A 60,946-nucleotide genomic window follows, 5' to 3' on the forward strand; every position below is an offset into this window, starting at 1 on the left:
TTATAATTTGATTCGGCATTTAGAAACAGTTACAACATAAGCTCCTGATAGAAAATGTCTGCCATGTATTTTAAAAATCAAACCAACAAAAGTAATGCCATGCAGCACGAGTTCTAGCCGTAGAAAAAGTCTGTGTAAAAATGTTAACACCTTTATGCTTTTTCTTGCAATATTTAGTGTGACAAATGTTCCCCCTTTTCCATCAATATGTTTTATAAATGGGTACTGGATGCGGATCAGAAATACACATTTTAGATAACTCATTGCTTGCCTGTAATTCTACATTATATACTCGCTTGCAATTTGAAGGAAGATGGACACTTAGCGTTGTTGGCAACGAAATAAAGGTTATTTACAATGTGTTTCATAAAAAACTTGCACAATTACACTAACATTTAATACCAAATTTAAAATTACTGGTTCCATATAGTGAAATCTATTGCAAGTGTTCAAACTTTAAAAAAACACAATATTGATCGGTTAATTTACTGCAAGGATTGATCAAATTTAATCATGACGTCTGTCTGAGACTTGTACGTGAATCTATTGGTGACAGTGTCTGCAGAAGGTATATTTTCATTTTTTTTATTTTATAGATCTCTCAGGAAGCAGAAGCAGTCAAACCAAAACTTAAAATAGCTCCAAAGCGTTATAATTTTTTGGACTACAACAGGAGGGTAGGAATGCCTTTTACAATCAGGCGTCAAACGGTCATTTTCGGCTACCGTTAGCGTCAATTTGGTTAAAATTTTACCGTGATTCGTCAAAGGTCTCAAATAATTATCATTACCGTTATTTTTGGAAAAAATTTAATGTGATTCGTCAAAATCAGTCGCTTTTTTTATCGTCTAAAAGAAAGTGTTCATTTTATCGTCATGCACCAAAAATTACCGTTAACATCATTTGGCAAGAATTTACCGTTATTCGTCATGAAGATACCCCCAAAAAATGGCCCCATTAAGACCCTCCAACAGGGGTCCAAATTATACACAATATTTCTATATATGTTTAAATAACCTTTTTAGGTTAATAGCTCATTCTGGCCTCAAACCAATCCGACCGTAAGTCGATAGGCCCAAGAACTTCCAGCCACATAAGAAATAAATTAATAATTTATTAATAACAATAAAAGTCAGAGAGTTTTTTTGAAGTATTTCAATCAGGGTATGACTGGGGCCGGAGCAACATAAACAACTTTTTTCACAACAGATGCAACTATTTCTATCATAGATGAAAAGCCAATTGCAGACATATTCAAAATTGAAAAGTAATCTCACTTCAAATATATATTGAGTATCTACAATTTAAATTTTATAGTTTTCACTTTTGCCTTTCAAATAGAGATTGAGAGAAAGAAAAGGCACTTTGTGCATGACAAGCCACCTGAATCTATTCATTACACAAATCTGATGCAAATTTGGAAAGTCTGAATGATCTGAATATGTTTATTTTCGTACATTTTTATGAATATTTATTATGGTTTAATTTTTTATTTAATAAATATTTATATTATTATAAAGTGCCATGGCTGTGGTAATAGATCCCAAAGTAGCTGCCATTATGGCAAAGGTAGAAGAAGAAGAAATAGAAGAAGCAGCAAGAAAGAAGGCACAGCCAAAAGTTAAACCGCCAACAAATCTAGAGGAGTTCTTGGCGGCAGAAAAATTAGTAAGTCATTCAGTGGCATATCCAGGGGGTTGGGTGGGAATAGGGAACAAAAATAATATCATGTTTGTCACAATTTATACAATTTTTTTTTAGCATAAAATCGTTCATTTTTTTTAATATATATTCTGTTTTAGGCATTACAGACCCCTTTCAAAAATCCTGAAATGTACCAGACTATATGCTTTTGGTGTACTGATGATAATTTCAGAAGGTGTTAGCTGGATTATCAGAGATTTTCTAACAGTTATAACATGTAAAACATACTTATAACCATTTTAACGATAGGAAAGTTTCAAAATAAAATCTTAACAAATTCCAAGCTAAAAAAGATGAGATAGGTATTTGAAAATACTGAAAGATCAGTTTCATGCCATCCATTATGTCATTAGAAAGTAAGGAGATGGGGTATGATTGCAAATGAGACAACTATCCAATAAAGGAAAAATGAGGTGGATTTAAGCAATTATAGGTCTTTGAATGGCCTTTAACAATAAGCAAAACTCATACTGTATAGTCAGCTATGAAAGGCATGACATGACACAATTTAAACAAAACAAACCAACAGCATGAAATATGACAAAACAACCTATTGAATGCTTACAAATGGTTGCATGGTTATTTTTTCACGAGACATAACTGTAATTTTTTATGTTGAGCCTTACATTGATATTTTTACAGCTGACCCTTCCTTTTGGTAGTCTGCACTTAAAGCTTGACATCAAACCCTGGATGTTTACAAATATTTGATTAAATCTGCAGTTTCAAATAAAGATAGTTCACAATATATAATGAACTGATTGATTGTTGCCTGTTCAACATCCAGTGGCAACATATCACATGACCTCAAGATGTTGTTTTGGTTTTATTTTTTGATTTTCAGCTATCTTTTTAATTTATACCCCATATTTCTTTTTGTTAACAGTACTTGCTAAAGATGGTATGGCTTACACAATCACTTATTTCTTCCAAGAATAAAAGATATCTTCATAAAATTGTATAGGTAGTGGGGGTAAAACAAAAATTTAGGAATTACCTGACTCCTCTCAACATTTATTTTGATATATTTTTCAGGAAGACTGGCCTTATCCTATGGCAACAGAAGGTCCATTAGATCTTGAAAATGAGGCTCTGCTACTTGGCTCACAAGATGATATAGCTGCAATTATAAGAGATTCAGCTCGTATCCTTGAAGAAATTGCAGTCCATATTTAGAATTTTATTTTATATTCTTTGCATCGTTCTATATATACTTTTAAGAAGAAATTTTGATCACTGAAAAAGTGATTTTTAAGAAGTATCAGACAAAAGTACAATGTAGAATGCAAACTTTAGGAACACGAATTAACAGTGCAATGAGTTCATGCCAATGTCATTTGGTTACCATTTAAAGAGGCATAAGCTGTCAAATTCATGATCACCAATTTGACTGAAATTCTCATATTTGATTTATAACCTACTAAAGCGTATATCCAACTTACAAAAAGTCTAAAATGAACAATTAATAATCCATTGACTTGATAATATGTATCAGCATTTCATGCGTATTTTAGTCTAGATGCCATCTAGTTAACCATTGAGGTGATCTCAGAAGACTGCCAACAGTCATATAACCGATATAAACATAAGTGAAGATATAAATAGATAGTGACCACACATAATAGGATTTTTCTATGTCTGTTTGATTTCATTTTATAGGATAAACAAATACATATATGTTAATATGCCGCGTACGTCCTCAAAATTGGTTTCCGTTCTCTAACTTTAGTTTGCCTCAACCAAATGTTATAAAACTTATACACAATGCTTATTACCACAAAAAAAAACAGATCAAGTTCAAAATTTGGTGGCGTCACTTTTACAGTTCATGAGTTATTCCCTTTTATAAACATAAAATTGCTGAATTTTTCGTTTCCATTCTCTAACTTTAGTTTGCCTCAACCAAATGTTATAAAACATAAACACAATGCTTATTACAACAAAACACAGATCAAGGTGGAAATTGGGTGGAGGCACTTTTTCCGTTCATAAGTTATGTTCCTTTATAAACATAAAAATTGCTGAAATTTTCGTTTCGGTTCTCTAACTATAGTTTGTCTCAACCAAATGTTATAAAACTGATACACAATGCTTATTACCACAAAACACAGATCAAGTTCGAAATTGGGTGGCGTCACTTTTACAGTTCTTGAGTTATGCTCCTTTATAAATGGAAAAATTGCTAAATCTGTCGTTTCCGTTCACTAACTTTAGTTTGCCTCAACCAAATGTTATGAAACTTATACACAATCCTTATAATCACAAAACGGTCTTAACTACGTGAATCCTGCATCTGTATGTGGAAGTTGACTCATGCATATTTACAAGCGGGGGCATCTGTGGCCCATAGACACATTCTCCATTTATTTTTATATCTCGTAGCTAATGCCCCTTTAACAAAATCTTGTAAGAAAGTTAAAAATAGAAGATTTCAGAAAATATTCATTTTAAATAGTATGAAACTTAACATCCTTGTAGCTATTGGGTTACACATGATGGAAGATTTAGAATCAGATCTGGAGGACCTAGAAAAGAAATTAAAATTCTATGCAGATCAGATTTTGGCTGAAGAGGACCAGGAAACAAAGAAAGTGGAGAGATTACCTTTCTCTTCAGCCAGAAGTATGTATATACTCAGAACTAGCACTCTGATTAGATGGCTAGTATTTATTATCAGTATAAATCAGTAGTGAAGCATTAGTGAGATGCAAAAATTGAAATACTCCGATAAACACCAAGGGATTCTGGGGAAAGGTATTATTTCCTTTGAATGATTATGGTGCATTAACATCATGTCAAAATATGACGTCATACAAATGAAAACTTTCAAAGTGAAAGTTATTTCTTTACTTGTACAATTCAGATTGGGATAAAATTCATTAAAAGGGTGTTTTTGAGGTAGGTTATATTCTATTTTCGATTCTATTTTATTTATCGAACATTTGTGAATTCCAGCAATTCAAAATGGCAGCACAAGACATGTCAGTTGTGGATTTTACAGTAAATTTTAGGCGATGAAAAAGGTTGTAACATTAGATTGCATTAGAATCATATAGTGAATTTACTCTTAATACAAACAAACATTTAAATTTCAGCTTTTATAACAGAAATGACAGACTCAGATGCTGTGAAAACACATCATAGTGCAAAAGTACCAAAGAGTCTTGTAAGTTTTTCTTATTATTTTTTTGCATGTCGCATGTTCTTAATTTGTGAATTTCTTTTGCTTTTAAAGCACTTACCCATACATTATTTTGAGTAAAGAAAATGTAGAAATGTTAGTTAAGGCAAATTTCTTTACTATATACCTTCGAATTTCAGTTTACTCATTGTCATATATTTTTATAAATGTCTGATTTAATTTGCTGTCTCATATACTGCAATTCAGGGAAATTTAGATTTACATCTTAAATATAAAAAAAGGTTATTTTTGTCATTCTTATTTCTTTATGATTTTTTGCTATGGAACTATATACACTGCAATAATTATAGATGTTATTTAGTGCTTTCCTTACAAAACATGTATTACAAATATTTCTTAATATCTATAGGTATAAAGATACACTTCTCTGGAATTGAGCTTTCAGTACACTGTATCAAATCTAGATATGTTTAATACACATTGCACACTTTTAGACGTTCATATTAGTTGCACTAATGAATTTCATTCTGATATTTCTTAAAGTAGATGCATGATTTTTTATGATAGCATGTTTTTATTATACTAATGTAATATAATGTTTGTATAAAAATGTACAGGATTCAAAAAGTGGGGTGAGTATTACAAGATTGTAATGTGTTCCCTCAAAAAAGGATGAATTATCTCCCTTGTCCATAATTATAAAACATGGTGTTCCTGCTAATGTTTACACTTTTCATTTAATAGAGTAAATGAATTGAATTTTTCTTTCATATTTCAAAGTCATTTGAAAGGACTACTTTATTAAAGGGATATTGTCTTCCATTTTTTTTTACAATAAAACCAATTTGATTTGAATGTTTTAGCACAAAACTTTAATATACTATAATATTTAAATCTTAACAATTCTTTACATCAAAATAGTTTTGAATAAAAAGCTATATTTAAGAGATACTTAGTGCTTAGTGCCTGCCATGAAAATTGAAATGACAGAACCTGTCTAAATGATTCAGGATTTTCTATAAAAAAAAACCAATGAGGAACAATTAGAGTTTATTTTACTGATAAATATTTCACAAAGTTCCACAATAAACAGTTTTTCTAATGTAAAAAATAAGTAAAGGCATAAAGGCGACAACAAGGTTTTTTTTTAATGACCTTGACTACCCATGAGTGTCTTGAAAGGCATAAAGGCATAGCATGAAGTTATGAGATATGAATATTGCCTTTTATTTATACATTTCTATTAGTAAAATTCTGTTTTTGCTTGATTAAGATTAACCATATTATTTTGGTAGACAATATCCACTTAAGAAATATGTCTTACTTAATGATTGTTTGTCAAACTTGCATGTATCATTATCATTAAATTAAAACTATCAATCCTCATTACAGTTAAATGAAACTTAGTCCTTTTATTTATATTGAATATGTCCATAAATATAGATGCTAGTGTTAGGAAATGGACTTATATAGATGGCTAAACGTATGCTGATAGATACAGAAATAAGTATTTTATCAAATAGTAAATAACATATGCTGATAGATACAGAAATAAGTATTTTATCAAATAGTAAATAACATATGCTGATAGATACAGAAATAAGTATTTTATCAAATAGTAAATAACATATGCTGAAACAGAAAAAAAAAAGTTTTAAACAGTAAATAACGTATGCTGATGAAGAAATAAAAAATTATGGAACAGAAATAATATCCTGCATATGAATTATCATTTAAAAAAATGAACTAAGATATTTCGTGTTCCTTTCTTTTTTGAGTTTGCAATATTTCTTTAAGGTAGCGAGACATAGAGATTCTGCATTCCTTTGTTGTTGGCAACGTCAACATTTAGGTTTAGTGACAAAGTCTATGGTTAAAATTTATTTAAACATCAATTACTTTGTTAAACCTTCATGGAATTATATGAAACTTGGACTGAAGCTTCTTCAGGATCAAGAAATAGCATCTATAGAAAATAAATTTGATTTGTTTTATTTTTACAGTATATTACTGATTAATTTTCTTAGATTTTGGCAGTCAACATTACATTTTTACACTGACAGCAGCAATTACAGGCAAGACACAGGGTTCAGCGGAACCCTTTAAAATAACTTGTTATATGAAATTAATATATTAAGTTATATCTACAGACTTTTCTTAGTAAAATGGAGTCAGTAAGTTAAACATTTCTATTGAGCTTTTGTTATTTCAATCATTTTGCTCAATTTTGTACACAATCAGCTTTCAGTCACACACTGAAACCATGAATGACTATATATGTTATGTTAGAATAGAGATTTTTTTTGTATTCAAATTAATTTTTTGCATATAAATATTTATCATAAAATTATTAATAAAAATATATATATATATATATATCTGCGTTTTGATTAATTTGATATTGTTGCATTGTGATGTTGTAATATTAACTAATTTGCTGCTCAGTTTGAATTTATATATTTTTGCTTACAGTTTCACACAGATAAGATATGCACAGACACATTTAAATTAGAAACAAAAAGATATTACAAAAATTGACAAATATAAAAACAAACAAAAATTTTAACCATTTTTCAAATTATTTTAAATTTTCTGTTTTCTGATTTTCCAATTCACATTTTAATTATGTTTACAGCTCTGATCCAATTTTTTAATTAATATAGACTAAATAGTTTTTGCTTTTAGTTTGAGGAATAAAAAATGATTCTAAAATTATTTATCTAACAAGATGCTGATAAAAGACATCGTAATGATTTAGATGATACACAATACAATACAAAAGGTTTAGGTTATCTCCCTTTGATCAACTTTTAATGTTTTTAATGTTGACCTCAAATTTTATGGAATCAGCAAACTGATCACAGTGTTTGTTTGAATGAGTTATGCATTTTGTATTTTCTATATTTTCTCTAGAAATGAAGATCATTTTACATGTGTGTAATATATTATAGTCAATGTCTGTCTAGAAACTGTTTTTGCTATACTTTACATGATTAAATATTGTAAATGTTTTGTGAAGTAATTTCCCTTCTTGGTACATATGAACTGATTCCCCTGCATATTTGAGGTATTCAAAGTATGTGTCATCAAAAGAATCACTTTAAACAAATGGTGCAGAGCAGCAGAAATCAAAATATCAAAGTGTTACCGTCATGGACATGGTTATTTTTCTTGAGTAAAACAAAATAAATTTTTAAAGGTGTAGAGGCATTAAATTTAAATTAAACCTCTAAAACATGTAAGATTATTGTTGTTTAGGGTACTTCATAAGATGTCCAAATAATTATTCAATGCTTTTATTTCATGTTTTCGCATATCTTTATCTAAATTACTTAAAAATTGTTAATTTCAGAAAAGTTTTAATTTTCATTATGAATTCTTAATGCCATAATAGGGATAATTTAACTGTCAGAAATGTTACCATTTTTTTGCTAATTAAAGACTTCCAACCAGATTTATCTCTCTTAAACTGCAAGAGAATGTTTATAGTGATACCAGTAAATGCAAGGTTAAAGGCTCAGTAAGATAAATCAATATTTACAATGAAACTTTTTTGTTTTTGTTTGTTTAGGACTTTGCAGAGTCAATGTTAGAGACTAGGAAGAGGACTATAGAGTTTTGTCAGTTTCCAGGTTTCCGTCACAGGGAACTGGTAGAACTGCCAGCACAAATTGAATCTCTACCAATACTACATAAAATAACCAAAGCTCAAGATTTTAATGTAAGTACTACAGGAAAATACAACAAATTTCACATAAAATTCAACTGCTTTTTTTTGTTTTAATTTACTGCACCAAAGATGGCCAACTCCTGCAAAAAAAACATCAATTTGACTTGCAAGACTTTAATAGGGATGCTGATAGGTGTAGTCTGTATTGATAGTAAGCCTCTTAGGGAGAACATAAATCACAAGGTTGTATGCTCTGAGGAAAACTGTACTGGGTATGGCAGTCTAAAGAAGGCTGTTGCATTAAAAAAATCTAGAACTTTCCAACTTTTTTCAGATTTTTGGCTTTTTGCAACATGAAGTAGTTTTTCCAAAATCATATTTAAATTAAAAACATGTTTAATAGTTATAGTCCTGTTGAATTATGTTTTTTTTTTCTTTCTTAGATTTCAAAGGAGTTGGTTCGCTAACTCATAATTTTGGCCCTAAACATCTGAAATATTTTGACTACAATAATGTTGTGAAAATTTGATGAAAACATGTCAAAATATCCAATTGTTTCAGCCAAAATAGATTTTCACCAATTGCATCATTAGTGACGTATGTTGTTACGTCATACATGTAGGTGAATTTAATAAAAATCAGATTTTTTGCAGAATTCAGCAAAATTTATGACGGTTTTCTGAAATATTAACAGTGGTGTCACCCTTTGCCCACAATTTTTTTTGCTGATATATTCTTTATAAACCATATTCTTTACTTTTATATTTTCAATGGGTGAGGGGTGATGCCACATTTAAGTTAATGAAAAAATGTCAAAAAGTTGACAGATTTCTACCTAAAATGGACGAAAATGAAATCTATTCCTATTTTAGGCTAATAATATTCATAAATATGAAGCGTATATACTATTTTTCTTATTATACTTTCAAATATAATACATTTAGCTATAAATAACACATAAGTTTTACTTAGATAATTGAAGTTTAAAAAAAACCTTAAATACAGGGCTGTTTAATGGGGTTCCTGTTTCTGCTCCCTTTCAAATTTTGAATTTGGGTTCAAACTGCACCTTAAATATGAACTTGAAATCAATATTAAAACAGCTATATATGTAAAAAGAATGGAATAGCCATTGGTTCAAAAAAAAAGTTTTGGGCTGGAGGTCCTTTTATTATAAACCTCTGAACTGTAAGGGTTACCATATGAAGGGGTGTACACATTTATTTGTATTTATATTTAAACAGTTTATTTACACAATGCCTTTTGTTGTTTTTGTGTTGTTTGGTTGCTGTTTTCTTAAAGTATACCTGACATCTTGACATCTGCTTTGTTCATACAATTTGAATAACAGATACCCTTGGTTTATTACTTGAGTATTATATGGAAGTATGCTGATCTCATTTCAGCCTGGTTTTAAGAAATTCTGGAAGAAGTTATTTTTATCAGAAGCATCTGTAGCAGTACTACAAGATACATTTTGGTGGATATTTCTAAATAAATTTGATGAGGTAAGATTTATATGATAAATTTTGTTCCAGTTGAAATTGGGGATCCTACAAATAAAAGTTTAATTTGCTCCATTACTGCAAATTTTTCTCCATTCATATTCGTAATCAAAATGGTAAGTTTTATTGGTGGAACCGCTATCCTGTCAGAAGGAAATGACATAGTACAGTACACCTAGCCATTTTGTAACTTGAGGGAGCCTTGATTTGCTACTGCTGTATTATTAGGTAAGAATGATCTGCTCAAGTATTTCTCTAATTCTTAACTGGTGGGTTCTCAATTCTTCATTGGTCAAAATTCAATTCTGACATTATATTGTATTGCTGCACCTGATTTTGCTATTGTGTTGTCACATGAAAGAAGACAACTATGCTAATGACATCACACAGTTGAAGAACATTTAAAGGAACATTAAAGTACGCTTACTGGTTTGTTCCATCTGAAAATTTTGAGAGAAACAGATTCAACTACTGTGTCTCAACCTATACAATATTTCTCATCTCTTAGCAGTTTGATTTTAAATATTTAGAACCACAGCAACATCTTGTTTTAAAACATGAATTTAAAACTGGCTTAAGTGGAAAAATATCTTATCTTACTATATACAGTTGTTGAATCTATATATTTGAATTTACTACAAGGGCAATTATTTGGCCCTCCACAGTTTGATTTAAAAGGTTCCAGTGATATGGTTTGTTTACAAAAACCATATTTTTAGTCCTAGCTTTTACATATTTAGCAAAAGATATAAAAGAGATTTTAGTTTATATTTTACTTTCTATTTTAAGCATACAGTAACTAAAAATTCCATTATTATTGTCTTATAAGCATCTTTATGAAAAGAAAAAAAATTATTTCAATTAGTAAATCACCAAAGTGACAAGCAAATATACTTTACAAGTAACAAAAATAAAATTACAATATTTTTACATTTGATTTTACATTGTATTTTTGCTGTAAGTGAATATCTATAACTAATATATACACTTTGTTTTACAGGGTAGAAACACAACAGAAAACAAATCTTTGTTGTATGACAGAATAGCTGATAGTTATGTAGCATTATTTACAAGTATACACAATGATGTCAAGGACAAATTTTTAGGAGTAAGGATATATATACATGTATTGTCTATTTTTGATGAAATTAATATTCTGTAAATTTCCTTTTGTCTTATTTTGAATGATAAATGGATCGATTGGTTGGACTAGGACCTTTCATAAAAGATCATTTTGTCGAACCAGCAACATTAATGTCGCGAAAGCCAGACATAGTGATCCTAGATTCTGTTGGCGTCTCTTTGTCGTCAACATGTAGGTTCAGTCTCTGGTTAAAGTTTTTTTAGACATCAATAACTTTGTGAAACCTTCATGGAATTTCAGGAAAATTTGGATAGAAGCTTTTTTACAACCAAATACAGTATCCAGAGCAAAATTTTGAAAATATTTATTTTCATTTTTTCGTATTTTACTGACAAATGGACTTAGTTTTTTTTACAATTAGCAATTCAGATATTCAGATTTAGTCTGAGGTTAAAGTTTTTCAGTCATCAATAACTTTGTCAAACCTTCATGGAATTTTAGGAAATTTGGACAGAAGCTTAGTTTTGACCAATTTACAGTATTCAGAGCAAAATTTTGAAAATATTTATTTTCATTTTCCGTATTTAACTGATAAATGGACTTATTTTTTTAACATTTAACAAATAGGTACAGTCTGGGGTTAAAGTTTGTTACATAATGTTATGGAAGAAATAGGAAGTATTACACTCATTCAAAATTGAACAAGGAATATTCTCTCTTGTGGTAGAAATCCAATATTTTTTTTGTGCTCATTCTATTGCATTTTTCTCTGGAAAAGACAGAAATCCTCAAAACTCTTTGGAAATATCTTTATCGTCAGTAGATATAAGTATAAAAACCTTCTAGTCATTTATATAGAAAAGTTGCTGTTCTTAGTCTTTGTTTGATTCTAAATTTAAATATTCCATATAAATATTCAAATTAGTATGTATTACTTTGGATAAACATTAAAAGTTTTTCTTAATTTAATTTTAATTCATACACATTTTTATGTATTACATAGGAAGCCTAAGATAAGATTTGATTTGTTTACAGGTATACCCTAACTGTTTAGCACAAGCTGTATACCTGATATACCACCAAGCTTTTCCAGAGTCCAGTAACAAACTGGCAGATGAGTTCAAACAGGAATTATGTAATACAGTCTTTGAGTGGATAACAGGTACTTTGCACTTTTCAACACATGATTAATCAAACTTATTATCTTTTAATAGTTGTTCATGAACATTACAACCTTAAATATTACAGCAGTGGGTCTTTTCTTTTTACCTAGGACATTCGTATTGTGATATGATGTACTGTAAATTCAGAAATTATTGCATGCATTTATTATTGCAATTTTTGACAATGGACAAAAATGAGAATTATTGCCATTTCAGGAAAATCGGCTTTAAGATATAATATCAGATATCAGAATGTGAGTTATTATTGCGATACCCACCCAGTCGCATTATTCGCATTAATGAAAACCTCACAAATAATTTCTGAATTTACAGTACTGTCTGTAGATCCCTTATTATTTACCGGGTACCAATTTTCTTGGCTTTCCATGATAAAGGAGAACTACAAATTTAAGTGTACAAGTACAAATGTTCTATAGGCTTGAATGTATATGTGTATTCAAACTTTAGCCCTCATCCCACAAAAAATTGGTACCAATGAAAATAAATGGATCTCTCCTGTTCCAGTACTGTAAATTCAGAAATTATTGTGTGCATTTATTATTAGGATTTTTGAAAAATAGACAAAAATGGGAGATTAATTATTGCCATTTCAGGAAAATCTCATATAGCTATATGTATCAGATATCAGAATGTGAGTTCTTATTATTGTAATTCTCACCAATTTGCATTATTCACATTAATAAAAACCTCGCAATAAATTCTGAATTTACAGTATATGGTTTTTTTTTATGATATTTATTAGGTATAAAAGCTCCAGGTCAAATATTTAATAAATGGGATGTGAGAAAAATAGAAACCGATTCAGCCAAGGGGAAGAAGGCAGATAAACAGGTGTCTGAGACAACACAAAAAATAATGCAAGCTGCTGCTCTCAATAAAGAAGGTAAGAATAGTATTTTTTTTTTAAATGTTCTTAATAGTTACAACAGCAGTGTGAGATTTGTAGATCTTGTTTGAAAAAAAATCATGTCTCTTGTTTTAAATTTCTGTTTTTGATGAAATTTAATACAAAACTTGCAGCTGGTTTTCTTGTGAAAGTATACATCTTATGAATATTTGCCAGATATAGTTTTGTAAATAGTTATAAAATGTGATATAATTGGATAGGAATGTTTCTTTGTGTGCAATATCATTATTCACTTAAAATATGCTAGTGTTACTGTAATGTTATAGTCCTCTCTAGCAGATGTGTCCATCAGGCAAGAGAGAGTAGTGCATTCACTTATTGACAAAGTCTATAGCATCTGTTAGCTTTTTCAAATTTTTTTCTGCTTTGAAAATGCTTTGACTGTAAGATTGTAATTTTGATCATACTTGCCACAAAATTTGTTTAAACTCTAAAGAAGCTCAAAACACGACTTATTGTTTGGTCATGTGTCTATCATTGAAGGTCATGGGGACCTATTGAAGATTCAGTTTCAAAATTAAAGTGGGAACACAATTATCCTATGGAGTACTTTAGTTTAAGGATTTGTGTCAGAACATCTATGTCCACCAGACATTAAGACTTCTGTAATAATAGATGTTAAAACTGTTATTGCATTCATTTACTACCATACTTTGAAAAGGGGGAGAGCTGAGGTGTGCACAAAAAATTAATTTTACCATGAAGCATATAAATGTGGCTATTGGAAGTCAGGAGTTTTAATAGTGGTTGCCTTATTTTATATTTTTTGTGTGTTTTGTTGTTTAGGTTTGTTTATTTTTGTCTTTTTGTGTTTAGTAGTTTGAGATATTTTTTCTAAATAATTTTATATTATCATCTAAACAATTTGGTATTGAAAGCAGACATTTGGTATTCTCTTTAAAGGTAATCTAATCACAAGACAGTTGTGAAAAAAACTATTTTGTGCACTTTGTTTGTTACTGTTTTCTATCATATTTGAAATATTCTTAAGATTTCAACAGTGCATTTTTTTTATTTTACTTATTACTGGTTACTATAGAAATCAAATAAAAATTAATTGTTTCTAGGTTGATAAGATTCATTTTGATTGTGCCTGCGAAATTTATTTCGCGAAAGCGAGACATAGCGATCATAGATTCCGTCGTCGGCGTCGTCAACATTTAGGTTCAGTCTGTGGTTAAAGTTTCTTTTGACATCAATAACTTTGTCAAACCTTCATGGAATTTTATGAAATTGGGACAGAAGCTTGTTTATGACAGAAAGACAGTATCCAGAGCAAAATTTTGGAAATATTTATTTTCATTTTTCTGATTTTTACTGATAAATGGACTTAGTTTTTTACTGTTAACACTCAGGCTCAGTCTGAGGTTAAAGTTTTTCAGTCATCAATAACTTTGTCAAAGCTTCATGGAAATTTATGAAATTTGGTCAGAAGCTTGTTTAAGACCAAAATATAGTATCCAGAGCAAAATTTGTGAAATATTTATTTTCATTTTCCTTATTTTACTGATAAATAGCCTTAGTTTTTTTCACAGTTAACAACTAGATACAGTCTGGGGTTAAAGTTTGTTACACATCAATTACTCTGTCAAACCTTCATAGAGTCTAATGAAACTTTGGCAGTAGCTTTTTAATGATTAAGAGATAATGTCTGAAGCAAACCTTTGAAAATATATTATTTTTTCATTTTTAGTATTTTTCTGATGGATGAACTTCATTTTTTACAGTTAACATTTTTAGACAGTCTGGAATTAAATTTTTTTTACATGATAAATTTGTAAATATGAAACTTGGACAGAAGCTCATCTTTAAGACCAAGAAATAGCATCTAAAGAAAAAGTTTTATTTTTTTTTTAAATTCTGTATTTTACTGATAAATGGACTCACTTTTTAAGTCAACATTACACTTTAACACTGACAGCGGCAATTGCAGGCGAGACACAGGGTTCCACGGAACCCCTTATGAATTTTTTCATATAATAATGTAATTGGTCATGAGAAATTCAGTTCTTAAAAATCTAGCTTTTAAGTAAAAGATTTTAGCTTAATTTGCAACTGTTCATTTTTAACCCAGAAACAGTTAATTTCTAAACAATAAAATGTAAAAATAGTAAAAAAAATTATAGTAGCAGAACTATTTTTATGTATTTTAGTTTATGTATGCATAAATAGAGATATATTGTATGTTTTATTTTAAATATTTTCCCCATTACAGGATCACTATCAGGTATAAATGTTGATGTTTGAAGCCTGTGTTCCACAGAATATGTTCAGTGTTTTCATATCACTTTATCATCCCATTGTCAATATTGTGTCATTAATGTCTTGCATGAACATCAACACTATGCTTTATTATGTATTACAGGGGCATCATAAAGCACCTTTTTGTTTGATTGAACCCTCTTAATTTCATTCATTGTTTTATCTTTATTGAACATGTATAATAATCAAACCATCCCTCTTTTAACTTGCAGTTTTTCATAATATTAATGCATGCAGTTATATTTTTGATTTTTAAAAACTTTTATATGTTTTTTTATGTTGTTTTTTTATGTCTTTTTATGTCTTCCAAGCAAAAAGTCTTTTAAGGTGAGACAAAGTTTTTTTAAGATGCGACAAGTTGTTATTTTTACACAGTCAACAAACATGAGACCATGCCCTCTCAATCATTCTTAAGTGACTTGAAAATTTCACACTGTTGATATATGGAATCTATTTAAGGAAAATATTTTGTATGAGCCAGTGGTATTTCCCACCAAGTTGCAAATATAATAGTACAACTGTAGTCACGAATCTGATCTAAGATAAGAAATTAAACTCATCACTCCTCAGTAATGTGATCATGACTGAATTTTTATACATAGTTTAAATGTACTCTTATTTAAAAAAAAAGTATTGATGTAGGTAGGACATTGCATTGAAGTACATGCAACTTAGTTTTAAGGTACATTTACCTATGAGATCATGTCCCATCTGTCCCAATATTAAGACCTCATTAAAAAAACTCTTAGAATAGGCTTATTTGATATATTTTTAATACTGTATGGACATACATCTATTTCAGTTTCAATTAAACAGGCTACAACCAAACATTTGTACAGCAAAATAAATGATTTATTGCAATTGGTTCTTACTATCTAGTGGCAAATGTTTCATACATATTTCAGATGAAAGCGTATAATTATAAATGTTACTGGAGTTTACCCTGCTTTGCACTAGAATGACAGACTGAATTAGACTTTTCTTATGTTGGCTGACAAAGCAACAGTCCACAGCAAAACATGCCTATCCAGACATAATTTTAACTCTTAGAATACGGTACCAGTGTTTGTTACAACTCCTAAATGCTGCATGCTTAGTGGAGAAGCAGTAAATACCAATCTTATAGTCTTTGGTTATACAGGCCATGCATCAAACCCACAACCAAAACCTAATTCGTGTGGTTTGTTTGTTATTACCTTTGTGACATATTGTTAAAACATATTTCTATGTAAATATTTATATTGCTATGTATGTTGTTTCACTCATGTTTATATATTCATACAGCTTACTACCGGTAGAAGGAAGTCTTTGTGAATTTTAGGGGTTTTAATGTTAATTGTCAGACTGTTGCTTTCTTATAACAAAATTAAAGTACTGAAGCAATAGTATCTACAAAACATCTACATATTGTTTGATCATGGAATGTAATAGTAAGGTACCCGGTATTTGAGAATAGGAGAGTTGACTGTGAATTTTATAAAACCATTCTAAAAAAATGCTTATAGAAGCTCAGAAAATATGAAATTATATTGCAATTGCATAAAAAATGAAATTTTAGTGTTTCATGACAATACACATTCTGCAGCTAATATGCACAGCACAGCTTATGAATGTACTAATTTTATGTAGCAGAAGCTTATAATTATTCTTGGGAGTGCATAAAACAATTTGATATCATTATAAATCATATATATAGTTAAATCTATCACCTGTACAATATACATCAGATTTTGATTGAATATTTATTCATTTTTAAATGGTGTCTTGTCATCTTGTTCCAGTAAGTGCTAGTCTGGATATGGAATCCTTCCACAAAGTAATTGACAACCTTGGTTCTGGTGCACAAGGCAGTGTATCCTCTGCTAGACAGACACCTCAAGGAGCCTCAAGGGAGATAACCAAGATGACAAACTTCAGTCTGCCAACCAATGGTACAGCTACCTCCCAACAAGGGATGTATAACACCTTCTCTAGGACAAGTCCTTCAAGACTGGCTACATGTGGATCAACAGTAAGAAGAAAATTTGCTCAACAGGTAGATACAATGCTAGGCCAGTTTAGATTTTTATTATTATATGTATATGCATGTATATTTACTTAATTTTATGATTGCAGCTTATTTTTAATTGTAGACATAAACAAATTTTCTTAGAAGTGTTGGTTAATTGCTTTCATATACACAGTAACCTAATAATGTGAGTTATGTATAAAGCTTCACATGATTTTTCACAAAAAACATATGCACCTCTTTTAGTATATAGTTTACAATCAGAAGTTAATTTAAAGTTAACCTGAGGACTGACTACCTTTGACACTCACCTCAGCCTTTTACATTGAGTAAGTGCAAAATGTAAGTTCATTTCTCAGGTATTTTTAGTACCCTGAATTATAGAACTTTGTATTATATCATAATGTATCTAGGTTAGTATGAAAGCTCCATTAAAAGTACCTACATTTTTTCGTTGTTTCCCAATATATATTTGACCTTCATTTTTATGCATTACTGATTGATGAAGTTACCTTTTTAGTTCAGATAATTAAGTGACTTCCAGTTGCATAATTAATGTAAAAAAAACATCTTGGGGAAAATGCCGGCCTTCTATTCTTGCATCATTGGTGTAAATTAAGTTTTACTTCTGAGCTATAATGTACATACTAGGAAACTTAAAATGATAAACAACTATATGCTTTCAATAAAGTAGCTTACCTTAGCCCACAATTATGTTACATCTTATTCTCCATTACTTTCTATCCATTATTTATGAAACTGAATATTTTGATGGAGATATTTAGAAGTATCAGATTATAGCAATTAATTGACGTTCTTGATTTCATTCAGCACAAAATATACCACTGTCTATGGCACAAAAGTTTACTGAATCCCTTCCCCCATATGTGGTTGTGCAATATTATATTTATTTTTTATCATAGAATTTTAATGTTTCTGTAACCAATTTTATTAGGAAGTTTGTCAACACAAAATTTCCTACAGTTTTCATTTGAATAAAATGAAACTTGACCTTGCATCATATGAAGTTGTACACTTAAATTTCATTTCTAGAGCAGAATGTTTTTTACAGTTTGCTATAGAAGCCTTTCTACATATGGGAGGGAAAAAAATTTACAGCAAACTTTTAAAGCCAATTTCACCCCAGAATGCATTTTTTCCAAAACAAGTCAAGAAAGTAACTCCCATTTTGTAAAATTAAGCTTAGATATATATACTATGGATGCCTCATAATACAGTTTAGACTTTCCACTATATGATTGACATGTATGATGACAATTTTCTGCAGATAGAAGCCTATCTTAATGATACAAGCACAGAGGTATTTGAAATACATATTCAAAGTAGATTTTTATATAACCAGGATATTAAGTTTATAAAGTAGATTTTTATATAACCAGGATATTAAGTTTATAAAGTAGATTTGTATATAACCAGGATATTAAGTTTATATTGTAGATTTCATCATACACCAAACATATCATTTTAATTTCTCCCATCATCCTTCTCTTATGGTTGTGGCCTGTTATCTATTTTCTGCATGAAGAGATATTTGTCTTACCTCACTGATCTTATTTTCAAAAACTAAAATTCATGTTAACCAATAAGCCAGAAAAATGGAAAGAATGCATTGTTCTTATGCTTGTCCTTAACTCTTCTTTAGTTTCATACTATTCTTTTTTCATGTTTCCTTTAATAAAATGAGACTTAAGTCATCACTTTGTGGATGCACATATCCATTCTTTCCTTTTCATTTTCACTTTTAAAGCATTTCTGCTAAAACTTAAACACTTTTTCTTTAATTCGTATATGGATTTATTCTATCTTCTACATTGCCACCCCAAGGGTGACTGGGGAATAGAAATATGGTCAACATTGGTCTTCCTCCAACCAGCATTAGAACCCTCACCAAAGTGGGGTGTCCGTTAGGCTGTGTGGGATGTACAAGTTCGCAGCCTCGTCCGGTCAAAATGGGGACGTTAAATCGATGCCTAGTGTAAAGAGAGTGCCACACTCTTTGCACGTTAAGAACCCTTGCAACAACTCTTTGAGGAGTCCTTAGGTGGCCTGTTGCAAGGCTAAATTTCTGTCCCTATCCAACATACCTCCATTTTCCTGTGGCAGTCCAAATTTCCCCGACCTTCATCCTCCCTGACAGCCTCTATTACAGGACCTACCTGTTGTTTTTATTGTTAATTTTTTCTCTTCCTTAACATGCATGAAATATCTGCCTGACTCATTTATTTTGTTCACTTTCATTCTGTTTGTCTGATTTTTTAAATATTTTTGTCATGGCCTATAGCTGTCTTTCTCAGTTTTAGGTATTAAAGTACATTGAATTTCATCATATATTTTGGTACATTTGATTTTTATATTTGAGATATACATGTAATTGAATTGAAAAAGTATAGTTTTTTAGGAAATGGTAATAGAAATTAATGGGTATTCAGGACTGGTTGGTAATTTTTTGTTGCTTGCAAGAATTTCGTAGAAATTAAAACAGCAAAGTAGAAAGTGTTATCTAATTATTTCAGACAGTAGAGATGCTAGATATTTTTCATTAAATTTGTAATACCCTGTTCTCTGATCCTACAGAAATTAAGATATCCTTGACTTAATCGTCATGGTTCAGTGACTTGGTATTGGGTTTTTTAATTTGTTTAACTTCTAATGATGCTCAGGTAGGTTCTCCATATTCAGATGTTTAATCAAAAGTTCATTTCAGTCTGACTCATTAATTGACCTTGATCTTATTTCAATTGACATTACAATGAATATTTTGTGTTTACTTTTTGTTATTATGTCAGGTTTTGAATTACAATAGTTATTGGACCTCTATTCATTCATCCATCTTACTCTTAGTACTTCAAGGGTTGACTGGGGTATAGTAATGCAACTACTTGGGCAAATCCCCTCCAGCAGTGAAATCCATTAATAAATTTATTAATAAAAAAACACCTTAAATTAAGTCTCCAGTTAATCCATTTCAATTGATATTTTATTGTTTGTCTTTTTATGTTGTAATGTAACACTACTGTTTCAGGTTAGGGTGGAGGTTGGCACCTGTTAAAACGTTTAAACCTGCTGCATTTGTTTGCACCTGTCTTAAGTCAGGTGCCTGTTGTTCAGTGGTTGTCGTTTGTTGATGTGGTGCATAAGTGTTTCTCGTTTCTGATTTTTTATATAGATTAGACCGTTAGTTTTCCTGCTTGAATTGTTTTACACTAGTCATTTTGTAGTCCTTCATAGCTTGCTGTTCGGTGTGAGCCAAGGCTCCGTGTTGAAGGCTGTACTTTGACCTATAATTGTTTATTTTTTACACATTGTGACTTGGATAGAGAGTTGTCTCATTGGCACTCATACCACATCTTTTTATTTCTATTGCCCTGTTGCAGTGAGGCTGTTGGAAGGAGGAAGTTAAATGCTGAGACATGTATGAGGAAACGGTTACATTATATGGATGTAGAGAAAACTCCCACAACTCTTTCTAGAAGCAGTTCTTGCTTTGGAAAAGTAACCGATTTGATTTATTTTTAATTTTTTCTCATGCTGAGTATGCATGATTACATGAAATATTTGCCACTGGACATTTAGTAAGCAAAAATCTACCAGTCAATCATTGATGTTAGTCTACATGCTATTGTATTGATTGTAAGGTACTGGCATGCTATGTTACCTTTACCTATGATAAAGCAGATTGTTTTTACGACTAAATTATTGTCATGGTAAAACATTTCTGAGTATACCTGCATCTTATTAGTCATTCCTGTTTGATAATGTTTTATGTAAGACAGCTTAGAAGATTTTATTTGGTATTTGCTTCTATATCGGTAGTAAACTTCTTGATATTTCATAAACCAATTCAAATAAGTCAGCATATCTTTAATAGTTAGCTTTCTCACTGGAACAATGTAAGTTTACCCTCTAAATGTCCTCTAAACTTTTAAAGAATACCAGACAGCTTATAAGTTTAAAATTATGAGTGTCGCACATGTATAAAAGTTAAGAGTTTTTTCATAGTTTTAAAAAATGCTTAAACTCTGATGTATATAATATATAATCAGAATGTTTATTTTATTATAATTACCCTTTATTATTTATATTTTCAGTCTCATCAAATAGGACCTGGTCCAGAGTATGAGAGAGTTATGTTTAATGTCCAGGGTAGAAGTCCTCTCATCTCACATTATTTACATATGAGACAGTTGAGAGATTTCCATCAACCTGGCAAGAAAATTAGAAGAACAGAAATATCTGCCTTGCCATATCCTTTTACATATATAAATTCATTATTTCTATTTTCTTAAATTTTGCTTTGAACTTTTTTTTTGTGATACCTTTTATTATTACATTGGTTGCTTAGTTGTGATTAATTGTGATTTCTAGTGAAATAAAAACCGATAATTTCACATGTTAGATAAATCTGATAATGTTGTGAAGACATTTTGGTTGACGTTGCATCAATATAATTGAGGGATAACTTTGTTTTTCCTTAACTTCTTACTCCAGAAGGGCCAACATATAGACAGCTGATACAGAAATCTATAGCTATGTCTGAAGCTATTCAAAGAGAATATCAGAAGTAAGTAGGATATAGATATGTAGGGTAGTTTTGATAAGATAACAATAGAATTGAATCGTATCACGCTGCCATGATAGATAATTGATACAGTAGTTGAACTTCTTAGACCACTCAGCCATGATAGATATCATTGGCCATATAGAGCATAATCATATAATTAAAATTTGGTCACAATTTATACAAGTTTAAATCTTGAAGTTCAATATATAGTTTGGAATTCACTTTCTTTACATAGTTATCTTTAAACAAGTGTTAGATTATAAAATTTTACTACTTTCATGTGTTAGGGTACATGTTTATTGTGTAAACTCTTTTGAATAAGCTAGGTCTGTAAGTCAAAGATGCATAAAAGTTTCAAGTATAAAGACATTTTTGTCTTGCCTGCAACGAAAGTGATGCTAATCTGGCATCTGCAGCTTTAACTATATATCAGAAGGCAGAAGACCTGGATTTTTCATATCTTGTATACAGATGCCTTATGTTAAGAAATTTACATCTGTCATTTGTATATTGTCCTTGACCTCATTTCATGGTTCAGTGAGTGCTTTAAAAACTATAGTTTTTGTCTTGCCTGCCTGCAACGAAAGTCGTGAAAGGGGAGAAATAGGTGTTGCTTCTCCGGCGATGTTGGCGTCAACAATTGTTAAGTTTATTGATTAAGCTAGGTTGATAGGAACTACTTGCGACAGATCAATGATATTTTGTATGAGGTTGCATTACTATCAGTACATATCAGTTTGACGACTTTTTTGATACCCTGCACCCTATGTCATGGTACAGTGATCTTGACCTGAATTAATCAGCAATTTTCAATATTAAGTTTACTCTGCGCCTATGTCATGGTCCAGCAGCTTTCAATTAAAAAGCAATTTTCAATGTTAAGTTTTCTGCTGAAGTTAGTTTTATAGAAACTACATGTGATAGATCAGTGATATTTTCTATAAAGTTGCATTACTTATACTATCAGTACATATCAGTTTGACGACTATTTCAAGGCCCTGCCCCCATAGGTCATTGTCCAGTGACTTTGAATTAATTAGCAATGTTGCTGTCCATCAGATTTTCTTTTTCTGAATTTTAGGCAGACAGGCAAGGCATATCTCTGTGTCAACATTTTATTTTGTCATCTGAATTTCTCACTTATTATGAGGAAAAAGAAAAAATTATATTTGGTATATGGGATCCTTGCAAGGTCTACTTGTCCCTCAGACAGGGTTCTATTGACCTTGACCTTGATTCGTGGAACAGTGATCAAAATATTTAAATATTTTGCAGTCAAAACGTATCTAAGATACTACAAACAATAGGTCAACTATATTTGGTGTATGGAATGATTGTAAGGTGTACATGTCTATTAGTCAGGTTTAGTTAACCTTGATCTCATTTCCATGGTACATTGGTCAATGTTTAGTTTTGTGATTATGTCTGTTTTTCAGACACTTTAAGCAAAGTATGTCAACTATATTTGACTATGTCAACTATATTTGACTTGTGGAAAGAATTTTAGGTGTACCTAAAAAAAAATTCAATATACAATGTTCAATGAATGAGGAGTGTAAAAAAACGTCAAGCCCTAAAATCATAAGGAGTCTAAACAGAATAGGAATGAATTCAACAAAGAATTATCAACAATTTAAACTGAACACCAAATTCATAAATTGCGTAATTAGATGGTGAACAAATAATTAAGAAACAACAACCAATGTATTTGTTGTACCCTTATTGTAGCCAACAAATATTATCTCTGTGAAACTGAAATCAATACCTGTCAGATCTATAGAAGTTTTATAGACCGTTAGACATTTCACTCTTCAGTATGTTTAAACATTCATTTGATGTGTTTGAGCTTTTCATTTTGCCATTTGTTAAGGGACTTTCCGTTTTGAATTTTCCTTGGAATTTGGTATTTTTGTTATTTTACTTTTTATTTTTAAATCTGTTAATATGATTAATGCAATTCTAAACAGGTATAGACTTGTCATTTAAAACTACATTGCAATTAGACATAACCACATGTCACCTACAATTTTTACTTTATATTTCCTATAAAAACACATTTAAGAAGGTGTTAATTGTTAGTTGTTGGGTTTATACAAACCAGATGTTGAAAGACGCAATACTGTCTGAAGTTTAAATGTTAATTTGGTATTAATTTATAATTCAGTTGTTTTGCCCTGATGTTAACATGTATGATAATTATTTTGGGTGTAATTAAGTTGACATATGTTCAATAACTCCCAAATATGGCCATTTTTTCTAGCTAAGTTTTCAAATTAGTGATTGACTATTTTCACAATGAATCATAGTTAAAACAATGACTAGAAAGAACATTTGTTTTTTTGTGATAGTTAGAGTAGCTGCGTTCCTTTTAATGACATGACAATGCATACATTTCCTTTTTTTAACAGAATAACAAAAACAGGCCAATTTTAATTTGTTTTCTGGACCAGAATTATATAGGGCATGTGTCACTCAAAAAGATCTTGTTAGATCATGTTTGTTAAAATAGATTACATATCTGACTTGATTATTCAATTTGTAGAACCCTCACTAACACTCTATGTTTCCTAGGCCTAAATTCTGTTGAAATCCAGGAGATTTTGTCAACTTTCAATAAAATCTCCATTGATTTTTTTGTGATATAAATGTGAACATTTCATTAGCAAAGCTCTACAATAATTGTTTTTTCTCACTTTTCAAATGTTTATTCATCAGCTTGAAACACTTTTTGTCTTGAAATGATAGACTTAAAACACCTACTGTTTTCTATGAAAAAAAAAGTACTTGTGGTTACATCTTCAGAAAATAAAAACACTTTGCAAAGAAATTCTAACTTAATAAACTTTAAACGCTTCTAGTAGTATTAAGTTTACATTAACCTGACCAGACAATGATATTTTTGAGAAAACATGCAGTTTATTATCAAATCTATTATGAAAAATTGCAAGTGACAAATATTTATGTGCATGCACTGTAGTTTTTACAATGGATAAAACTTGGAAAGTTAATTTTTATGCCCCTGCCATAGGGGATGGGGACATATAGTGTTACCCTTGACCTTTCCGTCTCTCCGTCCGTTTGTCCCATTTTCGTTTATTTGAAGCTTGAGCAAGGGCATTCATATTCTCAGACACATTCTTCTTTTATTTTTAAGTTAGTCTGTTGAAATAAATTTGAGGGGGGGTCGGAGGGGTCCTGATCCCGAAATCCCGGGCTTTAAAACATGAAATCCTGAGATCCCGAATTTAAAGAAATTTAAATCCCGACATCTCGAAATTCGAAAAAAGAATTCCCAGATCCCGAAAGGATCAATCCCGAAATCCCGAGCTAAAAAACACCCGGTCCAGGAGTCCCGATAAAGGTCCGACCCCCCCTCATATTTATTACTTAATTTAAATTGTGGTATTTTATTTTTACAGAATATGTGAAGAAACAGACCAAGAAATTTTTGAACTGAAGAGAAGACAGAGAGAATCCAATATAGAGTTTAACAAATTATCTAAAGAGCTAATGATGACTAAAAATCCTCTCGATCTTAAAATTCTTAGTGATAAAATATTAGAATTATATGTAAGTACTATGTATAAAACTATACAAATTCAACATATTCCTAGGGCTTTCTTCCTTTTAAGAATAAATGATTCAATTTGAGCATCCAGATGATTCTTTTATTATCTAATTTTTAAAGATATAGTATTAAATTATTTTTGATTTTATTAACTATGTTATTTTTTGTTTCTAAGGTTAATATTACTTATCATTCAATTTATATTCATCTTTTATGAGCTCCCTAAAAAAAATTCCGGAATCTAAAGTTTATACTTGAGATTATTGTACGATATTCTGTAATTATTCAACTAGACAATTTAATGGATTATTCCTCTGTATTTCAATATCTGGTGTAAGTTATATTGCAGGATACATTAGTCAAATCATATTTCACAAACCAAATATTAGTTTTTGTTAAAGGTGACCGGAAAAAGCACCATCACATCATGCTATATACACCCTATGAATTTAAGAATTGATTTCCACAACGTTTTCAGATTTCATTGTTAAATTATCATTATCACAGGATAAGTACCATTCACCAAGTCATTGCTTGATTATTCTTGTTTTTTGGGGGGATTATGGGAGACAACTCTGCAGATTATTGCAATTTAAGGGGTACCCAACACTTTGACTAAAATAGATTTGGCTCTTTTAATTTTCATAAAATTTTGACAAAATATTTACTTTGACCTGTTGACAAAAATATAAAAATTTCAAGAAATTTGAACCACACAATTTATAGGAATAATTTCGTTGGATAGATAGCAGTTTGACAAACACTAATTTTGATCATATAGAAGCTTGATGTCTCATTACTGATAGTATGTGTTTTAAACGTTCAGCTGATTTTTAAAGAGTTAATTCCCTTAGGTGTTCTGCACCCCCTTAAAAGAAATCTCTGTTAGTATAATAACATGTGAAAATGTTGTATGTTATAAGAATGAATGGACAAGAATCCCATAAAATATTTTGTAAAAAACCTTGGTAAATAACCTTTGTATTACACTGCTTAAACAAATGTTATAGTATTTTGTCAGACAAGCAACTGTGCATATATGTACTTTTATTGAAACTGTGTAGTAATGACTTAATTGTTTTTTAGCATGTTGACCTTTAAACTTTTTGACAATATATTAATTGGTTTTTTTTATGAAAATACGCTGAAATATCATAGTTTCAAAACTATTGTTTGTAGATTAAAACTAGCTAGGCTTAAAATTTAAAATTAGTTAATATAAGAAGATTTGAAGAGATGGTTAATTGAGGGCTAAAACTTCATGCATTGATTGCACTTTGTACTTAGATTTTTCCAGTTATTTATTACGTTTAACAAAAGTTGTCTCCCTTCGACTATGTAAGCTAGATATAATGATAGTAAATGTTTATGTTTGTTTTATAAGAGTGATTTTCCTGATATCAAAGATAATGATCAATTGGTGTATAAGGTATGGAGTTTCACATACAGTTATAGTAATGGGTATCAATTCAGTGACCTTTATAAACCACTGTTAATAATATAGTATATTAACATAATATGGTCATATATTTTTCACAAATTTCATAAACTTATCTGAGTCTTTCATAAAAATCATTTTAAAAGGTTCACTTAGGCGAGTTGATTTTTGAGCTAAGTTCCTTTTGGGAAATAATAAATTCCAATGGAAGCTATAATAGTTCGAGGTCTGGTTTATTGAGATTAGTGAAACCTGTTAATAGTTAGATTTTTAGTTGACAGATCTTAATTCACACTAGTACAACCTTTTGACAGAATTAATTTCATTAAAATTCAAAATCATACATTTTTCTTCTGTTTGTAGTTTAAGATATGTCTGATAAGATTATGAAATTTGTATTTTTATAAATTCCTCTGCATTGAAAATACATGGCATTTAGTTTTTAGTAGTACTACAACCTATTTATACTAAAAGTATATCATTGTAGATGAATTATATATAGGCTAGTCAACATAGACTCTGTCTTACCTAGAAAATCTCTGCTGTCTGTATGCATTGCTTCATTTTATCCATTATCATTTAACATCAGGAAAGGGAGAGAACTTTGGACAGGGCTTTCATTAAATACTGGAGTGGAAATATTGTTGTCCTAACTAACTAATTTTACAATGGTACTGGTAACTACTTTCAAAACTGAATTAAGTAAAAAAAAAATTTGATTATAATATACAATATATCCAATTATGTTTTAAAATAAACTTTTTAATTAGTTTAAAAAAATAAGCAAAATGAATATTTATAATTATCTCCCTTATTTATTTATATTTTTTTTCTTGACACTCAAAATCATGTAAGAAAGAAATTTGTACCTTTGATTTATTGAGGAAGACAAATTGAATCACTCTTCATGTAAATTGAATTGTTCAATGTACTTCTATAATTTATACATTGTTACTGCAAATCAACAAACATTTTCAACATCAGATTTTATAATTTCGATTTAGGGTGTGATTGTTGTTATCATTTTTAGGTACCTTGAAAAGTTTCATGGTACAGTAAATTACTGTCTATTTCATTTTCCGATTTAATATCATGTATCATGACTTTTTTTTCATTATCATTTTTTAATCTATTAGAATCTAACAACCACATTTTTCCTTTATATCTTTTATACGATCTCAACACGTTTTCTTATGTGTATAAACTTGCTATGACTATTTTTTACAGCATGAACAATCATCTTCTAAGCTGGCTCAGAGGAAACAGAGAGTAAATCCACTGTTTTGTTATTCTTTCTAACGTTCCATCCTTTAATATTTGTGCATGCCTTCCATTATCGTGTTCAGCCATATTTGATATCCTTGTTCTTCAACTGTTTCCATTGAATAGAACTACATTTTTAAATAACCTCTAAATGTATAGCTGATAAGATATCCTGGGTCTATACAGCTAGATAAAACTTACTTAGTCTAGATATTGCCTATCGCCGGTTATTTGCAAGTACTTTTGCTAGATGGAAAGTAAGATATTTTGTAAAACCTTTGCTTATTTTAGTATGTTTCTCAGAAGAAGATGATGGAAAACCCTTTTAGATTTAATGCATCTTCCATCAACAAAATTTTAGGGTTGAGAAATAGGTAATCTATTGTGTTCATATATCAATAGTACAATTTACTTACATACAAAAAAAATCAATTAGTAACAATTTTATCACTATCACTAGAAATTCAATGCAAGTAATAATTGTCCTAACCTACAAATTCCAACTTTCATAGCTTTGGTTAAGTTTAGCCATTTGTTATAAATCCTTAATAATATATGAGTGATTTTTCTCCTGGCTATGAACCTCTTATCTGGTAAAACAAAGTCCAAAATATTTAGGTTGCTGTGATCTATACTTTCTGTCTGATTGACTTCACTGAAAATGTCAATGAGAAATGCATAGTGATAGTTTTCTGTTACTTTGCTGCCAAACTAATTTTCTAGCAGTTAAGACATTTTATTGTGTCAACTATTTATATAGCTACTTCTTATATTACTCTTCCTCCACCAATTATAACTGGCCACCATGGTATAGCCAAGGTTGCTGAAAGTTGTGTTAAACAACAACAAACAAGCAAGCAAAATAAAACACAGTACAAAACAGTTTCATTGCAATTGAGTAAATAGCATAGCCTTCATTGAAAGGCCTTGGTATTTGTACAGAAATTCACCTTAATTATTGCTATTTCAGGCAATGAATCAAAATTAAAATGCAAGTTTTTATTATTGCAATATTATTGCCTGCCTCCGGTGCAAGATTTTCTTGCTGTATTGAAGAAACATTGGTGGCCTTGGGCAGTTTTCTGCTCTTTGGTTAGGTTGTTGTCTCTTTGACGCATTCCCTGTTTCCATTCTCAATTTTATTTATTATTGCAAAACCTACCCTTTTATTTATTATTGCAAAATCTATCCTGTAGCAATTTCTGCAATAATAAAAACATCTGGCTTTACAGTTATATGTTGATATTTTACCATTATTTTGGAGAACATTTTGATAATCATAATGTTTTACACAAGACCCACTCATTTGAAATTTTGTTTCCAGTTGCAAGTGGTATCTTTTTCCAGATTTACCATTATGGTTTAACTACCAAATTTTCATTTGACATTTAGTACAGGTTAAGTATATATTGGGAGAAGGACTGGGTAATATCTATAAGTCCTGCTCATATTACTTTTGTCCCTATAATTTCTTATTCCTGGTAAGGTTTCAATGCATTAAAGATCAATGCTTTGTTTAATTATCTATAACATTCACATGTGTGGCTTAAACTATCCACACAAACACATGGTAAAGTTGCATGATCTATTATGGTGTGTTGCACATATATATTTAGATCTCAATAAATATACATTTGCATGTTCACATATTATATTAACTTAATATATATATATATTTATATATGTAAATCATTATTTGACACTTATAATAAAAATATATAGTGTATGAGCCTTTTATCATATGACTTGTTTGAGGAAGGAATATTCAATCAAACAAATAAAACAGTGCTAAAAAAAATGTGGTATTAGACAGTTGTAATTATTATTCAGTTTGTGTTTTAGTGTTAAGGTTATAGAACTATATTTGAACTTATTATTAGCAAGATACTAAAAATAGACATACTCTCATATGTTAAATTTGCATGTTATAAAAGCTTAAACATATCACTAAAGTTAGTAATTCTTTATAGCTAAATATGATTTATCACAATTACAACAGTAAACTATTGCATACACAATGGCATTTTTGCATGAGTAGGCTGTAATCTTAAGAGGACTGTAGAATATTAGTAAGGCTCTCTGCTGCTTAGAACTGTGAACAAAGTATAAAGTGAATTCTACATTTGTAAAACATGATATGTTTATTTATAGGAAAAAGAAAGAGATGCCATACTGCTAGATACAGATACTGATCCTGCCCAAAGTGTTGCCGGAGCTGATGAGGAAGATACCTGATGTTACAATAAATGCAATCAATTTAATATGAAAATTTATGTTAAAATTGTCATGGTAATGGACTACCTTTATGACCCTATTGGTAATGGACTACCTATATGACCCTATTGGTAATGGACTACCTATATGACCCTATTGGTAATGGACTACCTATATGACCCTATTGGTAATGAACTACCTATATGACCCTATTGGTAATGGACTACCTATATGACCCTATTGGTAATGGACTACCTATATGACCTATTGGTAATGGACTACCTATATGACCCTATTGGTAATGGACTACCTTTATGACCCTATATTGGAAGTTTAATCAGTTAGGGAGGGAAGTAATATATTTTTAAATTGTTTTAAAAATACTAAAAAAAATGATTAACTTTCTTAAAACTATCACCAAGAAAGAATTTTGGTGTAAATTATTATGTTTCAGATATTACTTTCCCTTGAAAAATCTTTTTTTATCTCATTTTCGAAATAATTTTATCCAGAATATTTCATACTTGAATAACTAAAGCTTTACTAAATATTTAATGTTGGTTCATGGGCAGGTCCCATTATTTATATGAAGATCTTTGACATACAGTATTAGATTTTTATTTGTTGTTTTATTTTTATGCTGGCATGTAAATTAATTTTCATTATTAAAATAGTAAATTTAAACTTGGGACTTGAATTGTGTAATATGAAGATTATTCTCCTTATGCCTCCTCTATGCTAAAATTCTGTCCAAAATCATAGAAATGAAAGTCATTTTTAAATAAAGATCATTTTGAGGGATTCTTGAAATATCAATATGTTCTTTCAAAAATGTAAAAAAAAAAACATAATATTAAACGGGGAAAATACCTGTAGAAATTTTAAATTTTGGTTCTGTATACCAACATATATGAAAACTACAATGTCTTGTGTAAGGTCATAAAAACAAACTATGTGTAATGAATTCATTAATCAATGTATTAGATGTGGTTTCTGTACACTAAAGTCACACGATATATGCCAATCTTACTTTACATTTACTTTAAAGTTTTAAGGTGACAAATTAATATTATTAAAATGTCAGAACTGGCAGTAAATGTTTTTATATATAATTTCCATGTCCAATTACCACTTTTGCAGTCTGTGATATTTTGTGCTATTTTGTTGTCATATTTTTAATAAAATATTCAATTTCATTCCAAATTTATTTTAATGCATGCACATTTGTACATTGTATTTGTGAATAATAAGCTGTGTCTTTCCAAATAACTGACAAAGCAGCTGATAACGAAAAAAAAAACATACAGTAACTGAACTACAAGCTCCTGACTTGGGACAGGCACATAAAAATTGTGGTGGGGTTAAACATGTTTGTGAGTGCTAACCCTCCTATCCAGGGACAGTGGTTACAGCACAACATAAGAACAAACTATAAAAATCAGTTGAAAATGGCTTAACTCTCAGATCTATACAAAGCAGAAAAACATCTAACAAAAACACAGACCGTACATGGCAGGGTATTTATACATCCCTAACAATAAAAAAGACACAATTTCAAAGTTCAGATCCGAGAGTACTCACAGTTACTGATAGCTAGTTCAAAGCCAATAACTAATAAAAAAAATCATATTTCTAAGACTAATTGTTAGTTTGACATTTTGAAAAAAGAAAAAAGAAACATTTTGGCTTTGGAACTTGTCATATTGTTTGGTTGCCTGTCAATCATTGAACGTTTTATTTTGATCTCTACGGCCAGTAAATGTAATGAAATTATTTTAATCATGCCTAAATGAAGAAACAATCAACTATTTTTGTCAAGCAATTTATTATTTTTTGAGTAATTTTTTTTTTAGATTCTCATTTCAAACGATATATATTATTATATATACACAGAACATTATGCATAGGTTACTTCCTGGTCATAGCTTAAAAAAAAGCACCTAAAAGCTGTTAGTGTTTCACTCCACATGTTACCATACATTAAACATTCTCACTGAATTGCATTTTGTTCCTTCAAATCAACAACTGGTCGGAAATTTAACAAAACTGCTCTGCATATTATATTAATTGCTAATTTTTTCTGGTCCTGAATTTGCATGAAATGTTTGCCAATGAACATAAGACTAACAACAAACAATTAGTTACACTATTCTTTCACCATTTATACTATAAATAAAATAGATGTAATAAAGGGAAGATATAAAGTGACCTTTACTGCAGGATATACCTTTTGTATTAATTGCTAATCTGTTCTAGTCCAGAATTTGCATGAACCACCTGCCATTAAATGTAAGATTAACAACGTAAAACAAACAACCAATAAAATATAATCATTCTTTCAACAATTATACAAAAATAGAACAGATTTCAAAAAGAGTGCACACAGTGGCATGTTCTACGGAACCTTTCTATTGTGTTAATTTCTTATTGTTCTGGTCCTGAATATGCATGAAATATTTGCCACTGAACCTAAGGCAAACAACAACCAGTCAATTATAATATTCTTTCACCTCACCTCACCTATCCTCTTCATGCCGGTCGGCATTTAAGGCCCTGGTACATTTTTTTTCCATTTCACACGGTCTTTAGCAGCTGTTCTTGCTGTAGCCCAGCTGTTCCATCCGAGTGATGTTCTTTCTGTCTCTACAGTCCGTCTCCGGGTGGTTTTGGGACGTCCAACTTTCCTTCTTCCCTCCGGTTTCCATATCAGTGCAACTGAACATATACTGTTGGTATCCATCCTTAGTACATGGCCAATCCATCTCCAGCGCCGTTCTATCATGTCATCACTTAGCTTCTTTGTTCAAGCTCTTATGTGGAGGTTTTCGTTTGATATAGTATTGGGCCATCTTATTTTCAGTATCTGTCTCAGACATCTGTTTTGGAAGGTGTTCAATTTCTTTTTGTCTTGTTCGGTTGTTTTCCAGGTTTCACATCCATACAGTAGGACTCAGAACATTGTTCTATGATGTTTCTCTTTCACCATACTACAAATAGAAAGGATGTAATACAAAGATTACAGTGAACATTCCTGTAGGACCTACCTATTGTATTGATTGCTTATCTATTCTGGTCCTGAATTTGCAAGAAATATTTGCCACTGAACATAAGACTAACAACGAACAATCAATTATAATATTATTTCACCATTTAAAGTATAAATTGAATAGATGTTAACAAATATATATATGTATATATATTTATAAAGTGATGTTTTCTACAGAGCCTAACTATTGTATTAATGCTCATTTGTTCTGGTCCTGCCACTGAACATAAAACAACAACCAATTAATAATGATATTCCTTCACAATTTATTCTATAAGTAGAATGGATGTGAAAAAAAGAATATATACAGTTACCTGTTCTGCAAAACCTACCAATTGTATTGCTTGTTCGTTTGTTATGGTCCAATATTTGCCACTTGACATAAAGCAAACAACACGGAGTATCTGTTAAAATAGTAATAGATGTTAAAAAGAATATATACAGTGATCTATTCTGCAGATTGCTTATTTGTTCTGCTTCTGAGTTTGCAACTGTACGTAAAGCAAACAATAACCAGTCAATTATAATAGCCTTTCACAATATGTATTATAAATGTAATATATGTTTAAAGAAGAAGAGCTAAAGTAACATGTACTGCAGAACCTACCTATTGTATGAATTGCTATTATTTCTTGTACTGAATTTCCATGAAATATTTGCCGCTGAATAGAGAAGAGACAACGAGCAATCAATTATCATATTCTTTCACCATTTTTTAAAAGTAGAAAAGATGTAAATAAGAATTAAGCAGTTACCTGTTCTGTAGAACCTTCCTATTTCGCTCATCTGTTTGGTCCTGAATTTGCAAGAAACCTTTAGCAAACGGCGAAAAATCAATTCTACTATTCTTTCATCATTCATACAACAGATTGAATAGATGTTCCGTGGCCTGTTTTTCAAAACCTTCCTTTTGTATAAATTGTTCATATGTTTTGGTCCTGAATTTGCAACAAATAACAACCAGTCAATTATAATATTCCTTCATTATAATATAAAAAAGATGAATACCGCCTCGGTGGTCTCGTGTATGGTAGCGTGTTCGCCTCGAGTGCGGGAGGTCGTGGGCTCGAACACCGGTCGAATCAAACCAAAGACTTTAACACTAGAATTTGCTGCTTCTCCGCTAGGCACGCCGCATTAAGGAGTAAGAGCAAAGACTGGTCGGCTCGGACTTAAAATAATGTGTTCGGGTAAGGTGACATGTCTTCCTGCGGACTATTACCCTGAACTAGCACGTTAAAAATCCAGCTCAGCGTGTCGGTCCAGTACAAAGCAAACGGTAAATATTCTTATCCCCGGCTTAGTATATTTCTAGGAGTTTGATTGGTTAACGCACGTCGTTACAAAACCCATAGCCCCTGGGTGTTGCTAACCCATATCCCCGGACGTTGCTACCCATTACATCGGGGAATTTCACGCGCGTTTTCCTTAGTTCCATGGTTGTTCCTTATGAAATATCGAATTCTGTAGATTTTCCATGATGTCTATATAATTAAATACGTAATCCACTAACGATTTTATCTTATTACATCGATTATTTGCACTCATTTTAGTAAATGCATCACTATGCAGCCACATTGTCAATGAATGGTACTACTGACCTAGCTTTGCAAATGACCCACGTTGACGTCACACTGTTTATGATGTAACTCTCACAACATTACGCGCCAAATTCGACCCATTTCAGTTTCTCTGTTTCTAGTTTAAAAACGTCTTATATTTGTCTACCTGTAGGGTTCTACCAAAGGTCTTTACCTACACCCCGTTAAAAATATGTCAAATTCCCAGATTTCAATAAAAGATATTTAAAAAATGAAAAAAACGTTGCTTTCACGTTAAACTTTGTGGTCGAATTTCTCTAAAAATCGCAAGATTTAGACTAAGACCGGGGATAAATTCGTTATCTACGTTCATATCCGTAGATATGGATATGAACGTAGATAACTTATAATATTACGTTAACATGTTCTCGTCCTGAATATGCATATTAATTTGCCGCTGGACGTTAAGCAGCCATCCATCATCATCATCGTTATAAAAAGATGAGATGTTTAAAAAAAAATGGAGATAACCAGTAATCTGTTTTGCAGAATCTACCTATTACATAAATTGATTAATTTTTTTTTGTCCTGAATTTGCATTTAATCTTTTGCCACTGAACGTAAGGCAAACAGCGAACAATCAAATAACATAATCTTTCATCATTTAAACAATACAATAGATGTAAATAAGAATAAAACAGTTGCGTGTTCTGCATAATAGGTCACTGTGTATTTTCTTTTTTTATATGCATTGTATTTATAATATAAATACCGGAAGAATATCATAATTGATTGGCTGTTGTTTGCTTTACGTTCAGTGGCAACTATTTCTTGTAAATTAAAGCCTACCAGAACATATGAGGAATTTTTATAATAAGAGTTTCACAGAACCGACCAATTGTATTGATAGATATTTTGTTATGGTCCTGAATATGTATGAAACGTGTGTCACTTAACGCAAAGGAAACAACAACCAGTCAACTGCAGTATTCTTTCAATATTTTTACTATTAAGTGGTTTGTCTACTCCTTTCTTGTCGTCTACCATAATTGTTTTTTCGATAATTGTAAAAGTATCAATCATGACGTTGGTACTGTTCTTTTTTTATAATTGTTTTGAATTTTGTTACCACGGTTACTTTTACAGCAACCCCCCTCTTTGGTCTCGGCTCAGCGTGTCGGTCTAGTTAAACGCAGGGTTCATATTCATATCGCACTAACATGTTCTCGTCTTGAATATGTATTTAATTTGCCACTGGACGTTAAACAGCCATCCATCCTAGTATAGTTTACTATAAGGACTTGTTTTTGTTCAATCTTGAAGGCCGTACGATGACCTGTATTGTTCACATCACAATTTTTTTTGTCTTGATGGATATAGTTGTCTCATTGCCAATAAAGGTGGTCGTGGTCACATCTCCCTATTTGTATATAGTCGTTCATACTGGTAAAATAAGTTGCGAAAAATAGAAAGCGAATTGTAAATGCTTTTTATAAAGTAATTTTGCATTACATTTATTAAATTGTCTGTTTGAAACAAATTCACCACATTCCTCCCGATTTAAGTATGTCTCCTTGTCTACTATTGTCTTAAGTTATTTTTTGTATTTTCCAAAATTTCTTCCCTTTGCAATGTTTACATAAATTTTAAATACCGTTTGTATCCGTGCAGTAAAGGCTTATAATGATAAACGAGTTGGTGGACAACCTTGTCGTACTATCCATCTATTACTATATGTATATGTAAGATATCTTACATAAAGACATGTATATATACATGTAGGTTACTAGGTCAATAAATCTGTAACATATGTTTTTTTTTAGTTTTGTTTGATTTACTGCTTTATTATAATGCATATGTTTTTTTTTTAAAATGGAAGTAAGATAACGCCTAAATTTTACATGTGTTTTAGCTTATCATACATGTATAGCTTACTTAATTCTTATTCTATGTCGGTCACTTTTGTAAGACCTGTTCAACCTTAGACCTACAACAGAGGAAAAATATCTCCACATATCATGTCACGCTATATTTCTGTTACTAATCAATTATTTAATGAACAAAATAAATCATTGTCACTTATGAAAATTAAAGGAAAATGGTTGATTGCCTGCGTTGGTTGATAGCTTTATGGATTTAAAAAGACCAGTTTGAGTGCCGCATTTTCTTATAATTGCTTGCGTTTAACCAAAGACATAAATACGTAGCAGAATATCGTGATATCGCACAGACCTTGAGCTTTAATTGGAATCGAATAAGAATTTAAAATTAGAATTTGAATTTGAACTATCTTAAAAATCACACAAAACAATTGTTCATGTTTTTATCGCACCATAAGTGTTATACTATCAAAATTACAAAAAAAAGTATTAACAGATCTATCTCAACACCAGCATTCTTTCTGTGACTTCATTGACTGATTTGCAATATCTGGAAGCCAATATTCGATTTTTAATGTTCTTAATCTTTATTTTAAAAAATTCCTACGTTTCAAACCATATTTTGAAAAATTCTGAAAATGAGAAAATTAAAAACTAAAGGGATATGTCAGTACGGAAAAGGGTAGTTTTTAATGATATTTTAATAGATAATATGGCCACTATATGGCCTTGCCAATTTCTGATATCAAATGTACTTGCAAAAAATATCTATATTTAGAACAATAAAAACTACCAAAATTTCAAATAGAAAAGCGTTTTGCGGATCATTTAAATTTGATATAATTGTTTATTAACATTTGATGTCATATTAAATTAATGACAAGGACACCTGTTTGCCATTTTGTAAGGAAGTGAGCAGAGAAAAAAAACGTAGTTAGGTGAAAACAAGGGGAATTATAATTGCAATATGATTTGTAAATCATTGTTATATTTTTTCTACAATTTCCTCAAACAACTGACTTTTATCTTTACCATAACTCTTGGATATATCTTGATGTATATACATGTATTTATATCCAAGAGTAATATCAATTTCGCTTTCAGAACAAGCAAATTAAAAATAAAGTATAACAACAGAAACATATAAATATTATAGTCCTTAAAATGATAATTGCAAATTAATATTCTTTTTGTTGACATGTCGAATTTTATACAATGCACCCGAGTTTGGGGTTGGGGTAACTTGCTCAGTAACATTATTTTGTATAACTTACCAAGTTAAGCCCGATAATAAATTTCATCAAACTTGCACTGAAATATGCCTACTACTTACAATAATTTTACATTAATTGCATTAATAAGAATGTGGACTTAACAAGAAAATAAGTGCAATAACAATGGAGAAAACAAGGAAAATGATAATTAAAATTTTAAGTTTAAGAATAAGAAATGCCGAACCCTTACGGAGCATCATCCCCATTTATTGTGGGTTCGTGTTGCTTTTTTTTTACCATGGGAGGGTTGAGCGCTCGCTAACATGTTTATCCCCGCCACATTCTGTATGTGCCTGTCCCAAGTCAGGAGCCTGTAATTCAGTTGTTGTCGTTTGTTGATGTATATCATATTTTTTTTTCGTTCATTATTTTGTACATAAATCAAGCCGTTAGTTTTCTAGTTTGAATTGCTTTACATTTGTCATTTCGGGGCCTTTTATAGCTGACTATGGGTTTTACTCATTGTTGAAGACCGTACGGTGACATATTGTTGTTAGTTTCTGTGTCATTTGGTCTCTTGTGGAGAGTTGTCTCATTGACAATCATACTACATCTTCTTATTTTTATTTCAATTGATTATGATGCTTTACTTAACTTTTTTTATTTCTTTGATTTGCAAAACTCTTAACTTGCCACATAAATGAGACATATCATGACTTTTGACTTGCATAACTATTGGTCTTGGGCGTTTCAGATGTTTATTTCCAAAGATGTGTCATCTGACGTGCAGAATGAAATCTGCCTATATCATTAAAATGTTATCGAATGATATACCACAGTTGCTTTCTCATTGACGTATACCCACATCTCCTTTAATCACAAAACTTAATCTAAAAGAAAGAATGCACATTTCCGGTAGTGAATGAATATTGCTTTGTTAAGATTAAGCCTATTAACCAAGCGAAAATAATCCAATGTCCACCTAAAATTTTAGTGGCCACTGAAAAATTCTGTAAGTTCTGTGGGTGGATTGTTTGGCCGGAAAGCAATTGTATATTGTTTGAGCAATGAAGGCTTGTCCATGGTTAAATTTAGCCACTAACCGACGAGAAGTGCAGTATTGGATATATTCCAGCATCACCCCCGCACGTTGTTTTCTGTTTGTCTCTTAAGACTGTAAGGTTTCTAAAGGGAAATCTTAATTCAATGCAGCTATAGTGTCACTTAGACGTGAGCAAGGAGAAATATATGCCATTATGAATTTTAATGTAGCTTGTTATTGAATTTGACAAAAAATAATAATTTGCACGCACTGCATAATTAGCACACCACAACCTTCCCATTACCTTTGTCCAATGTCCAGGCAAACGTTTGAGCGCCTACTGATGATTCAACTTTTACAATTGAACACATTTTTTTACATTTTTGAATTTGTCTTATGTAATTGTCACGATGAAATAGAAATTTTGATTGGATTTCCCAAGGCAAATCGGAAATGATCAACAATACTGTCTGTGTGTTCACCTGATGTCAGTCTCATGTAATTAATGTCCATCATCGTATGACACACAAGTGAGGTAAATACATATAGATATATAAAACTAGACTGAAATTAGGAGATTTAATAAAGAAACGGATATTTGTCCAAGTACTGTTCTGGTAAGATATGAAAGTTCGAGTTTTCTTCAGCCTTTATGAAATAAATTGTATTGATTGCTACTAGTATATTGATCTGCAAAAAAACTGCGAACAAAAATGTATAAAAAGCTTTCTTCACATAATTATAATTAGAAAAATGTCTAAATTGTCAGGGAAAAGGGGCATCCTTGTAATATTCATCAATCATAAGAAACAGAATTCTATTTTCATTTTAAGTTCTACAAGCATTTTTTTACGGTGTTATCCAACATTATTTTTAGTGTAGCTGTGGTTTTCTCCGCTGTAAAACCGACAGTACATAGAACGCGCTTTTTCTGGATTGGTTTTTATGATGCGTTTTTCAATGTATCATTTAATCTTCTTCCCAGGATGCAGATAATAATTAGGACTTGGAGGTTCGTGTATCACAAAGCTAGTTTTGCCTCATTACATATTATTTGTTCCTTCAAAGTCAGAAGCAACGATTAATAGTTACTGTCGTTGCCCTCTTATGCCTTAATTCATCTAGAACTTTGGTGTTGATGTCAAGTCGTTGGTCGTCCCTGCTATAACGGGTGCATAATGGACAATTTCTGGTATTGGGGAGGTGTCGCAATAACATTTATTCTACATCGGCTTTTATTTAATGAAAAAATAAGGAAACTAGTTCGTTAAAGTTTGATGACAACATAAACTTGCCAGTTACGCGAGATCTATAATGAACATTCACTTTACTATCTGTTTGATAAAACCTTTGTTTGCTTGAATATTCTCTTGGGTTTATTTTATCCTACATATAAAACGGAGCATATTGCTTATCAGAATTTAATTTCATAGACGAAGCGCTTAGCCTGTTGTGAAAAATTACATATGTCTTTCTATTAATATATTTTCTATTATTATCATTTTGCAGGTGAAAGAGGTTAATTTACGTTACTTGAATATTCTCTTTCGTAATTATAAGAATGGATGTAATTTATATGTGTGTTACAATGTTTATACTATTTCTACAAATTATAAAATGTTCAAATGGACAGACAAGAAATTTGTTTTTAAATCGGAATGAACAAAGGGACAGAAGATTTTTCAACTCAAGACAAAGAAATCCAAATAAATTTGCAAGACAATTGACTAATCAAAGAATTAGAAATTCCCAAAATATTCCAACTTTTTTGAATGACCATGTTGCATGGGCATACACAAACAAAGAAACAATTGTTCCAGATATAGTCCCGATACGACAAACAGCACGGAGACCTACGCGAAAACAATACAATCAGAAGGGCAAGGTGTTCGGATATTGTGATATTGGAAATGACGACGACCTGGATGATTTATTTCCAGGATTGTTTCAGTCAGAAACAGAAATCCTTAGTGAAGCTTCAAAAGTTATCAAAAAGGAAAGATGGCATGGCGATGCCATGCGGACTTACAGCCAACCAAAATCTAAAGTCCCACAAATAGTCCCAGAAGTAGTCCCAGAAGTAGTGGAAACAACAACACAGAGATTTGCTCGAACGAATAATAATTCAGAAGTACGTGATCACAAAAGACCGCCACCAGGTCGTAATTCTCAAGTTTGTCAATGTTGTCAAACGTAAGTTTTAACTATATAGATTTTAATGTCCCCACTGATTATTCACAAGATATTGTCAAATAGTTCGTCATTTGCATGTTATATAATCGAGGTTTACCCTCTCGTTTACGTGGATTTCAGAACTTTGAACTATAAATAACTCGGTACTATAAAAGGACAGGAGTTTTGAGTAAAAAAAAAGGCAGGATTAGCAACTTGGCAAAAAAAAAAAAAGGCAGGATGACAATTTATGTAAAAAAAGTCAGGATAAACTAATAAAAAAAAGGCAAATATAAAAGGCAGGACAGAGATTACAACTAAAAAAAAAAATGCAGGACAAAATTTTTCATCCTAGCCAGCCCCCGCCCCCCCCTAAAAATCAAATGGTAGCTCCCTAAATAGTTATAAGAGCTAAAATAGCAAAAGGTAAACATTGGATTTTAAAATGAACAAAATACCATATGTAAAGTTATTGTTGTAGATGCAGAAAATTCCACAATAAGTTATTAAAAGGCAACAATATACCATTTAAAACAAAAAGATTCTCCATCAACCTGTTCGTGACAAAACATTTCAGCAATGAATAACACAAAAATGGATAAATTATCTTAAAATCAACATTACTTATATCAGAAGTCCATTACTAGTATATAAATGTGCTTATATAAATGTGTAGGATTCTAAAGACTTAGAAGATTATTAAATTGACTGGTCTACAGTGACGAAAAAAAAACACTGTTATCGACTATAAAAAAAACCAAGAACAAACTCGTAAATCAAGAAAAACTTAAGGATGTGCTTAGGTAAGGTTTAGGAATTTTTGTCAGATGTTCGGACGTCTTGGTTTTTTTCCTACGATACAGGGTAAAATATTTTGCCTCATAACACCCATTTTTCTTTTCATACAAGACTTCAATACCTCATAAAAGGTCATTTACCAAAATTTAAGCCGATTTTAGATTTCTTTTCTTTCGATTTGAGACCAAAATAATACCAATGCAAATATAAGGTAAAAGTCCGAGTCAGCCTTTTCCCGCCATTTTAAAAAAATTAAATATCTCGAAAAGGAGCTCCATAACCATTAATATTTTTAGCTTATTTTGTTCCTTAACTAATGCTCTTCTGACTTATAGTATCAATTTTAATATTTTGCCCCATAACACCCATTTTTCTTTTCATATAATACTTCAATACCTCATAAAAGGTCATTTACCAAAATTTAAGCAGATTTTAGATTTCTTTTCTTTCGATTTGAGACCCAAATAATACCAATGCAAATATAAGGTAAAAGTCCGAGTCAGCCTTTTCCCTCCATTTTGTAAAAATTAATTATCTCAAAAAGGTGTTGCATAACCTATCAATATTTTTAGCTTATTTTGTTCCTTAACTAATGCTCTTCTGACTTATAGTATCAATTCTAAATTCTAGATTTTTTTTTAATTTCACCTAAGTACATCCTTAAATAAATCTAATCCGGAAAACCCCTGTTTATTTGATACGTGTCGTTTCTGGGTTTTTCTACATATTGATATCATTACTGCATTCCAGATCTGTATTGTGTTAGAAAGCAGATGTTTTGCAGTATCTTTTAAAGGAAAACTTTATCGACTCTGGTCTTCATCAATTGTCAGGATTGATATGTTTATCTGTCTAGGTTAAGGTTTCTAACGTCGGATCAAACACTGACAAGTATGAGTTAAATCAGGGCCTTGGAGACAAGATTTTGTCTCTTATCTATAAGCATGCTGTAAATATTTAACAAGACGAATTCTCTGTTTAGACATGAACCAAAAGAAAAAAAAAATAAAATGTTTCAAACGTTTGAGAAGGATGAAAAAGACATAGAAAAATACGATAATGATAATAATAATAATAATAATATGCTAGCTTATATTTTTTGTTTACCTTTGTAGAATTTCGAGGCATGAAGTATACCAAAACATCACTGTAGATGATACAAATTACAGGGTGATACAATTACCAGGGAAGTTTCAGGCTATTCCAGTTGGACGATGCCCGTACGTAGTATTTACTATTTGATTACTTGGTGTTTTACATATATAATGTTCGTGGGTAGTGTATATGTTTTAATCGATATGATAACAAGAATGTTTCCATAGTTCACGGATGCCCCACTCGCACTATAATTTCTATATTCAGTGGACCGTGAAATTTGGGTCAAAACTCCAATTTGGCACTAAAATTAGAAAGATCATATCATAAGGTATAAGTGTACTAAGTTTCAAGTTGATTGGACTTCAACTTCATCAAAAACTGCCTTGACCAAAAACTTTAACCTGAAGCGGGACAGACAGACGGACGGACGGACGAACTGACGGACGAACGAACCAGAAAACATAATACACCTACTACTATCGTAGGTGGGGCACAAAAAATGTTTCATCGGAACTGTAAATGAATTAAGCCCTATCAGTTTTTGAATGTCAAATTTACTGGGAAAACGCACTCGTTTAGTTCGTATTGTCTTCATCTTTTATGACATTATGTATTAATACATAGAATAGTACGACAGAGACAATCTCTTATTTATATTATAGCGTACAACAAAATAACCATAATGTATCATTACAAAAATGGATTATGTTTTATTCCGTTAAATGATCGTGTGAAACAGCTTCAAAACTTGATACGTAAATGTGAATTTTTAAAAACAAAAAAAAAAGATTTTGACGTCAATGTGATGTTCCGATCAGAACACATGAGGTTACTTGAAACTGTTCTGCGCATTAAAATAACATCATACGTTTTCAACCTTTCCTGTAGTTATACAATATGATGCACACTTACCATTAAAATTTAAAGTTTTAAAATATTAGGAAAAATAACATACTTAAATTTGTCCATGCTGTAAACAATATTCAAACTGTTTAGACAAAAATAAGGAGGAGATGTGTGGTACGATTGTTAGTGAGACAGTCTGACCAGAGACCAAAGGACAAGGATGTAAACTAAATGTATCCGTTCAGCCTTCAACAATGTACAAAACCTATATCGTATAGTAAGCTATAAAAGGCTCAGGCATGACAACATGTACAATAATTTTAAAGAGAAAAGCAACGGTCTGATTTATTCTAGAAACAATAAACTAACAACAATAATGGCATACAGCGACCAACGACAATCACTAAACTAAAGGCTTCTGACTAGGAACAGACACATAAAGAATAATTTGGTATAAGAATGTTAAAAACTACAAATCTGACAGATTTTTAACCGTTCTTTATTTTTCATTTCAGTGAAAGCAACCTTTGTTTGTACGGAGATTGTGTACAGCATTATAGTGTCCATCATGTTTTAATATGGAATAATACAGTACCATACTGGCCACCATTTGATTTCGCTTTAGTTGAATATCCAACACATTGTACATGGGAGAATATTGGACAATAAAAACAATCTGATCAATATTTTGTCTTAATGTATTCTAGTAGTCTTTAAAAAATAACTATATAGAAATAAGGAGATGTGGTATAATTGCCAATGAGAAAACTATTCACCAAAAACCATCGGCCTTTAACAATGAGCAAAACCCATAAAATAAAGAAGGCTATAAAAGCCCAAAGAGGACAAAATTTGAAACAATTAAAGAGAATACGAACGACTGGATTTGTACGTAAACAATGATGACAGACAGAAACCAGCGACACCCACAGGATAACATGCTCCTCACTTGGGCCAGGGATTTTTTTAGAATTTTGAGGGGTTTACCATCTTTGTGAACGCGCAACCCTCCCCTAACCGAAGACAGTGGCTTTGCACAGCAAGAAATAAGGCCATACAGTGCGCTATAATTGTTTACATCCATTTATTTTTTTTATAAACTGTACAAATCAATTGGAAAGGACTTGACACACCGTATTGATGCCAAGCACAAAAACAACTAACAAAAAGACAAAAGACACAAAGTCGAGATTTAAGAGTTCTCGTAATAACTCAATACAATTACAAAACCAAATTCCACTCATTTATAAACCATGTTTTTCCAGACCAAAATATCAATAACTGCACCTGCAATGGATTTAGTATAAAGTCGTTATAAGCAGTTTGAGAAAACAATGTTATTACCAATAAAGTCAATTTCAATAGATAACCTTTAAGAACAAATGAAAGGATCGATAAGTTTAAATTAATTGTACAATTAACAGCACCACGAACATTTTTTATCCCAAGTTTTTTTATAAGGTTTAACATTTGTAGCATGACATTGATAACAAATGTTTCAATTTTATGGTATCGATGGAGTTTATTTACTACCACTGGGTCGATGCCACTGCTAGTGGATGTTTCCTCCCCGAGTGTATCACCAGCCCAGTAGTCATCAGTTTTGTGTTGACATGAATTATCATTGATATGGTCATAATTATTAAACTTTGAATTTTTCGAAATACTTAGGATTTTCTACACAGGAATAGATTACCTCAAACGTGTTTAGCAAAACCTTTTGGAATTCTGGGTCCTCAGCGCACTTCAACCTCGTACTCTATTTAGTCTATTCAACTTATTTTTTTCGAGCGTCACTGATAAGTCTTATTTTTTAGACGAAACGCGCGTCTGGCGTACAAATTTTTAATCATGGTAAGAGTTTATTTATAACTTGTTTGTACACCATCATGAACGAAGTTTTTTGTTATGCATAAATGAATGCCTATGTACATAAGATAGACATGTTTGCTAAAGATGATATATTGGAAAACAAGTACTACAAAACTAGTTAATTAACTATGACTTTCTAATAGGATTAGACACAATTGTTCTAGATTTCATTGGTGTGTTTACTCGCCAAATGCACTCAAAGTTTTGTTAAACCTTGTATTTTCATTTACTTAATTTTTATGCCTCGTTCACACGTACATTTAATTCAAATTGAATTCGAATCGAATTCGCTAATCGCATTCACACACTCTCCTTTTTTTTTTTTTATTTCGAATCGAATTCGAATTGACTAATTCGCATTATCCAATTTGCATTAGAAATGCGTTTTCGTTCATGCGAATAAGTTATGCTGCGTTCACAGTTTAATTCGCATTCGAAACGTTTTACGTCCAAACGTAAATTCTAATTCGAATTGCAATGCGCATCAAATTCGTTTTACTGTCCGAACGACGTTTACTTTTAATTCGTATTAACAAAAACGCATTTCTTATTCGAATTGGATAATGCGATTTAGCCAATTCGAATCAATTCGAATTAAAAAAGAAGAGTGTGTGAACGCGATTAGCGAATTCGATTCGCATTCGATTCGAATTCAATTCGAATTAAATGTACGTGTGAACGAGGCATTAATTCGCTTTAATTCGAATTAAACTGTGGTGTGAACACTTTCTAAATTGTAATTCGAATTAAATTATAATTAACTAATTGATAATGCGAATTAAAGTTAACGTCGTTCGGACAGTAAAGCGAATTTGACACGCATTGCAATTCGTATTAAAATTTACGTTCGGACGTTAAACGTTTCGAATGCAAATTAAACTAATTCGCATTAGTTAATGCAAATCGAATTCGAATTACGTGTGAACGCAGCATTACTTTATCCAGAAAGTATACAATATGTACTATCAATGACAAAAAACTTTTTTTTGTTGGTGACGTCATTGTCTAATGTACATCACCGGTGAGTCTTTTGTAGACGAAACGCTCGTCTGGCGTCCAAGTTTTTAGTCTTGGTATATATGATGAGTTATTACTATTTACAACTCCTTTTTTGTTGGCGTCTTTGTTAGATTAATTTGCTTGTTTGAATTTTTTAGTCAGTTGTGTTTTATGTCTCAGGTGATCTATGTTTACACAGTTTTGACTGCTGGATCACAATTATTGTCACATTAATGTTAATGTCTGTGTTCGTTGCTTACCCAATTTTGTAAATTTAACGGAACTATAAACAGCTGTCATAGAAGTGGGAGGTTTAGCTAGCTTTACGCCAAGTTTAACCCACCAACAATTGTTTTAGAGACAATTGTTCTAGAGCTCATTCATGACGCATCGCAGTCCTTATTTTGACTGGACGTGGCTGCGAATTTAAACATCTCGCGCATTCAATTGGAAGCTCCACTTTTGCGAGGGTTTTACTTCCGCTCTAAATAATCAAAGGGATGACCATATTTCTTTACTCAAGTCAACCTTGAGGAGAGAACAGTTGAAGGTCATTTCACCTTTAAATTCACATTTATTGATAAGAAACTGCCTGTTCCAAGTCCGATATATGCCAGTTGTTTTTCGTGACTTGTTCCATTGATTTATAGCGTTTGATTAGTCAGTTTTTATGAACTTTCCTTTTTTGAATTTGCCTTGGAGTTCAATAATTTTGATTTGCTTTTTTTAAAAGGAGGTTATGTAAAAAATGTGAGTTATCGGCCGTGTTTATAAATTAACAACCTTTGAAAAGAATGTATTTTATCCTTATAATTCTCAACAGAGACATATAATAATATTGTATTATATGTCTCTGTTCTCAACCCAAATACTTTTGTCAATAAATTTCTGTTATCGTGTATCGCGCATGAATATATCACACTGTTTACATTATTACGAAAGTAGTTCTGGTAACATGGTTTTTCAATGTAAATCAGGAAAGAAATTTCAAAGGACCAATCACATTCAAGTATTTTTAAGAATTAAAAACCAATTATATCTATGAGAACAATTAATTGATAGACTGGTTGTTATTTGTTTTACGTCCAGTTTCAACTATGCCATACATGTTCTGGACGCGAACAAATTTGCCATAAAAGGTCCTGCAATTGAGGATTGACCGGTATGATTGGCGAGAAATTTGAATTGCCACTTAAAATTAGGGCATAATGGAAAGGAACAGATATTTAATCTTGCAAGGACACGTACGAAAACCTCATAAAGTTGTTTTAATGGTTCTTTAGTTGCAGAAAGCGTGGCACTCTCTCTTCATGGAGGTAGGTAAACGGGGGTGCTTGCACGAAAAAAAAAAGTGAAATAAGACATAATTTCACGTTGAACGTAAAATAATTTCTGTCATGAACGTTGCACGAAAAATAAAGACTTTGATGTGAACCTTTTGTGACTGAGTCACTGTCTTCTTGTATATATAAATTCTCTGTGTTACTTGATATTCCCGATTTAGTATACACATTTATGATATATATGGTGTACGGCTTTTTAAAAAAGTATACAACACTCTTCTTAACTATCAAAATGCAAAATCGATAAGAAACAACATCAAATGCCTTTCCGCTTTATCAAAAAACAAAATTAAATCCATTTTTTTCTTGACGATTCCTGCCAAGTGTTTGAATTTTATTTAAAAAATACCGAGCACGCAAAATAAGCATTTGAAAATCACGATGCACGTAAAATTGAATAAGCCGAACACGTTGAACGAGGCACCTGTCTTGCACGACAGAACGTCAAATAAAAAAGTAAATACACGTTGAACGTGAAATAAATAAATTTGGTGTATTTACTGTCTTCTGATTGGTTAAAAGTGTTACCTTTATTTTCAATGTTGTCAATTATTATGGCGACACGCCCACTCTGACGTTGTGTATTCATACGCCAACATGTGTGTACGTTGTTATTGTTAATATAAATAATATAAAAAGCTCTTTGAGCCTTATTTTTGATAGAAATTTATTTATAATGAATGGCTATTATTTATTTTGAATTTATTGAACCATAAAATTAATTTTTGACTCTTCACATTGAATAATCCGCGAAGCCATTCATTAGTAAAAAACGGCGATCACGTTGCACGAAAATAACCCTTTACTACCCTCTTCATGACGTATCGGATTTAACGTCCTTATTTTGACTGGAAGTGGCTGCGAATTTAAACATCTCGCCCAACCAAATGGAAGCCCTACTTTTGCGAGGGTTTTACTAGCGCTCCAAAGAATCCAAACCATATTTCTTTACCCAAGTCAACCACGAGGAGAGAACAATTGAAGGACTTTTCACCTTAATTCACATTTGTTGATAAGAAAGTGACGGAACAAAAAATAAATTCTAGACAACTTTCGGTTTTAAAAGTCACTTGGTGTAAGAAGAAAGTTAAACCAAGCCTGATTAAAAGTTCTATATCAAAATGGAAATAATAAGCAATTGCAGGTTTACATAAAACCCCTTCTACGGTGTCAAAATATTATTATCTAAACTGATTCCAAAGATAATATGTTTTTTTAAAGACGTTTTCTTGATATGAGAGAAATAATAAGCTACTTCTGGGTTAATAAATGTCATCGACGGAAGATTGTTTTATTCTAATTCTAGAAATATATGATTTTTATGTATTTTTTTTATAAAATATAGAAGATAATTGACTATTAAAAAAAAAGAGAAAAGTTCTATATCAAAATGGAAATAATAAGCAATTGCAGATTTACATAAAACCCCTTCTACGGTGTCAAAATATTATTATCTAAACTGATTCCAAAGATAATATGTTTTTTAAAGACGTTCACTTGAGAGAAATAATAAGCTACTTCTGGTTTAATAAATGTCATCGATGGAAGATTGTTTTATTCAAATTCTAGAAATATATGATTTTTATGTATTTTTTATAAGATATAGGAGATAATTGACTACATCCGGTTTCGAGAAGGTCAATATTGGTGTTATAAGCTTATTAAACACCGATTCAGAAAAGATATGGTTCATAGGCATTTTTCTTGAAACGAGTACCAAAAGCAACTATACTTTTGGTTTGCCCAAGGTCACCTGGGTTGACTTTTACCTTTTTCAAGGTCACAACCTTGTTATACATTATACAAAAGTCCAGTTGGAAGTTTCTATCAATAAGTCTTAAAATTAAAATTTTCTGGACAAAAAATCCTTGAAGATGTCGAATGATCATTTCATATCAAATATATAAAAGAGGCGGGCAATATCAAATGGACATTCAAAACTCACAAGTCGAAGAAAAAGTAACAATTCCATAGCAAAAAGCGAAATCGACGAGCAGACGAAGAAATCCACAAAACACTACATAGAAAACTAAAGTTTGAGCTACACGAACCCCGCCAAAAACGTGGTTGAACTCAGGTGCTACAGAAGAATAAGCAGTTGAACTGTTTGCTCACGGTCCATTTCACTTAAAAAATCGGATCCAGGGCCGGGGCCCTTATAAAAAGTTCTGGACCCGCCACTGATCGTAATACATTTCAAAATATCAGTTGCTTAGGACTAGAAGACTTCAATTTTCAAAAGTCTAACATTCTATAAGTTAGTCACTGTCCTCTTTTATTTTCAATATTTTTTCGTAAAAAAGGGCCGGGGAGGCAAAACACAGTTGAAGGGCAATTTGTTGCCCCATCCCCGGCTCCTATGTCAGTGATTTTTTATGAATACTGAACGCGGGTTAATGAGAGTACAGCTTAAATTTTGAAAACCATATTTACCAAATTTCAGTTAATAATCACGTCTTGATACATAAATAATATATAACAATGAAAGGTGCGAAAGGGTTAACCTCAAATTGACATTAAATGGACTATAAAACTACCACAATGTATTAAAGCTGTCTTCTTCTTACAAGACTTTTTATTTGGATTTGTCAACAATTTCAACTTTTCGTGTAAAACATCTTCCTCGCTAAAACCCAATTAGTTTCTGCCGTCATCGTAATACACTTTCCATATTTTTTTATCAATTTATGTTTTTTTTTCTCAGTCGGCATATTTAAAAAAAACAAAAAGAAAACTTTTAATTAATTCAGTGTGCCATGCAATACAACCTTTACTAAAGTGGTGACGGAACATACCGGCGGCCGCGCGCGCGCGCGCGTGTGTGTGTGTGGGGGGGGGGGGGGGGGGGGATAAAGGGAGAGGGTGGCCAAGATATTTAAAAAAAAACCGTCTCAATTATATTTTTACACTTATTTTAATACTTTAAGCAAAAGATAATTGTAGTATCTTGGGGTATTCCTTTCTATTTTATTTACATTATATGATGAGGTTGCTATCATAATCCCGACAAAAATAGTTAATGTCGTTTGATTGTCAATATGACCATCCATCAAAGTCAAAATCAATACACGGTAATAAAGTTGATGAAATAGGGAAAACACTCTTAGATCACAAAAAAATGGAAAATAATATACATACAAATCTAAAGCCCAGTTCATACACTAACTATCGGAATGTCCTTTATACCTCTAAACATAATACAATTTTTCTAAATCAACTTTTTTTTTAAATTTGGTTTCGAGCATGCCGCTCTTCTCATTGACAACAGAAATTTATTTTTTTTAAATCAAAATTTGTTTGTGAACATGTATACTTGCAATCACACATTTAGATGTAAATTCTCCTTGCAGCTCACAAAAACCGGAATAGCACACAATAAAAAGGAACTTCCACCTACTCAACCTCAAACCAAAGTTGCACATGTCCGCCCACTACTTTCATCACTTTTTCAAAACATAACAATATCAAAAGAAGGTGAAGGGAAGACGAATTGACCTCTGATTTATGATGGTAAGTATTTATTTTACAAAACCCAATGTTGATTATAAAAATTTAGTTTTTATTCCAATAAATACGTCACCATCTTAAATTTAGAAATCAGAATTCAGCGAATGCAGCGCTAAATTCCACCTGAGTACAAGGAGGAAAAATTACTTTCTGCGCTGAAACCAAAGGGGTGTCTGAATGATTTAGCATTGCTTGGAGATAACTAGAATGAATGTAATCTCATATCTCCAATAATCAGCTGATAAAATTTCAGGCATCGAACAGCAGAATTGAAAATATTCAAAGAAGAAGCTACGTTATAACTGTAGCCTTATGAGCGTTATCTTGATTCTTAGACAAATTTGATCTATAGAGCTATAAGCCATATGAACTATAGTTGAGAACCTTGAATACACGGATTTTGAAGACAGCTCTATGGCTCCCTTTTTTAATTTAAAAAAAAAAGTCTTTTTCAAATCTTGTCTCCTGAAATTTGAGAACACGGACAACTCAAGACCTAATGTTCTCATAGGACATAGTTTCTTTTTACCTGTATTTGGTAATACAGGACTGACAATCAGTGCGGAACCTTTTAAAGAAAATTTAACAAGAAAGGAGGATAAGTCAGTAGTGATACTGAATACTTATCAACTGAAGACCGCTTTTATACTATCAAAATTGAAAACTTACCAATTTCTTTCATTCTGCGTCATGTATCAAAAGAAAGAGAAAAAAAACCTTGTTAGTCGAACAGACGTAGTTACCACAATGCAGTTTCCTTTCCTTGATAACAAGGGAAATTGAAGCGGCCATGTGCAAGACAGCTGAAGAAGATCCGAAAACAGACTGCATTGGCCATGTCAGATTAATGAGCCATTTTGTAGCAATTTTAGCAAAGTAGACGGAAAGAAACAAACATATAGTCGAACAACCCCTTAATGGAAGGAACATTGCATCTACTGCTAACACTTTCGGATCTGAGATTTTAGAAACCCAAGTTTGTAGCTTGTGATTTAGTCAAGTAACATATAGATCTATCGGAGGGCAATCTCAGTTAAGAATAAAAACTTAAAAACAGCTAGATGCAATTCCCATTCTGAAGCCACTAGAGTATGACAAATAGACAATGCATCTGCTATTAGAAATGCTTCCCTGGAACATGTCTCACTGATAAGACTGTTTGTAGACTATTTCAAAATTTAACTACAGAATAGGTAAAGGGACATTGAATGAGGCCCCCTGATTCTGTAAATCTGCTATCTGGGTTGTAATTTCGGTAGCTATTAACAGATACTGTCCTTGAAAACTTCTACAATGAAATGATTTAGAGACATTTAAACTGTTACTATCTCTAGAACGTTGATGTGGTCCTCTTACTGTTCGTGTACACTGCAGGTTGGGTTCTGGAAAATTCAAAGGTAAATTTCATACAACTTGAAGGTTAACCCTATTTAACCACCAATAAAGATAAGGAATTGTGCTAGAAAGAAAAGTAATGGGAACCACCCACACCTGAGAGGCTAGATGCCAAAATTTCCTGAGAAACCACTAAATGGTTCGAAAAAGGAAACGGCCCGAAAAAAATATGTCCATTATAAAATGAGAAAACGTATCAGCTTTAAAAATTGACGAACTTGTACTGCGAAGCCTTAACTTTCATCATCTAACCTGTCCAATAACATATGGAGAGTCATTCCTTTCGCTTCTGAAGAAAAAAAGAGATCCAGATCTGTGGGCTTATGTTTCCCAAAGAAAAGAAAATATTGAGGTGGACAATCTCCGATTTCTTACATAATTTGAGAATCAGGTGGATAACGTGCTGTTTATTCTCATTAGGGAACAGAAAACAATTTCACAAGGGAATCGTCAAGATAAGAATGTAAAAATATGGACTGGGTGTGTAAAACGGACCCTATCACCTAAAAATCAAGGTAGAAGTGAAAAAAAAGGTATAGAGGTATAGAAAGGACAATAGGCATAGCGTTAAGCTCTAATAGAGCTGTTTGTCTTGATTTTGAAATGCGGTACTATTGAAATGCTGATTCAAGAAGGAAAGGTATATAGGTGATATGCTCCTGTTCCTGTAGAGGCAGTTCTTTCGGAGGGCCAGGACAATCACTTACACTGCTTTTCCTTTACACCACTATTGCTTTTTTTACCGCTAGATAATGAAGGTTTGGGGTCAGCTGTCCCCTTGCTATGACTTGATCGGTTAGCAGCTTCGCTATGGTATGCATTACACTGAGAATGTGAGGTGATAACCTTCTTCACGTCATTAAAAACCTGAACAGTTATCTTCGTGGTATGGAGTGCCTTACTTATTATTATTCTTCGAATATTTTCAATGTAAAATTAAATAATCATTCTTTGGCGGAGAAAACAACGGAGATTCTTTTAGAGGCTCAGAGAGAAGAGAATTTTACGAAAACTCTTGTCTTTTTTTACATAGTAAAATTGCTCAAATTTCGCACGAGGAGAAGTCGGGAAGCACCAAGTCTTTGATCTTCCTGTAGAAGAGGATACTTCAAATCATCGTAATACTTATTTTCGTTTCTAAGCATGCGCTTGTTCCTACAACAAAAATATTCAGCGGTTCAAAGGACATTAGACGTAAGCCTAAGACTAGACTCCGACTTATCCAAAAAAGAATGGGTTAAAAAAATCTACAGGTTTAAGCCCAAATATGGGCGAAAACGCTTTATCACACACCGGAAAAAACGTTCCAAAAGAAGAATTATGAATTTCATACAAGATTTTTCTTGATTCTAAACTTCTTTGACAAAGAAAGGGAACCAAAGCCAATTACATACTTGAATAATTGTCTGCAATAGATTCATCAATGAAAGCAAAATCAGACTTAACATGACTTGAAAAAGGGAAGTATTGTAACCCTTTGGACGACCATCCTTAATTAAACCTGTGCAAGACATGAAGGCAGATTGGGTAAGAACTCCATGAGGAGGATAAGACATAGAAGGGCTTGACGACGAAACGAGAAGTTTCTCTATGGCAAACTACAGAATGGTCATGCAATTCATAAGGCACGTGGAACAACTATAGCAACCGCAAACGGAGACCTTCAGCTGGAACCAGAAGGGGAACCATGTTCATCGTCTGACAAAACTGTTCCTCATCACTCCTATGAGCTAATTATCCTACTCGACGTCGGACTCACCTTAACCAGCACCTTCGGCACTAACAAGAGGATCCATGCCCCTCTTCTCTAAGACAGAGATGCAGTTACCAAACTCCAATATCCGAGCATTTGCAGATGCGTGAAGTTTGGTATTACAATTATTGTCGCCTTCATATCCTCACAAGAGAAGGACGATGAAAGGACAAAAGAACATATAACACTTCCCTGAACATCATAAGGTCAGATAAGACGTAGAATGTAAGGACAAAAAGTTGGATAACTTACATTTTAGGGTAGGAATTATTCCAAGGCCACCTATACCTTGCAAAGGACTCCATAAATGGAGTGGAACTGCCGGTCAAAGTTGAACTTACTTGGTCTACAGTGAACTCACAACTGGAGCTAACAATGTCTTGTAGCAGTATGAGTCAGCCTAAGGCGAGTCATCCGTAAATGGGAAACAGAGTGGATAACTAGTAATGGCGGAAGAGTTCCAACAGGAACCTTGTCCTGCTTGAAACTAACCCCAGTTTGAGATGTAACTGAAGACCCAGACTTTCGGAAATTGTTGACCTTCCGACAATTTTTTTCCCCAGAAATCATATAATGTAGTGTATGGACCATGGTGGCTGAACATCAGGGAAAGAGCTTTAAACCAGGATTCTCGTCTCTATTCAAATCCAAAAATCGAAGTCAAAGAGTGTTTTTTTTTCAAATGTCAAAGTATATGCCAACAACTTTAATATTACATGTTTTACCGACTTAAAAGCATAAATTGCAATGCAACCGAAAAAAGAAATGAAAGTTAATAGCGCACTAAGAACTACTTTGAGTTGAGCTGTGTAAATGTATGTTGGTAACGTACTTATTGTAAAAAATCTTTCAATATCAAAATATTGTCTTCGCGTGAAAACTCCGATTCAAAAATAGATATGTCTGTTTAGACTAAAAAAATGAACAGAAAATAGTTTTACAACAATGATAATATGTGAAGATATTTCACTGTTTTTAAAATACATTTATTTTTCATATTTGGCTATAATAATAGAAATAATTACTTTATTTAAAGAGGATCACTCAACTAGCATTCACTAATCTACACTGAGTCCCTCACAAAAAAATGTACATGTATTACAAAGATTACAACTTTTCAACACATAATACAACATTCACACTAAATGATTTTCTGTAGAACAAGAAAACAAAAATTATACAATGCAAAAACATTAAAAAAACACGAGAGAGTGGTTACATAAAGGCAACAGTAGTATACCGTTGTTCAATAGTCATAAATCGATTCAACTGAAACAAATCCGGGTCACAAACCAAAACCGAGGGAAACACATATCATTTACCGTTATAAAATCTACACACGGTCATTTTCTTTTAATAGTATTGAAGAGCTATATGTGAACGATTTGTTCATCGAATTAGTGTTTTACCTGACGACACCTAGATTATGGCTGCGTAGAAGATCTTCAATTTCTGCTGTGTATGTCTATAATTGGGCAACATAGTTCATTAATGGTATAAGGTGCTTTATTATTTAGAATTTTATGAACAAGAATAAATTTATGATATGGGTTTCTAGATTCGAAATTTAGCCATTTTAGCTCTCTAAATATATTTACAGTACGTGTTTGTATTACATCTTCATTACAATTTCTCCATATTGAGCAACAGAAATCAAATATGCACAGAATATAAACGATAACTTAGGCTTTTAAAAACATGATCAATTTGAAATTTTCAGTCTAATTTTGTTTCAATATATGTAAGTTTTTTGTCTTTCAACAGGTGTTTTTGGGCTATTCTTTATCGATATATTTCTGATAAATGACCTACCAAACCTTGTTTCATTATATGTGTTAGTTCTAATTAACATAAAATTGTCTATAAAGGAATGAATACTATTTTTTATGTTTTGACAACAATTATGAAAAGTGATTGCATCGTGGTTTAGTTTTCCTGCCATTTCTTACTTATCTATGCCATAGGTATGAACATTCTATTGTTGTTGATTCTTTTTTTTTTTTTTTTTTTAGTGCAGATAATGAAAAGGGATAATTGGCACTTGTTCAGTATTTTGTCTTAATCTGCAACCAGTTCTAATGGGTTTATTTTATTGAAAGGGGTGAATATATTTTCGAAAAATCTTCTAATATTTCAGCAACGATATTTGTATGCGTTAGAATATAAATTAGTTCAGCATCGTTTACGGACAGAAGGAATTTTCATGGAATGATATAATTGTGAAATTAAATTATATGTTTAGTGCTGAGGTTTAACATGGTTTTCAACTTGTGATCAGATGATTTAGGATAGAAACATTACATTCACGCAAAATAAAAATACTTCCCTTCGTTTCTTCCATGAATGAAATGTACGTCTCTTCGATTAGACAATAGAAGGGTACATTCATTGCATATAACCTAAGAAATAAACTCATCATAGATATCAGGATTAAACACCTAGTTCAACCAGGATATTTCTGTGACCTGTTTATTCATCATGCATTGCAATATTAATCGTCATAGACATGCGTTAACATAAAGGGTTAACCTCAAATAACATTAGAAGGACACGAAAGCAACCGCAATATGCTATACATGTCTAGGTATAAAAGTAAAGATGATAAGGGCTGTGTTTAAGGAATGATTTTTAGATGTCAAACATTTTCCTCAATCGAAACATTTAAAAATATACGAAAGTTATATGAATATGTTGTTATATGTTGACGTAAAAGACATATTGATAATCTAAAAAAAAGCCTTTATCAAAATGAGAATTGATAATCTAAAGACTTTAGTCAAATGGACATTGATAATCTAAACACCTTTAGCAAAATGAACATTGGTATTTTAAAAACCCTTAGCAAAGCAAACAATGATAATCTAGCTTTTGGGTTCGTTTATTAGATCAAAATACGATAATTCTTCATTCAAGTTAATATCTACCACATGACAACTGAACAAAATGATAAATTTAAGATCAATACAGATAGACAAATATTGGTACCAGAATAAACATTAATCATTGAAGCAGGTATGTACTGGTTTTTTACATTCTACACTAATACTGTAATAAAATCTCACATAGAAACCAGGCCTATAATTTCGTACGCCAGATGTGTGTTTCGTCTATAAAAGACGTATTAATGACGCTTTTCAAACAGTTAAAGGTCCAAATATAGTACACAGTTGAAGAGGATTGGAGGCCTAAAATTCCGAAAAGTTTTTCCAAATGCAGCAAGGGTAATCTATTCCTGGGGTTGAACATGCTTTGTATTTCAAACCATTTTAAGTTTTGTAAGCAGTTGAATCATAAATATCACAATATCAATAATAATGCATGTCAACACAGAAGTGCTGACTACTGTAACAGTATACTGCGTTGTGAATGAAGCAAGAAATTGATTTTAAAAAATGACAATTCTCCTTCATCTTGAAAACAAGTCCTGATGTTCAAGTTTCAATTTAGATTTGAAGAAGTCAGTGATGCATAAAATCATATTCATCAACTCTTTTCATCTGACTTGATCACTGAAGAGCACCTGCGTATAAGTTAAGATGGCTTTAAAAAAGGCGTTACCCATGTATATTTGCTTTGATGCTAATCTGTTTGTACCCATGGGCAGATCCAGAATTTTAGTCAGGGTTAGGAGTCGTGACCCCTGTGATTTTGCCGAGCGGAGAAAGGCGAAATCCTATTTATGATGATTACTCACCGAGGTACATCTAAACCAAGATTTAAAAGATATAATATGCCTGCGCAATGATGCAAGTATATCTCGTTTAACAGATGTTTTGGACACGCTTAGGATACCCATAGAGTCTGAGAGATTTTTATTTACAGAAAACGAAATATGTTAATTACATTGCAAACGATGAACTCACATCTTTATTTGTAAAAAATGTAAAATATATAAAACGAACACATATATTATACAGACTTCTTAAACCAGGAGTTTGTTTGGTTCTTTAGTGGGGGGAGGTGATACAACTTACTATTATTAAGTGTCATTCTTGAATCATTGGAACTGCTACTACAGAATCTAAAGATATACGTCTTTTCTGTAATGTATGAAGCTTTGTCGTCAGCTTGTGAAAAAATGTCATGTTTTGATTGGTGATTGGTATAAAATGAAAACAACACTTTAAGGAAATGCCTGTGCCAAGTGAGGAATATGACAGTTGTTTTACATTTGTTTGATGTGTTTGAGCTTTTGATTTTGCCTTTTGATAAAAGACTCTCCGTTTTGAATTTTGTCTGGAGTTCGGTATTTTTGTTATTTTACATTTTTTTTTAATAAATTTCGTGCGACCGAAGAGCTTTTAAGGATGAAAAATACAAACAACTGGTTTCTTCATAAAATGCAAATTAAATGCGATATGAGATATTGATTTTTTAACACGATGTTCTCTACTGCTCAAAAGTCAAGACCAGCTATTTGATTGAATGATATATTAGTCCATGTTAACTTGAACAAAAAAATCACTGACTTAGTTTTTCATCAGTTTTCAGAAAACACTGATTAATTTAATTTTGTCAAATTCTAAGGAGATAGACAAAACAGTTTGCCTTCTAAATTTTTGTATATGTAAGAGAAAATAGTCCATTTCTTCATGATTAAATGTGAACGTTGGCGAGTAAAATGTATAAATGCTAACATCGCAAATTTATGACCGGCGTAGATTAACCTTATATACTAAATGAAACTAAAATGAACTGATGCTAGTGCAACAGAATACTTATCATTAAAGGTCAATTATAAATACTCCATTCATAATCACATCAATTATTTTGTTTTGTTTTTTCTTCATATTCTTCTTTATCGGAAATCTTAGTATATCAAGTGTATTAAAAACTCTTAAATGGATTATTGATTGATGAGTGCAATTGGTCATATACAATTGTATTTTGGAACTGAGATGCTTGGACACAGAAGCAATTGTACACCAAATTTCAATTGTTCATCATAAGTACTCATTCTAGAGAACCAAATCAGAAAACGTAATATTAGTCATTTTGAACCCTTTATACAGTACGAGCTACAGGGAATTTTTTTTACAACGCTAGATATAACTTTCCCGGGGAATTCAATAGAAGAAAGGGGTAGTTATAAATTTATTAACTTGGTTATCAATCCCTCTAACTATTTTATCTCAAAATGAACAGGTGTTGGCATATCGACTATGCAGATCTTTTGTGTCTAACTTACGAAATATCGTCTATATAAGTAAATAGAGTTTTGCGCGCACGCATATACTGTTTCTTGATGTATGTCTTTGTACGTCTGTTTTCTTTAAGGAGTTGGTGGTTGTTGCTGGTTGGGATTGTACTGTTGTTTTGTCTTATACTTTTGGCATTCCTCTCATCACACCCAGTGGTAGATTTAAGAAATAATCATTAAAGAGTTGTTTTTTTAATTTCATATCTCAAAGCATGAAGTGACCTGTAAGTTAGCTTTCTATATCATAGGACCTGCTAAAGGAGCAACAGGCCTGACTGGGGCGATGTTTTTTTTAAATTTCCTTTTGAAAAATGACAGTGACTATGATGAAGAAATAAAAGACCGCCCTGATCCCAAGAATAAAAAAATACCATTTATTATATGAACATTTCGATGATTCATGTACGATGAATATTGTAATGATTGATACCAAATGGCTGAATATCCAAAGAAGTCAAATGTTTTAAAGCAGATGGCAAACCAAATGTAAGAAACAGCTAATCCACAATAGTCTAAATGGATTAGAGGCAACAGTGGTTTATCTCTGTTTAAATCTCATAAATCTATTAAAAAGCTATAAATCAAGGTAAGATCATAAACTGAGGGAATAGCATGAAATAAAAGGAGAAAGACTGTGTACGTCGACAAGGTAAGAACCGGCTGCTATGCATGCATCACTCGCTAAGCGAATACATTTAATCAAGACAGC

General features: G+C 31.6%; 2 protein-coding genes across 5 annotated transcripts; both read left to right on the forward strand.

Moving 5' to 3' along the window:
* Positions 1 to 289: 289 nt before the first annotated feature.
* Positions 290 to 31,727, forward strand: LOC127734126 (protein FAM227B-like). Of its 4 annotated transcripts, none has more exons than XM_052243801.1 (17): positions 290 to 347; positions 1,521 to 1,668; positions 2,740 to 2,848; positions 4,183 to 4,326; positions 4,800 to 4,870; positions 6,997 to 7,020; positions 8,418 to 8,567; positions 9,923 to 10,024; positions 11,022 to 11,129; positions 12,141 to 12,267; positions 13,032 to 13,172; positions 17,240 to 17,493; positions 21,576 to 21,729; positions 21,970 to 22,048; positions 25,468 to 25,618; positions 27,001 to 27,045; positions 30,469 to 31,727. In XM_052243801.1, the coding sequence occupies exons 2-17, from the start codon at positions 1,525 to 1,527 to the stop codon at positions 30,550 to 30,552; spliced, it is 1,887 nt and encodes a 628-aa protein (XP_052099761.1). In that variant the 5' UTR covers positions 290 to 347; positions 1,521 to 1,524; the 3' UTR covers positions 30,553 to 31,727. The 4 variants fall into 4 exon arrangements, with proteins under 4 accessions (XP_052099761.1, XP_052099762.1, XP_052099764.1 ...); XM_052243802.1 differs by lacking the exon at positions 27,001 to 27,045 and adding an exon at positions 28,282 to 28,323; XM_052243804.1 differs by lacking the exon at positions 27,001 to 27,045.
* An 8,094-nt stretch (positions 31,728 to 39,821) lies between these two features.
* Positions 39,822 to 44,892, forward strand: LOC127734130 (uncharacterized). Its single transcript, XM_052243809.1, has 4 exons — positions 39,822 to 39,871; positions 40,764 to 41,447; positions 43,340 to 43,444; positions 44,684 to 44,892. The coding sequence occupies exons 2-4, from the start codon at positions 40,816 to 40,818 to the stop codon at positions 44,835 to 44,837; spliced, it is 891 nt and encodes a 296-aa protein (XP_052099769.1). The 5' UTR covers positions 39,822 to 39,871; positions 40,764 to 40,815; the 3' UTR covers positions 44,838 to 44,892.
* The last annotated feature ends 16,054 nt before the right edge of the window (positions 44,893 to 60,946 follow it).

This window comes from Mytilus californianus, unplaced genomic scaffold, assembly GCF_021869535.1.
Source record: "Mytilus californianus isolate M0D057914Y unplaced genomic scaffold, xbMytCali1.0.p SCAF_3, whole genome shotgun sequence".
NCBI classification, from domain to species: domain Eukaryota; kingdom Metazoa; phylum Mollusca; class Bivalvia; order Mytilida; family Mytilidae; genus Mytilus; species Mytilus californianus.

Bases quoted from the DNA above. Each gene is read 5' to 3' on its own strand.
- LOC127734126 (XM_052243801.1), top strand. From the start codon at position 1,525: ATGGCTGTGGTAATAGATCCCAAAGTAGCTGCCATTATGGCAAAGGTA. The intron at 12,268-13,031 runs GTACTTTGCACT...GATATTTATTAG, and splicing joins AGTCTTTGAGTGGATAACAG to GTATAAAAGCTCCAGGTCAA. The intron at 25,619-27,000 runs GTAAGTACTATG...TTGTTTTATAAG, and splicing joins ATAAAATATTAGAATTATAT to AGTGATTTTCCTGATATCAA.
- LOC127734130 (XM_052243809.1), top strand. From the start codon at position 40,816: ATGGATGTAATTTATATGTGTGTTACAATGTTTATACTATTTCTACAA. The intron at 41,448-43,339 runs GTAAGTTTTAAC...TTACCTTTGTAG, and splicing joins GTTTGTCAATGTTGTCAAAC to AATTTCGAGGCATGAAGTAT. The intron at 43,445-44,683 runs GTACGTAGTATT...TTTTCATTTCAG, and splicing joins ATTCCAGTTGGACGATGCCC to TGAAAGCAACCTTTGTTTGT.